A 72,089-nucleotide genomic window follows, 5' to 3' on the forward strand; every position below is an offset into this window, starting at 1 on the left:
TACTCAAAGACCTCTCAAAGAATTATAGAATAAGAAGTTGAAAGCAAGTTGGAGACCAAACCTAAAGAGGAAGATAAATTCAGCCATGACAAGGAAATTTATCCTTAATTTAATTTATTGCTTTCAATTAGTCTATTTAGATAAGATTCTATTATTTTATTATTTTTTTTAAAGATTTCTATTACTTTTTGTTTAAGAGTTCAAGCAAGAATTTGTAATCCTATTTCGAATCGAATTAGTAAATAAAAACTTATATAAAGGCTTTATTCCTTAGGTTATTATCACAATTCAGTTATTCAATAAAATTTTAAATTTTGTGCTTTGTTGAAATTAATTTGGCTAATTTTTGGGATTCTTCAAATTTCTTCAAGTTTAGGAGCTTCTGAAGACTTGTTGAGCCGAGAAATTAAGATCAACTTATCTAGTAAGCCGTTGCATCTTCCTTTATTTTTTTTTTTTATTTTTCTATTATCTTGATTTTGCATGCCATATAGGTGGGGTGTACTTTCAAGTAGGGAAGTTGAGTTAGGTGGTTTAAGTCTTTTAATTTGTACGTTGTGTGAGGTTCTGGAAGTTAAAACAATCATTCCCCAACCCCTCCTGCATCATCTAGTATCAAAGTTTATGCTCCTAATGAACCTACTATCTTTATTAATTTAACATTCTTGTTTTGCATAAATTAGCAATTCAAAATTTTGATCACTAGTTTGTATTGCATCTCACTTGAATTCATTCTATCTGTTCAATTAAGTGATTGTGTTTATTCCATTAGTAAAAAAAATTAACAAAAACCCAAAAATATCTCAATTGCACATCACAAGGCAATTGGCACAGTATTTGCATTCAAACTTAAAAATAATAAGAGTAACCGCCTATCAGTGTGACGAAAACCTTGGAAAGGCCAAAGGAAGATTACATCACCTACCAGGTATACATGAAAACTTTTATTTTCATCATGTTACATAAAGCAAATAAAGATTAACTCACTCTTATGAGCAAAAATCATTTTCTTCACAATTACTTTCCAGTACTACATTTGCATTGTTCTTGAGTTTTAGGGTCAATATTCCTTTAGGATTCCTTATTAGTGTCTTGAGACCAACATATAGGTCACAATAAAGAATATTTGATTCCGCAGCTGAAAGACAACAAGTTTAACATCACACCAAAGACAAAAACTTTGAATAACTGAATTGTGACCAACCAAATCACTTTCATTTGTTTCTAGCTTCTTTATATGCTCCAAGTTATCTCTAGGATGAAGATTCAGATTTGGGGATGAATCCTTATGAAGAATGAAGGGATGATGTGATATCTGAGAGCTCTGAACCCAAATTTAGTGGAAAACCCACAAGAGGCAGCATGCTTGCACACGAGAGAACCTACATGCGAGGCACGCCAACACGCACGTGCATAAGCTATCCCCATGTGCACAAGGGAAGCACACGCACTGCCAGCACGCACGTACATGCTGCGCACACAGTGGTGCATGCCTGCGAGGCCTTTTCATACACGGAGGAGGATTCTTACCCGCGGGAGGATTCCTGTAAGCTTGTGGGCTAATTTTCAAATGGACTAGATTTTCTTGAAGCCGAACAGGTGCTCCAGGCCTAAGAAGAGTCCAAGATGGAGTAAGATAGCTTGTTTAAGAGGCAAGGTCCAAAGACCTGAAGGCCCAAAGGCCTTGCTCCTAAGAACCAGCCCAAGAATTACTTATCAAGCCCAACCCGAGAGTTTCCAAAGCTCATGAGCCTGATTTTAGTCTTGGAAGGCCAATAAGAGGTGTGGCTGCTGCCTAAGAAGAAAGCCAAGGTTTGGCCAATCCCGATCTTGCCCCAAGCCCGCCATGGCTGAGATAACCCAAAAAGAAAAAGGCTCGGACGCATGAAGAGAAAGCTTGTCCTTAATTCCAACTCAGAGGAGGAAGAAGAGCAATCCAAGGTTGAAAAAAATGAGCAAGAAGGCTTGTTAGAAGAGCAATCGACCAAGAGAGTTCTTGGTCTTAAAAGGACTCAAAAAATAAAAATAAAAAACCATGGAGATGGAGGAAAAGAATAAGAGTTTTATACCGATAAGGAGACCACACTCCTACATCCATTACAAGTCTAAAAGCAAGAAGAATTCCTATTTTCCATTGAAGAATACAAGTTGGAAGAAAAAGAGTTCATTCAAGAAACCAACAATCAAAAAGAGAAGAAGATAACTCAACTTGATAAAGGAGTCCAAGGGCAACAACCAATCGGCCAAATAAGCTTTGTCCCCGCCGAAGTCTACTTGACGAGTCCTACCTCATGCCTTGTAAACTCCAGCAAGAATCCTACTCAAAGACCTCTCAAAGAATAGATAAAATATTAAAAAATAAGAAGTCGAATGCAAGTTAGAGACCAAACCCAAAGAGGAAGTTAAATTCGGCAATGAGAGGAAAATTTATCCTTAATTTAATCTATTGCTTTTAATTAGTCTATTTAGATAAGATTCCATTAATTTATTAATTTTGTTTAAGATTTCTACTTAAATTTTGTTTAAGAGTTTAAGTATGCAAAGAAGTTTACAAAGTTGGCTCATTTTGCACCCCCACCTGGTAACTAAAGAAAGCACAAAAGTAATGAAGTTCTAGAGGGGGCTACGCAGACAAATCCAAGGTAAGATCTCCATGATATAGATTTGGACATACCAAAAGACTCTAGCACGAGCTTAGATTGCCGAAGAGACAATAACCTCAACATCACAACAACATCCACAGTTCAGGAACATTGTACCAACAATAAGCGGAAGGCACCAGCACAACCCTATCCAAATAAGAGACAATGAACGAGTCCCATTGCTACCAGAACTATGACTTAAGAAGCGACATAGCCATGCTTAATATGCGACAATTATCATACGAGTAAGCCTGTTATAAGGCAAACAGAGTATGCTACGTGTGGAAGCATGCTACAACTTGTTAGAGACTGCCTTGCTCATAAAGACAAGGATAAGTTGAAGAGCAAGGTAAGGTATACGCCATTAAAGAGCAAGATGTTGAGGCTTCCCAAGATATCATCCAATATATGTTCATCGTCTTCGATATCTTGGCTAGGGTCCAAGTAGATCCAAGATCTAAACATTCTTTCATTTCGTATGAGTTTGTGCAATATTTGAATGTTGATAAGACACTACAAGACTTCACTAGCACAACCTTCACCAACGCAAGCAATATAAAAACTTAACCGTCTAATTAATCTCTCCTTAATTGAAAATACACCACCCACCTAAATGGTATGCATAAACAAAGAAAAGAGAATAAAAAACGAATAAAAGAAAGACACTATAGACTTACCATTAAGTGGATCCCAGTTCCTCGGCTTCACAAAACTTCATAAAGCTTCCTAAATTTGAAGAACTTGAAGATGCTAAAAGAAATTAGTAAAGCTAATTCTTGAAGAAAGCAAAAGCTTCAATTTTATTCTTCTCAAATGTGTGTTTACAATTTATGGATAAAAGTCTTTATATAAGATTTTTCTAAGATAGTTCTAAATAAATACAAACACTTCGACAAATAAAATTCTATCCTCGAAGAAATAATAAAATATTAATCTATCTTAATCTAAATTTTAAGTTAATATTAAATAATTATAGAGGATATATTTTATATTAAAATATAAATAAAAATAATATTTAAAAAAATAAAAAATTATCTCATGTGTTTTTCATGAAAAAACACATAGGGAATTTACGAGGAAAAATCCAAAAAGGACTCAAGGTGCAGGTAGGCCAAACCGGGCGTGCGAGTCAGCTTGTGGAAGGCGCGCGGGTTGCTCCCGATGAGGCACACAAGTCATGTGCGAGGGTTCTCTTCTGGGTCGTGCGGGTCATTGCACAGGTTTGCCTATTCATGCACACGTAGGTCGCATGTGAGGCCATGTTGGGTGCACTATTGGGCTACCAATTAGGGCTTAGCATGCGAACGCATTGATTGTTAGGCTTGCGCCTAGCTTGCTGGGCCTCGGCGTGCGCAGGCTAGCTTGTTGCATGCGTGTTGGGCATGGGTTGGCATCTGGCTTGTTAGGTGTCATGTGGGCAGCGTGCACTCGCTGCACGTTTACACATGTAGCGTAAGGCTGCTCGCTTGCGCGCACGCAAGCATCATGCAAGGCTATCCGCACACTTGGCAGGCTGTGTCACACGGCTAGTCTTCCTGTACATGCACATGACTTCTTCCACATCCCATTATTTGAGAATAGCTAAGTGATCCTACCAAACTGAGACATAATCGGTAAACTCAAGGGTAACTAACTTGAGCTTTTTCTCTTCGTTGTAGTTATAATAGCTAAAGACGCGATCATCCTTCCACTCCCACTCGATATAGGCCTCGGGGTCATTTTTCCCTTGAAAGACTGATATTTGGAACTTAAAGTCATAGAGGTCCTCGTCCGCCTCTTTGCGACGACCTCCCATCTGTCACTAGCATCATCACCACAAAACACTATCTCTTCTCGTATTATTTGGCATCAAACATGGCTGCGATTGTCACCTCGTCCATGCGATCCATGCATGCATCCATGTTCCCCAACTAGACACTTAATTAGGTGAACATGTCTAGGACTCTTTCTTCCATGGTTACGGGTCTACTATTGGCACTCTAAGAGATCGTAGAGTTTCTGCAAAGATCAAGGTTAGTGAAAACAATAATTCTCCTTTGTCTTCGTTCATGTTTACCTCACAATCCCTCACTTTATAGCTTTTTCTGCCGAGTTGAGCATTTAGAATCGGAATCACTTGGATCAGAATCTGCGTGTCACTCTTAACAACACAACAAAGAATGCTAAAAGAATCTGATTTCTACTAAAACTCATAAAACAAGCACACTGAAGAAGGGATTGTGTGCCTTTACTTACGTATTAAGTAACTAACAACAATTAAATATTTAACTTTATATTATAATAAAAGCACATTAAAATAACATAAACGTAGATCAAGAAAAATGACAAATTCAGATTGATCCATAGAGATCTGATCAATCCCAATGGATATAACCGGAAGGTATATCTAATTATATTACCCCCAATGTTAGCTATGCCTTTACGATTGGTCAAGTTTCTTCACGCAATATTAATGCAATTTGAAATTTAAATGTGAATGATGCAACAAAATGGAAAAAAAAAAGTTTTTACTCTCACCTGATGGGTGAGGTACTCTACCTTTGATTCTTCAAAGGTTTTCTAGTCATACTTATAGGCGGTTACTCTACTTTCGTCATACAAGGATGCAGAACTAGTCAATTGCTTTATGGAGTACAATTGAGATATTTTTTAATTTTAATATATATATATATTTACTAATTGAATAAACATGAAATTACTTAAATCAAACGGATAATATGGATTTAAGCAATATGCTGAACGAATCAACAATTAAATAAATTTGAATGCTCATTTATGAACAATAATACTAGATTAATAAAGATAGTAGGCTATCAGGAGCCTAAGCTCTGTACTTGATGACATGAGAGGATATGGAGATGATCGAATTAACTCTTATAACCTTCACCAACGCATGCAATATAGAAACTTAACCGCTTAATTAACTCCCTGTAATTGAGAATATAGCCACCTAAATGACACTCATAAACAAAGAAAAGGAAATTAAAAAAGAAAAAAAGAAAGACACCATGAACTTACTAATAAGTTGATCTCAACTCCTCGGCTTCACAAAACTTCAAAAAACTCCCTAACTTGAAGAACTTGAAGCTGCTAAAAGAAATTAGCAAAGCTAATTCTTGAATAAAATCAAATTTTCAATTTTATTCTTCTCAAATGTGTATTTACAATTTATGGACAAAAACATTTATATAAACTTTTTTCAACATAGTTCTAAACGAATACAAACACTTAGAAGATGAAATTCTATCCTATAAAAAATAATAAAATATTAATCTATCACAATTTAAATTTTAAGTTAATAATTAAATAATCATATGGAATAGATTTTACATTAAAATAACAATAAAAATAATATTAAAAAAGTAGAAAATTATCTCGTGTTTTCATGAAAAATACATGGGGAATTGAAGAGGGGAAGTCCAAAAAGCACTCAAGGTGCGAGCAGGACAAACCGGGTGTGCAGGTCAGCTCGTAGAAGGCACGCAGATTGCAGTAAGCAGGAACGAAGGTCCTGTGCATAGGCTGTTCTTCCTGGGTCTCGTGGGTCATTGTGCTGGTCGGCCTATTCACGCACACACAGGTCGTGTGTGAGGCCATGCTAGGTGCGCTGTTAGGCTGTTAACGTTGGCTAGGCCTACATGCGCGTTGGGCATGCGATTAACCTGTTGTGTGCTAGGCATGCACCTGGCCTTCTAAGCCTAGACGTGCACAGGCTGGCCTGCTGTGTGTGTGCTGGGCACAGGCTGGGACGCTCGACTTGTTGGGTGTCACGTCGGCAATGCGTGCCTATTACACGTCCATGCGTGCAACGTGAGGCTGCTCACTTGCTTGTAGGCACAGGCAGCGTGCGGAGCTTTCAGCACGCTCGACGAGCCCTGTCACGCGGCCGATGTTCTTGTACGTGCACGTGACCTCTTTTGCACGTACACGTGCCGAAGGCAATTCTGGCTGTGTACTACGTCGTAGATCATATGTTGTTGTTTGTGTACTCCGAGGTCGCGGCCTTGCAGGCAAAATCCCGACATGTGTGGAGCCCATGATTCGTATGTGTAAAGGACTACATATGCATACCCCACGGGTTTCCAAACCTAGACGACATCCTAGACCACTTATGGAGCCAGAACTCTTAGGCCAAGTCGTTCCTTAGTAGTGAGACCCCTTAACGTCCTTTCTGGTACCTTGTGGGGTCGTCTCTTCCTAGGCTGGGACCGTCGTCCATTGAATTCTACCTCGTTGTTTGAGACTTGTTCTGAGGTGGATTCATTTTGGAAACTCTCACTTTAGGAGTACTTCCTGACCTTCCCAAGTAACTCATTAGTATTGGCTCTTTTCCTCCCTTTCACTAATGCTAGGTTGGGTCCTTCCTCAATCATTATCACGTCACAGTTCATAAAGTGTGTCGAGCCTGTATAATAGAGATCACTGTAGGGAAATGCTAATGGACCTTATTCTTTTAGTTATGCACAATTTCGATATTATATTTGTGATGGACTGGTTGGCCACGTATCATGCTAATGTAGATTATCATGGAAAAACGTTGACATTTAATATTACTAATGATAAGGCATTTCAATTCAAATGTTTGATAAAGTCTAAACATCCATGTTTGATCTCTTGTATTCAAGCGCATCGATTACTGGAGAAAGGATGCAAATGGTATCTTACTCACGCAATAGAAAACAAGAAGGAATAAACTGACCTGCAACAGATACCTGTAGTGAAGGTTTTCTTTGACATATTCCCTAAAAATCTCCCAGACTTACCATTAGATTGAGAGATCAAATTCACCATTGATGTGGTCCCGGGTACAAATCCTATCTCGAAGACATTGTATAGAATGGCAAAGGCAGAACTCGAGGAATTGAAGAAACAATTGTACGAACTATTAGATAGAGACTTCATCAAACTAGTGTATCACCATAGGGAGCTTCGGTGTTGTTAAGATACAAAAATTGAATGAAAATTGAATATGTTTAAAACAAATACAACACTAGTGATCAGACAAGAAAAAATAAATTAAAAGAGAAATTGCATCGAGTTCCGATAACTTTTCTAACTAAAATGTAACCAAGACAAGAAGACAAGGAGAAAGAAAAAACATGTGTGTTTTTAAGTACTATATAATGTTAAAGATACAAATACTTTTATATATATTGATTTATTCTGACACAACAGTTCGCTAATGAATTTCATATGGCATTACACCTTAGAAAACCAACACCATTCTTAAGTGATACGGAAAAAATTCATAATTTCATTAAAGGAAAAGAAAAAAAAAAGAAAAGGATGAGAGAAGATTAAGTTAAAATACATAAAAATATAGTCTCATTCATTGAACTTCTATTAAAGAAAAACTAAAAAGACATTGTATTAAACCATGTACGTGAGCATTTTACACATATTGTACATAAGATTTTGAGCTACACTTTAATTGAATATATTGCGAGATTTTTCTCAAAATGTTGGATTCATGAAAGGCATCAACTTTAAACAGAGAGGAAGAAGTTCTTAAATAAACGGTGAGTTACATACACAAGTTGCTGCCAAAATCAAAAGTACTAGAAAAGCACTTATGAGGAAGTGGTAAACCACCAGAAATTCACTTTGTCTAAATTCCAGTTCCATTACACAATCATGAAAAAGAGATCCTTTTAAACAAAACCCAGAAGATAAATGAGAGGAACAACACAAAACCCTCCTAGCCCACAGTCATAATATTCTTGTCAATTACTTCACTAAACTATTACCTCGTTTTATGATATAACAAAGTTGATATCCCCTTCTACAGTTTTTACCGAGGCTAAAAATATCTATTATGATTGGGGAAAAACAACACTAACAAGAAAAAAGAAAAAAGAACAATGATTGGGGAAGGGCAAGGGAGGAGTCATATTGAAATGAAAGGAGAGCCACCGAATATATCTTTCATCACATTTACAAATCCATTACAGTAAGATAACATCAGAAGTCACAATCCAGTTCTACAAGTACAAGGTACCTGAGCGTCTAATGTAGAAGCACTTCTTTCTCCGATAATTTAAAACCAGTTTTTCACAAGAATAGACAAAGATATAACATTCTTGCCATTAATTTATATGATTGGGTGGGGGGGGAAGGGGGGAGAGGACAATTCTTACTTGTAGTAGTAATACAAACAGAAGGCCAGTGAGAAGGCTATTCCGGAGAGAGGTGTACTTTCACATCATAGCTGCTCAGCACAAAAGAAAAAAGAAGAGAAGGGAGAAAGTTTGTGAGCAATAGGGAAAGAATCTGTTCCACTAGATAGAGAGAGAAAGAGTCACCAATTGAATTAAGAACGAAAAGAGCACAAATGTTTAGATTATTGGATCCCTACGCATGTTTATGTCAAAAAAAGATTGGATCCCTACACATGAGAAAGCACCTAATGTCTACATTATTGGCTTGTTTTGGAAATAAAAGACTTTGAAAGGCATGAAAAGGATCAAACTCAGAGAGAAAGCAGATTTCTTGTGTTGTCACTTGTTAAAACAGAATCTTTCAAGATCATAAAAAAAGATGTTTGTTGTGACAAACCAATTATTACCTCTGTTTCCATTTTAATTATTTTCAGCATCAGATTTAGGAAAATTATAATTTTGACTCCCCGGGATAAGTGGCAGAATATGATCATCAACAAACAAAGGGCAGTTTACTTTCTTCCAATCTTTCCCATGTAGACAACATCATTATCTTAATAAATTGGAATCTCAAAAATTTGATTGGTAATTTCCAGTTTATACACCAACTTCTGAAGCTTTGCTCTTTTCTAATCAAGTCAACAAGAATATCACCTATGTGTATCTTTCTTTCATTTTCCCAATGAGAACTGCATTAAGCAATTCATTAAATGAGAAGTTTATAAATATATATTTTACAGTGGAAAAATTGGTACATATTGATGATTCAGAAATCAAGAAATTTCAAAAAGAAGACACCTTCTCAACCAAATTAAATTAACAAACCCAACCCAGTAAACGAAGGGAAAGTATAATTTCCCAACAAGATTTTTCATACTAAATTTAACAGGAAAGTAAACTAGACAAACATGGCATCTGCAAAGGAACTGGTATTAGCTTCCATAGTAACCTTGCATAATGTTTTTGCTTTCAGCATCACACAGTAGAGCTGTCTTCTTTTCGCCACTACCTTATATCCTAATAAATTTGCTTTTGCTAATTAGAATGTAAAACATCTACAATACAGTCGACCCTGAAATGATTCTCATCCTACACACATCTACATTGGCCAGAAAAATAATTATTGTAAATCAGAATCTGCAGAAAACATGGTCTGAAACTATTAATTTAAAACATCCAATTCAATAGAAATTATTGAATTCCCAGAATACTAGATCCCATTTAGTCTAGATGCCATTTAGAGCACTTAGAACATCAAAACACAGAGATAATGAAAGAAGATGAGTACTTCAATTTCAAACAAATGCAGAAACTTACAATAGCATGCATTCAAGAGTCGCTCCAACGACTCAACTTGCATATTCCACGGCGATTATTTGTGAAGGAATCACGAATTGACTTGACCATGGAACATACAGCAGGAATATGACCAAGCTCTTCATCATCCTCCTACAAAATCTCATTCAGCTCACTTCATGAATAGCAATGCATGAGTTTCTTTGTGTTTGTGTGTCTATGTGAGTGATTGACGGAGAAAGAGAGGAACTCATGAATGATGTAATACCACTTCAGCAAGCCGTTCTTCAAGACCTAAAGTATTTGTATCAGCATGCATAAATACCTTTCTGTAGGCTGTTCTTAGACTCCTAATCTAATCCTCGCACAAAGAGAAATACACAGGTCAAGAACCTAATGCAATAAAAACAAGCAGATAAATTACATGGATGTAGACAACTATATCCTTTTATCAAATTTACATAAACTAGCATGCTGTTGGAAGATGCAGAAACTCACTAATTTAATAACTTCGTGCTACACTTGAGACCCTGGTGGATGCTACCAGCAAAAGACAAGAGGGTAATCAAATCAGGTGTGATGTGAACCAAGGCGACATGAATCATTCAAGGGGCCTCATGAAGCATGGAAGTCACTACAAGATCCATATATTTAAAGATCTTCATGACTTGGTCCAATTAAGTAAAACTAAAGAGTCCTCAAGTTAGTGGACTCTCGAGTATTTCAATTCCTACAATTATGGGAACCTGATTACACTTATCCACAAATGTTTCATCCATGTACAACTCATTAAACTCGAGGCAGAAGGTATCTTAAATCTTAAGGGTACTTGGCCAAGCAATTATCCACATGATTGCTATCAAGAGTCATCAAAATCTTGGACTCTTGGCCAAGTAATCTCCTTGCCATTCACTCTTCTTATCATGGACAGATCAGATAGAATTATAAAGCGGATAAAACCCATGTTAATTTATCGAAAACAGAGTCCTATAAGCATAAGAAGTTGGCCAACAAATATCCTAAAAGGATTACACACAATTGGCTATCAAAAGAAGTCCTTAATCCCTTGGACTCTCAAGATTTCACATTCCTTTGACAAATGGAAGTTAATCACTCACCTTGGAAGAGTCCTATGTGTGTTTGGAGCATATTTTACACATGAAATTAAAAGATTTTATCCCTTAAAATCTGATCGGGATGCCACATTATCCAAGCCGCCTGCTTTGAGACAATCATTGCCACACATTCTCTTCATCAAGATGTGGAGTTCAATTTCAAGTCATTTTTGGAATTCATGAATCCTAATTCAAGTAGGATTTACGGGAATTCACTCAATCCGACTTCAACTTGTAAAAAGTCTTAAAGTCGAATGTCTCCATAAAAGCATATTAAAAAATATTATAATCATAGTTGACAAGTGAAATCTCAAAGGGACAATGATTTCCACTCTTGGCTGATTCCCACAAGGAAAATGAGTATTTTGTCTCATCAAACATGGCTGGAATTTTATCCGTCTTCAATTCAACTTTTACACTGAAATTATCAATTAAAGGAGGTCAAATCCAATAAAAACAAGGCAAGCTACAATCGACCACATTCCTTAATGATTAAAGAGACCATTCAAGAGAGACGAGTTTTAATGTATCTTAATTTATTAGTCTGTAATTTATTTTTTTTATTTAAGATTAATACTACTAGAATTTGGTTTTCTATGCCTATTATAGTTCTAAGCTCTATTACTATAAAAAGAGCACACACTTTACGTTGTAATAATCCAAATTTATGATCGATAAAATTTAAAGCTTTCAAGTTTATACTTTCAACTTTTTGAGTGCTCTTTGAGATGTTTCTTCAACCTACTTGTTAAGTGAAAATTTGATTTTACTTATCAGAGTAATTCTTGTAGCGTTTTATTAATTCTTATAAGTTTTTCCAGTTATTGTAATTCTAAATCACAAGTTGATTGCATGTTAAATAAGACGAGTTTGTTTAAGGATTAGTTTTACATATTAAATTGTATGTGTAGAATTTTTTATCACATTGGTTGATCCTGAGTTCCGCATCATTTGGTATTAGAGTTTAGCCTTTAAATAGATTTTATCTTACATTTTTTATTGGCTTAGTTGTTATCCTTCATTCAGTTATCATATCTTGCATACTTTACATCCATCCTTTTATTTATACTCATCTTACAAAAAGAAAGCAAAAACAAAAACAAAAAAATACTATATCCATAGCGTCTTTTTCTATACTTTAAGTTTCATTCTTTCATTGTGTTTTGGTTCCATTACATCACTAACTAATAGCATCCTAATTACTTAGCATCATACATAAACATACATCTTTTTCATCCGTGTGTTTAGATTCTATCGCATTTAGAATTGTGTTACAATTTTCTTTCTCTAAAATTTTTTTGAAGTGTTCTAAAACAAAACTTGATTACCTTGATTCAAAAAGATTCAGTTCTGGTATTCAACTTGAGGGAAGAAGATATTGAGGAGAAAAGGCTTGTAAGTGAAGAGTGAAACACATGAGAGAGTTTTATTTTCTTTACTAACCTTTCTTGTAGGTTTCCCTTAATGTCCTCATCTAGTAAACAAATTGATATGAAACTCTTGATGGAAGAGTTTCAAAGGAGGTTTACCGATAGAAGATCTCCCGTCGAGAAAAGTTCCTCTCTCTCTCTCTCTAGTAAACACCTCTCACTCGAACATTCCCTCCCTTCCTTTCCGTTGAATACTGTCTCTTAAACCCCTACCCTACTGAATAGCAGCAGATTAATTGAGGCAAGCGGGCCGACCTCATACTCTACACTTGGAGATGCTTCTCACATCAAGCAGAAAACATGTGCTCATTGGCAGAAACTCTTTCGATGTGGTAAACATAAGAAAAAAGTTTGATAGCTTAACATTAAGAGAGAATGGATGAGGCTGGCGTGCGTCCATTTCTTTATACGAACACGAAGTTAAATGGCTAATCGACGCCTTAAATGACTTCTACTAGCTCAAAGGGGGCGACACCTAGGTTCGGATGGAATCGAAGGGGACGATTCCTTGTGTTGACCGAAGAAAAGAATAAATTGTTTAACAGAATATTCATCCCTGAGGGCGAGGCTGCCGGAGGATGTTGGCATTTGATGAGAGCCACCTTCGAATTGGCTAAGGTGCCCCTGGTTAACCCTTTTAAAGAAGCTGCACCCCTCGTAAAGGATTCGTCCTTTCTAAACACAACGGATTCGCCACCCTTGGGGTACACTCAGAGGGAAAATGATGTAAAACAAGTCGAAACTCAACACTATCAAATGCTTCATGCTGCCCCAATGTAACCGTGGATTCTGAGTGACAATTGAAGCTGTTGGTGGCAAATCTTTGCTTAAGCTGTGATTTCAGGCTGCAACTCACCCAAATGGTTTAAGGCGATGCCACCCAATTCAAAGAAGAAAAATTTAAATTTTAAATCCCAAAAGCCTATTCAACCTGCCCCGTCCGCCATCAGAAGTCAGTCAATCTAATAGGAAACAGAGACAGCTGAACAAGAAACAAAATGAAGAGTTCCACCATCCCAGATTGGGCCCAGAAAAAGCAGGCTACCCTTACGCCAATAGGCCAGCAAATCAGGCCCAAATACAGCTGGAAAGAGAAAGGAAAATGGGTGGAACACATTGCGCCTAACAAGGAAGCCGAAAAGTTCAAGATGCTAAAGATTAAGAGCTCCAAAGTCCACCGGATGTGGAGATCCGAAAAGAAGTGTCTGACCCGCTCGAATTTACCCAACCCAACTGAGGCAAAAGATAAAAGAAATGCCGCACCCACTGACACTCCCATTCTCAACATCCAGGGAAGCCCTAGCAGAGAAGAGCAAACAGAGAAAACTATTGTGTGCAGCGAGACAAGGTAGGTTGAAACTACCCCACCTATTTCGACCTTTAGTTCAGATTTGTTAGAAGAAAGTTTCACTCCATTAATCAAAGTATGAGCAGAGAGATGGCCTTAATACAGAATGATCTTGAGAAGTACCTGTTGTTTCTCGTGTCAGCCAAGCATTCCCGCCATTGACAGGCAACTTTACACTGATTGGGTCTTGCAAAATATCAGTTGCATTACCAAATTGCTTGGTCTGACCTATAATGATTATGAGGCCCAAACCATGGCGAGGTTTGCGGAATTGAAGCACAGAAGAGCAGACAGAAAGACTAGCCCCGAGAAGTCTTCTCGGCCGAAACAGAAACAACCAGATGGAGGAAGCAGAGAATTGAAATGCCTGGAATGTCCTGTAAATTATGAGCGAACGCAGAAGAAGAGTAATGTCAGGGAGGGGTCTTCATCGGATTTATAATTCCAAAAATTATCTCCTGAAATATTAGGAGTCTAAATGACTAAAGGAAAAGAAATGTCTTGAAAGGTTGTTTTCACAGATGGAAGCCAACCATTGTTTGCTTCCAAGAAACAAAAATGGAGTCGATCACTGATAAAACTATCAGAAGCCTTTAAAATGTAGATGATGTGGAGTGGCTTTGTTTATCGTCCAAGGGCCCAACAGGGAGCATCCTAATCATGTGGAAAAAGGACATTGGTGAAGTCAGAGATCATCTCACTGGTGAGACAACACTCTCTTGTCTATTTTCTAATATTATTTCTGGGAAAGATTGGTTTTTTTCTGGTGTCTACTGCATGAGTAATGAGACAGAGTGCAAACTTTTGTGGAATGAGATATCTTCATGTCTAACCAAATGGGGTAACAAAGGATTATCGGTGGGGATTTCAATATGGTCCTAAGGTGTAGTGAGAGGTCAGGCGAGCACTTCTCTGCTTCATGTGCTAATGAATTCCAAGAGAAAATTGAGAGCCTGGATTTAGCCGATCTTTCCCTTAGTGGGGGTCTATGGATATGGAGCAACCAAAGGGAAAACTCTTCATTCTCCAGAATTGATCAATTCCTTATCTCGGCAGATATTCTATCCTGCATTCCGACTCTCTCAAAAGGTACTCCCTAGACCCTTATCTAACCACTTTCCTATCTGCCTAGGCCATGAAGGTATCCAATGGGGACCTACTCCCTTTAGACTTGATAATAGATGGCTCAAGACTGATGGTTTTTGTGCTCTTGTTGAAAAAGTTTGGTCCAGCACTGGGGGCAAGGGCACTGCCAATTTCAAGTTAGCCAAGAAACTTAAATGTCTAAAGGAGGAACTCAAAAAATGGGCCACAAGTGCTAGCAGGACTCAGAAGCTTGAAATTATAGGCATCATGACAGAACTTGAACGAATGGACAAGGCTGAAGGGAATGCGGGACTTTCTAATGAAGACAAGGAGAAAAGGAAACTGTTAAAGATCAATTTGGCAAAGAAATTTAACATGGAAGCCATTTCCTGAAAGCAAAAAGCTAGAGAGAAGTGGATCAAAGATGGGGACAAAAATACAAAATACTTCCACTGCTTGGCCAATAACCGTAGAAGAAGCAACAACTACGTGTAAGAGCTCATTATGTACAATAGCAGATTTGAGTGGAATGCAGCCATGAGAGACACTGCTAAAACTTCCAGAACTTATACACCAAAGATTTTTGCTCAGACCTAAGCTGGATATGCTGCAATTTTCCATAATTGATGACATTTCTAATGCATAGATGGAGGCAGAATTCAGTGAGGAAGAGATATTTGAAGGCCTCCATGCTTGTGATGGCGATAAGGCCCCTGGACCCGATGGCTTCAACCTTAAATTCTTCCGAGAATTCTGGGATGTGGTGAAACAGGACATTATCGACTTCTTCAATGATTTCCACAAAAACTCCTTCGTGAAATCACTCAACTCCACCTTTCTGGTTTTAGTCCCCAAGAATAAGAATGTCAAGTAAGTCAATGAATTTAGACCAATCAGCCTTATTGGGAGCATCTAAAAAATTCTTTCCAAAGGCTGGTTAATCTCTTATCAAAGTTCTTAGCTCAATAATTGGAGAGAATCAACAAGCTTTTGTTCACGGGAGGCATATCGCCAATGCCATACTAAATTGTGGACGAGGTTTTCAGGAAAAAATAAAAAGCCAAGGCATTCTTTGTAAACTTGATATGGAAAAAACATTTGACCGTTTATCTTGGAAATTAATTGATTACATGCTTGACAGACGGGGTTTTGGTAAAAAATGGAGGGGTTGGATTCGCACTTGCATCTCCAAGAACAGCTTTGTAGTTTTAATCAATGGTGGTCCATCCGCTTTCTTTAATGCTTCTAGGCGTTTGAGACAAGATGACCCCCTCCTCCCTCTTATCTTTATTATTGTCATGGAAGCTCTAAATAAATTGGTTGAAAGAGCTAGAGACTTGCCGTTGTTAAAGGGCATTACCATTGGCAATAATAACAAACAAATTGAAATTTTGAACCTCTTCTTTGCTGATGACACTATTCTTTTGTCAACCTGACATCAGCTCTGTTTAAATATGAGATTTATCCTTCTCTGCTTTCAAGCTGTCTCCGGCTTGAAGATTGACTATGATAAATCTGAACTTGCGGAATTTGGTCACAATTGTCTAGTGCCATTGTATGCCTCAGTGTTATGATGCAAAGCTACTAACCTGCCTATTAAAAACTTGGGTATACCCCTCGGAACCAAGAATAAAAACAGCAACTGTTGGGAGCCAATCATTGACATCTTCCATGACAAATTGACCAACTGGCAAAGCTGACTCTCTCATTCAAAGCACTCTCTCCAATCTTCCCATCTACTATCCCACAATGCTCAAAATTCCGGTCAATGAGGTAAAAGAACTAGAAGCTATTGAAAAGCGTTTTCTTTGGGGTGATACTGATAATAGTCATAAATATCATCTGGTAAATTGGGATGAAATTAAACAGCCTAAAAAGATGGGTGGACTAGGCCTCAGATCTCTCCTAGCTCTTAAGAAAGCTTTTCACGGCGAATGGGTTCGCCTGGAAATTCTGGAACGACAAAGACAGCCTTTGGAAAAACATTATTGAGTGTAAGTGGTGCAGTAACGGCTTACATGACATGACTAAATTAGAAAACAGCCCTTTTGAAATGAGTCTATGGAAAAACTTCATGCAATACAGCCACATCATTAACTTTTGCTTTCAAAAAAAAAAAACATACAGCCACATCATTGAGAACTGCTCTACTTGGGTCATTGGCAGAGGAAACAAAATCTGGTTCTGGCAAGATGTATGGTTTAGAAATACCAAATTCCAAACCCGTTTTCCCAGCATCTATGCTATTGCAAGAGATAAATATCTACTGGTTGAGAGCCAATTTGAAGGGAATCTATCCTTTACCGGGTATGTGGTGGTTAATCGTAATTTACAAAACTGGGAATTAGAGAAATACATGGAATTAAATCAGATTCTTAGGACCATTCATTTGAGCAACAGAGATGATAGACTCAACTGGAAACTCAACAAAAAAGGTATTTTTTCTGTCACTTCTTTGTATAAGCATCTGGAGGATTTCTCTGCGGGAAATCAAACTTTATTCCCCTATAAAATGATTTGGAAGACCCCAGCACCACACAGAATTTTTTTCTTCGCTTGGGAAACAAAGAATGCATTTTGACTTTAGACAATCTAATGAAGAGAGGTTTCCACTTGGCCAACAGATGTACAATATGCAAAGTTAGTTCAGAAACATGTAGACACCTATTAGTGTAGTGTCCTATTACCTATGGACTCTGAAACGATATCTACAACCTCATGGGGATTCAATGGGTGGTTATTGCTGGTTCTGTGAAGGCCAAGGTTCTTGCTCGGGAGAGTATTGCTGCATTAAACAAACATTACAGTCTAATACCGTTAACAATTTTCTGGGTTGTATGGAAAGAAAGAAACAATAGAGTTTTTGAGGGTATTGAAATGAATTTTGTCAACATCAAAGATAAATGGTTACACCTCTTTAGTTCTATTATTTTAGGGCACAACTTTGATAGTTTGGATGATTTTGGTGCCATTGTAGATATTATTACTAATCTGTATACTTCACATTTTGTACATGGGCGCATCCCCTTGACGGCTACATCAATACACTTCATACTTTTCTCTCAAAAAAAAGATAAAAGATCTCAGCAATAAGCGAAGCAATAAACTCCTAATTCATCAAGTACCAAAAGCTGAATCTAAGTGGAGGAGGCCCATTCATGTGATGATTTAAGGAAAGAAAATCCAATCAAAGGGAAAAAGGAAAGACATCTTCCATACTCGTTGTTTGTGAATGGGAAATTGTGTAAACTACCGATTGGCGAAGGTAATAGAACTAATGCGGTTAGTCCTATATTAGTTGACAAATTGGGTTTGACATGCACAACACATCCTCATCCCCACAAGTTATAATTGCCACATGAATGTAGAGAGGTGGAGGTATCCAAACAGTAATTGGTTTCTTTTACTATCAGGCGATACACTGACGAAATTCTTTGTGATCTTGTGCTCATGCATGCTAGTCATATACTACTTGGGCAACCATTGCAAAAAGATAAGTGTGTAATCTATGATGACCTTAGGATTCGCTATTCCTTTCGCTTCAATGGTCGAAAACATATTCTTAACCCGTTACAATAAAGAGGCAGCGAAATAAAAGATTGATGATAAAATAGAATGAGGCTTTGTGGGTGAAGCCACCACTATATGGTAACCCCAAAAAATTTATACCTTTACTTACTATGCAAATATCGCATATTTTATTTTTTATTTATTTTCTGATTTATTTAGTGAATTATAATTACACCTTATGTTATCTAAAATTTTACTCATTTCTTTATGTATAAAATTGTAATGTTAATAAATTCTTTTACGACTTTATAAAATATGAAGAATTAGAATCAGACTCAATTTTTTATTTTATTTAATATATTTTTTTTTATTTTAGACATAAAAATTCAGGAGTGCGGCTATATGTAAAGGAAGCTATTTTTTATTTTAAGAGAAGGGAAGGCAATTTTCTATTCTATTCTTTTTCAATGAGGACAGACTTACTTTGATTAAAAGCACATTGGCAAATTTACGTATATACTACCTCTCTATTTTAACCATTCCAGTTAACACTGCGAAGAAACTTGAAAACGTTCAATGTAGATTCCTATAGGGTGATGAAGAGGGGAATAGAAAATACCATTTGCTAAGGTGGGAGGAGGTGAAGAAATCGACTAGGAAGGGGGGTCTTGGATTAAGGTCTATTAGGGAGCTAAAACCATGTTCTTCATGCGATATGATTATGGAGATCTCTTGTGGAAGAGGGGAGGCTGTGGAGGAAGGTTGTGCAGGTGAGATGGGGCGATTGGGAAAAGGAGAGTGGTAGGAGGGGTAGATTCAAACCGCATGGGATGAGCCTTTAGAAGAAAATTAGAGATGGCAGCTGTTCCTTCAAGGGCTGTGTTGGGTAGCAGTTAGGAAATGGTAAGGATATTAGTTTTTGAGAAGATGAATGGCTGGAAAATTTTAAGCTTAAAGAGTGCTTTACCAGAATTTTTGATATTGCTAGTGACATGGAGGCGAGAGTGAAGGACATGTATGAGACAGTGGGAGAAGGGCCTGGAATGTGAAAGTAAAAGAAACTTACAGGATTGGAAAATCAGTGACTACTCCAATCTGCTTTTGTGCTTGGACAGCATGAAACTGAATGATGTTAGCGATAAAAGAGTATGGAAACCTGATGAAAAGAATGGTTTCTCTGTGAAATCGATATACAAATTTCTTTGCATAAGTGATAAAAGTGATACCATTACAGCACCCTTCAAGCAGATTTGGAAGACTAGTGTCCCTCCTAGAATGGCATTTTTTACTTGGGAAGATATTAAGGAATGCATTTTTACTATTGATATGCATAAAAGGAGAGGTAACACCCTGGTTAACATATGCTACCTTTGCAAATCTGATGTGGAGACGTGCAACCACTTACTTTTGATGTGTCTGACAACTTACAACATCGGAACTGTCGTTTTGGGTTTGCTGGAATTAAATTGGATGATGGCTGATAATGTGAATAGAGAGCTATGGTTTTGGGCGGGCTTTTGTAAAAAGAAAAGACATTTGTTCCTTATTCCACTAACTATTTTTTGGGTTGTGTAGAAGGAAAAAAACGCAAGAACTTTTGAGGATATTGAGACTAATTTTACAAACATTAAAGAAGAATAAATTCACATTTTTGACTTTATTTTGTTAGGTCATAACATTAAAGATTGGGATGATTTTGAAATTGTCATGAACCACTTGATTGATTTGTAACTATACTTTATATATAAGCAGTATCCCCTTGATATTTTTGTGCATAATAATATTTTTCTTATATTTTTAAAAAAATTCCTTTTCAATGAGGGTGGATTGTGCTCCCCCCACCTCCCCTTTGTCGGCCTTTGCACCCAATCATAAGTAGAGAAACACCAATCAATATGATACAGGGAAGCTTTTTCTCATACAGTATGTTATGCTAATCACCTTAGGACCATTTCCTGCTGCACAGCAATTCTCAAAGGCTAAATGCTTCTCAAAGGCCTATTCTCCGGAAACTATATATAATTAAGGACCTAATATTTTATTTTCTTCAAAAAAGTATCTAAGATTTCAATTAAGTTCAAGGAAATATTTCACTTACCTACTCAATTAACACCATAATTTTACCTAAATCGGATTTTCAAGAAATTTTTCATTCTAGCATTCATGTTTAGAAACTATAAGAACGTAAATGATTAAGCAATGACAGACTAGAAAATATTCACTTTATAAAGGTTTAGGTATATAGCTGCATACGGAGCAATCACAACAAAAAGTAATTACCACCAACCTCAGTGATTGAAAATCCATTTCGCCGAAGACCCTCAAGATTCAGACCACGGAGCTCAGCTCTTTCCCCAGCCACCATCATGTACCTTGGGACATCTTGTGAAACCTACAGGTAGATAATAAAAGCATATTAAGGGTACAAATGATCCATTATAATTTCAGGGTACTTCAGTCATTGATAATAACGATGTTTCACATAACATTGTTATAATTAACATTTCTTGCATTTGACATTATTTTTCTTGTCAGATTGCAGTGGCCACCACATATATCTAAGTTACATGCTAATGGAAAGGTAAACTTCTACATTAAATGAAGCATATAATAGAAGTTAGAGCCCCACAGATGAAAGGTCCATACCACAGAACCTCCTCCAATGAAAGAAAATGAGCCAACATGGCAAAATTGATGCACAGCGATGCCTCCTGCGGTGTGTGTATAGTCCTACATCTTACGAATAATGAGATAGACATGAACAGAACAATGTTATCTTTATAAAATCACATGAAAAATAAGGACTTACTTCTACAATGACATGACCTGCTAGAAGAGTATTGTTGGCAAATATGTTATTGTTTCCAATCTTACAGTCATGAGCAATATGACAAGAGCCCATTATTAGATTGTTGTTACCAATGACCTAATTATGTAGATCGTCTTAGAGTATGTAAAGAAAATATAACTTCACATTTTCTGACTTTGTAAATGGAAGGCAGAAAGAATGTGGAGAGAGAAAGAACAACACCAACCCTCACCGTGTTGTCATTGGACTTTGAAGATCGGTGGATTGAAGTATGCTCTCTGATTTCATTATTGTTGCCAATATGAAGGAAACACCCATCCCCTGACTAAAAGGAAATATTTGATTGGCATCTAGACATATATTGAACATGCTGAATATTGTAAACCACTACAATGCATGAACGGATCACGAAACCATGATTTCCATATAATTTACCAATAAGATGCTAAAGCAAGTGAACTAAAGATCAAAAGAGGTAGAAATTCAACCTTGTATTTCATATCTTGGCATTTAACACCAACCACAGCATGATGCCCAATAATGTTATTACATCCTATGATAGTAAAGCCAGGAAGATCATCACCAACCACAGCACCACTGCCTGACAAAATTTAAGCAGAAATACTTTGAATGTACATTAATAATAAAAATTTAAACAATTTACGTGACAAAACCTAAAAGGAAAGAAAACAAATGGAGATAAATTTAAAATGTAAGGCTTACGTCATCAAAATGCACCTGTCGCCAACCTCAGTGTTCCCAAAAACATGGCTTGCAGGATATAAATGGCAGCCATTTCCCAGCCTGACGGAAGACCCAATGGTACAAAAGGCACCTATTGAAACATCCTATCCAAGGAGATAAAGGCCATCAAGAGTCATTTGCAAATGATTGAAAACACATAAAAGTAGTGTCCCAAGTTGATCGTCACCAATCAGATGAATGTAAATGTATAAGCTCCTAGGCCATCAACAGATTTGGAATCATAAATTTTTTTGAAGGAAAATAAAGAATACATATAGCAAGGGGCCAAGGTGGTAACCCCATGAATGAAGAAGAATAAACATATCCAGCCACCATGGTGTAGTACCCCACCTAACACATTGGCTTTCAAGTAAGCTGGGAAATGATACAGTACAGATTGTGGAAAACCTCCTGCAACAAGCCAGAAAACCATCCTCCCAGCATATAGAGATCATGAATTGGTCAATCGTGATGAACAAGTTCCACTAGTATCTAGAGACCATGTATATGCATTTGCGAGGGGCAGATCTCTCAATTTATAGTCCTGAATATCATTAAAGCCCCCAACTGATGTTGTGTCTCCGGTCCCTCCCAACTTCTCTCAGGAATACATATGTGTTGGAATCTCACTCTACGCACCAGAAAGGATGTAAAACTCGAAGAGCAATGATACTTCTTTCCATAAGAAAGACCTATCCCTAGGTCTTCTAACCAGCCCATGCACGCATGTAAAACACAAGCTGCCTTTTCCTTTCATGTTAAGAAATATTGATAGGGAAAAGACTCCTACCAAATTAATCCAACTTGCAAACCTAGTATCCTGTATTATTAATATCCCCTACACTCGAAGCCCTAGACGATGGAAATACTACCCACTCTTAAAACCTCGACTTCCAAACGACAAATGCTACGAACCTTAACTGTCTCTATCAGACACAAATTAGAACAATATATTGGTTTGCCCTAGAGACTACCTCTTTGATCTTGTTCTTGTCAATCCCGAACTCAACCAATTCAGTCCAACTAACTACTTTTATTGACAACTACTTATTCTCTTTCTTTTCCATGAACCATCTTGACTCATCCTATTAACTGAGTACTTAATCTTTTGGTCTACCTTCTTCTTACTAAACACATATGACATAATGCCGGATAGGCCACGACAAGCTCCAAAGACACAAGCTACCAGCAAGAAGCAACAGGCCTGCAAGCAAGCAAACTCCCACAAATTCACCTGCGTCATATGCACGGAGAGAGGTGACATGTATAAACATGCCTGCGAGTGGAGAATCCCGTGCACACATGCTCTGAGAAGAATCTGCGCCTGCAGGAGGGGGATTTTCCCCGAGTGGAAGAAACAATTTACTTCTGCAAGGACTCCCGCGACTCTGTTCGAAAGAAGGCCCAAGATTTCGGCCCAATGAGGTCTCCAACGTCAGCCCAAGCACAAGAACTGTCTAAGAAGGGTCAAGAGCACCGATCTAAAGGCCTTAGGAGAGAAAAGCTATGGCTGTTAGACCCTATTCCAAGAGCAAGCCCCAAAAGGACCCAACAAGGGCCCAACCGCTCGGCACAACCAAATGGGCGTGAAGGATTCCATTGTGCGGTCCAAGAAGGAGCCAGGAAAGGCCCAAGGACCAAAGCCAAGACTCAGCCTTGTACGGAATTAATTCTAGGCCCGCAAGGCCGAGAGGAGGGAGGAAGAGAAAGTCCTGCTTTGGCAGAAATTCTCTCCCCTTAAGGAATCTAATTTCTCGTGTACTTCTTTTCTTGAAACTTGAAGAATTCTAATCAAACTCCAAGATCACATGCGGATAAGAAAGAAGAGACCAAAAAACATCCATATTTGAGTCCTAGCAAGAGTAGGAGGCGCAGCCAAGAACGGAAGATCCATCCCCCCCACACAGGAACTCTAACCCAAGAGGAATCCTCACATCCGCTCGCTAACTCCTCCACTCAAGAATCGACCAGAAGTCCTTTTGGACTTGGATTTGTGACAAGAAGAAAAACTACACACGGCTTAAGATACACAACTTCAAGGTCTCATCTTCAATTAAAATTAATTAATTAATCTAAGTCCAAATCCAAAAGATTCAAAGAAGACAAGTTCCGCAAGGTGACTTCAAGTTATTCAAGAGAGGAGTCATTATTTTATTGGCTTTCTAGTTATTTTAATTATTATTTTAATACTTTTATATACTAAAGTTAAATTAAGTGCTTCATTGAGATTTTAATTTTTGAGTTTTATTTGGATTTGTAAGGTGGATGTTTATAGAAAGGTCACCACCGTTTAATTGTAAATACAATTTTCATATTAATAAAATTTTAGATTATTTGCTTTTAGCTATTGCTAATTGTGAGAGAATGTTGAATCAAGTGAGGTTGCTTCGACCGTCTTATTGAGCTAATGACTCAAATCAACTTATCAAGTAAGTTGTGGCATTCTTTCTATTCAAATTTTATTCTCAGTTATTTTGGTTTGCATTCACAACTTGAGTAAGGGTCAAGTAGGTAGAGATTATTTAGAGATTTAAGATTTCCGAATGCGAATGTTATATGTGGGGTTTTTGATTGCACTGATAATCCTAGATTCCACATCAACATATGTGATGTAATCCCAGCTAGGCCAATAACAATTCAAGAAGTTCAAGCCAAACCCACCTTTGACAAGGCCAAGAATCCTGGCCCCAGAAAAAGTCCAATAGTGGCCCAGGTCTAAAATTCCTCTAACGAGAGATTTGAAACTCAATCCAAGTGTCCAAAAGAGAAGAACTCAAGGCTCTTGCACATGGGCCCAAGTACCCAACCCAATGAGCACCCGAAGAGGTCCAAACCTTGTGACCAATCTTGGGGCAAGAAGAGGACAGCCTTGGAGGACCAAAAGTTGCCAAAAGAATGGGCTTGAGGGCGACGAGAGAACCTGTGGGCTTGAAGAATTACCTAGAGAGACAGAAGCCCAACCTTTGGCCTGAGAAGAGATGGATTCAAGGCCTTTTAAGCCAAGACAGCCACATTCCAAGAGGAGCCGCGCATGTGAGTCCCTTTACTCACATGTGCTGAAATACACATGTGCGAAAAGAGAGCACTTGCACCTGCGGGACCCTTTTCCTGCTTGAGAAACCAGGTTGCGTGTACAGGAGGCCCTTACCACACGCAGGACAGCATGTTTGTGTGGGCTAAACAGCCGCAAACGCACAAACGCACGCGAGATCCTTGCCCGCGCAAGTGACGTGTGCCGGATCAGGAAGTTTGATACCGATAAGTATTTCACCTTGCCTATTTTTCCATGAGTTTTTGATGGCTGATTTTCTAAAGAGAATTCTACTACAAATTGAAGTCTATATGAAGAATTAAAGCATATGGAAAATATGATAAAAGGAATGAGAATTATTTAATTAATATTTATTGTTAATTCTTATCCCTAAAATTATTTTACTATTATTTTGGGATTTATATTAAGATAGATTATTTTAATTATTTTCTCTAAGTTTTTTAGTCTAATTATGTTTAAGTGTTCAAGTATGAATATCCTACTTCTATTCGTATTAAAAAGTGTAACTCTATATAAAGGTTTCAATTTTTAAGTTGTAAACACAACTTCAATTTTCAGAATAAATAAAATTTCAAATTTTTATTTGCTTCTTGAAATTAGTTTTTTGCTAATTTTTGAGCGTTTTCCACGCGTCCTCAAGATATGGAACTTCAGAAGCCTTGTTGAGTCAAGGAATCAGAACTGATTTATCGAGTAAGCTATCGCATCCTTCTTTATTCTTTTATTTTTTCCAATTACCTTGAATTTGTATTCCATATTGTTGGGTGCAGTTTTAAGTATGGATGGTAAATTAGGTGGTTAAGCTTTCTGGTGTTACATTGAGTGAGATTCCGGGAGTCAAAACAATCCATCCCCGTTTCCTACCGCGTCATTTGGTATAAAATCTTAGGCTTCTTGTGAACCCACTATATTCACTGCTTTAGTATCTTGTGTTTTGCATAAATGAGCAATCAAATTCAATTGTTGCTAATTCGTATGGTATCTCACTTAAATTCATTCTATTCATTCAATGCAAGTGATTGTTTGTTTATTCTAATAGTAAAAAAAATTTCGAAAATACAAAAATATCCTAATTACACATCATAAGACATTTGGCATTCTATTGTTGCATTCAAACCAAAACAAAGGAAGATTAATCGTCTACCAGTATGATGAAAACCTTTTCAGTGTTAAAGGAAGAATACCTCACCTACCAGGTGTGCACGAAAACCTTTGTTTCATTATGTTGGATGAAGTAAAGGGAGATTAACTCACTCCTATGAGCGAAAACTATTTGCTTCATATCTAAATTTTCCAGTATTACATATGCGTTTTAAGCATCACAATTCTTCATTCGTGACCTTAAATTTTGAGCTTCAAAGTCAACATTTCTTTAAGATTCCTTACCAGTGTCTTGAGACTAACATTCAAGTCCCGATTAAGGAGATTCGATTCCAAGGCTCAACTTGTCAAAGAAAGCTTGAATGTTGAGATGTTGTGAGGTCAAACACGAGAGATTGCAAGGAAGTGTTTACCACTAACCTTTCTTGCAGATTCTTTTCACAATATTTTTTCGCGAAGAACTCGCCGAATTATGGTATGATATGCAAAAATACCAATCAATTTTACGAATGGAAGTAATGCGAGAGGCATTGAGGGAAGAAATGGCTCAGACATGTAATGATGTGACAGAGGACCTTCCTAGTCAAGAAGAGATTCATGTTCCTACAAGGGTTAAGTACTCTATCATGGAAGATGAAAAAGAGAGGAACCCGGCAGCCAGGAGTCGTGTTTTTTTGTTAATTTTTTTGTTTCCACTAATGATATCTTACAGGATTCCAAAGAAAAGACTCTACTTCAAGAAAGACAAGATTCGAGAACAAGTCATTTTGAAGAATAAGGAGATGATGTGATCTCAGCTAGGCCAAAAACAATCCTGGAAGTCCAAGCTGAGCCTACATTTGATACGACCAAGAATCCTTGCCAAAGAAGAAGTCCAATAGCAGCCCAGATCTAAAATTCATCTAGAGGGACTTAAAACTCAATCCAACGGTCCAAAAGAGAAGAACTCAAGGCTCTTGCACTTGGGGCCAAGTAGCCAACCCAAGGAGCACCCAACGAGGTCCAAACCTTATGACCAGGTTTGGGTCAAGAAGGGGACAGCCTTGGAGCCCAAAAAGCTGCCAAAAGGAAGGTCCAAGCTAGACCCAACCAAGCTAGGATATCCAAAAAAAGATAAAAGAATGGGCTTGAGGCCCATGAGAAAACCCGTGGGCTTGAAGAAGTGCCAAGAGAGACAGAATATCAACTCTTCGCTCGAGAATAGACGAATTTAAGGTCTTCTCGGCCAAGGCAGCCGTGGTCCAAAAAGAGCCACGCATGTGAGTCCCTTTACTCACATGTGGGAAAACACGCATGTGCAGGAAGAGAGCATCCATGCCCGCAGGACCCTTTTCCTGAGTGAGAAAGCAAGCTGCCCACGCAGGAGGCCCTCACCCACACGCGGGACAGTATGTTTGTGTGGGCTGAACAACTGCACATGCACACATGCATGCAAGCTCCTTGCCCGCGCGGGTGAGGTGTGCGGGATCAAGAAGTTTGATGTCGAGAAGGATTCCACCTTGCCTATTTTCCCATGTGTTTTTATGGCTAATTTTCCAATGAGAATTCTACTACAAATTGAAGTCTATATGAAGAATTGAAGCACATGGAAAATATGGTAAAAGGAAAGACAATTATCTATTATATATTATATTAATATTTAATTAACATTTTATTGTTAATTCTTACCCTTAGGATTATTTTATTATTATTTTGGGATTTAGATTAGGATAGATTATTTTAATTATTTTGTTTAGGTTTCCTAATTTAATTTTGTTTAAGTGTTCAAGTAGTAATATGTAATCCTACTTCTATTCATATTAGAAAAGTGAAGTCTACATAAAGGATTCAATTCTTAGGTTGTAAACACAACTTCAATTTTCAGAATAAATAAAATTTCAAACTTTTGCTTGCTTCTTGAAATTAGCTTTTGCTAATTTTTTAGTGTTCTTCAAGCGCTTTCAAGTTAAGGAGCTTCAAAAACATTGTTGAATCAAGAAATCATGATTGACTTGTTGGGTAAGCTGTGACGTCCTTCCTTTTTCGTTTATTTTTCCCAATTACCTTGAATTTACATTACATATTTTTGAGTGTAGTTTCAAGTAACGAGAGTAAATTAAATGGTTAAACTTTCTAGTGTTACGTTGAGTGAGGTTCTGGGAGTCAAAACGATCCATCCCCATTCTTTACCGCTTCAATATATCTTATGTGACACTACTACCCTTATCTCCATTCCCAACTCGGGCACACTCTGCCCGATACTACATAGCATGCCACCCACAGCATGGTACAGAGTGTGAGCATCCTTTTCTGCCGTGCTTTACAAAATTGGATTTTTCCAGATTTGATAGGTTCCACCATGAGTCTGGCCAAAAAATAAGAACTCATAACAGAACCATCAGAGGCTTCCTTGAGAGTTTCACTCTCATGCGTCTATTCTTGGATGCATACTGTAGCCACCACTTCACTTTAGGTTTGGACATGCTCCAATGCAGCACGCCACTGCAGTGAAGAGGTTATCCCTTCAGAGATTGAATGGTCAGCAGCTGCAAGGATTGTGTTTTAATTCTGATGAAAAATTTGAACCAGATCATCTTTGTAAAAAGTTGTCTGCTCAAAACTGGAAGGTTGCACGTCCTGTAATTACAAAAATTATGAAATTCCAATATTACTAGAACCAGAAACTATAGCAGTGGCAGAAATTTGCGTTTCAAGAGGGGAAGTGAAGTTAAACACAAGGGAAAAAATCAAAAGAAATTAGGTATGTGTTGTACTACATGTTGTTTATGAGGTTATCAGATAGAAGCATGTGTTGCATTATGTGTGTTATTTTTGTGTGTTTATATGTTGTATTTTTATGAAGTATTATTAATAGGAGAAAATTAGGGAGAAACAGGTAAATAGTTATCCTGTTATGGAAAATAGTTTCCAGAATAACTGCTTCTCTTTGTTTTACGTGAGCACTAAGCTATTATGTGTAATAGAAGGGAACAAGCGGTTAGGCTACGGTAAGGAATATGGGTACTTATAAATAGTTACAATAATTTCGAAAAATAAAAGACCAAACTGTCTTTATGGACAGGTCATGACTGAGTACTTTTCTCAGTCAAGAAATTGTTGAGCTCTCTCTTAACGAGCTCGCACTATTAACAACATCCCATAACTACATCCATCAGTAGCGAACATAACATTCCTGATGTGATCCTGGATAGACCAAGACAAGCTCTGAAGACACAAGTTAACCGCGAGAAGCAGCATGCCCACAAGCAAGCAAACTCCCACAAAATTGCCCGCAGCATATGCATGGAGAGAGTCGTCGCGTACACGCATGATGTTGCATGCAAGAGGGGGATTTTCCCCGCAGGGAAGAAGCATTTTACTTCCGCAAGGACTACTGCGAGTTCATCCGGAAGAAGGCCCAAGATTTCGGCCCAAGACAGTGTGCAACACCGTCCCAAACCAAGAACTGCCCAAGAGGGGTCAAGAGCACCGACCTAAAGGCCTTGGGGGAAAGAGAAGGAATGGCCCTTAGGCCTTATTCCAAGAGCAGGCCTCAAAAGGACCCAACAAGGGCCCAACCGCTCGGCCCAAGCAAGTGGGCGTGGAAGATTCCATTGTGTGGTCCAAGGACGAAAGCCAAGGCTCATCCTTGTGCGGAATTGATCCTAGATCTGCAAGGCTGAGAGGAGGGAGGAAGATAGAGTCCCGCTTGCGCAGGAATTCTCTCCCCTTGAGGAATCCGATTCCTCATGCACTTTTTTTCTTGAAATTTGAAGAATTCTAATCAAACTCCAAGATCACATGCGGATAGGAAAGAAGAGACCAAGAAACATCCATATTTGAGTCCTACCAATAGTAAGAGATGCAGCCAAGACGGGAAGATCCATCCCACCCATGTGGGAACTCTAACCGAGAGGAGTCCTCACACCCACCAACTCTTCCACTCAAGAATCGATCAAAAGTCCTTGTAGGACTTGGATTTGCGCCAAGAAGAACTACATGCGGCTTAAGATACAAAACTTCAAGAAGGTCTCATCTTCAATCAAAATTAATTAATTAATCAAAGTCCAAATCCAAAAAATTTAAAGAAGACAAGCTTGGCAAGGAGACTTCAAGTTAGACAAGAGAGAAGAGTCATTATTTCATTTTCTTTCTATTTATTTTAATTATTATTTTAATATTTTCCTACATTAAAGTTAAATTGAGTGTTTCATTAAGATTTTAATTTTTGAGTTTTATTTGGATTTGTAAGGTGAATGCCTATATAGAGACCACCACCTTTTGATTGTAAATACAATTTTCAAATCAATAAAATTTTATATTATTTACTTTTAGCTATTGCTAATTGTGAGTGAATGTTCAATCAAGTGAGATTGCTTCAACCATCTTGTTAAGTCAAGAATCGAATCGACTTATCGGATAAATTATGACGTCTTTTCTATTCCAATTTTATTTTTAGTTATCTTATTTTGCATTCACAAGTTGAGTGTAGATCAAGTAAGAAGGGTTTATTTAGAGATTTAAGATTTCTGAATACTAATGTTATATGCAGGTTTTTTATTGCACTGTTAATCCTGCGTTCCACATCAATTCCTCCCTCTCCCCTGCCCCACACCCCCAATCATATTTCATTCTATGCAATCTTCTAATTATCTTGTTTCTATCAACTCCATTCCCTTTTTTACTCTAAAACCTTGGAGTTTTTCCCCCAATATAGTTTGATCTAAATCCTCAAAATTAACTTTTAGTACCAATGAACCTGCAAAATATTCAAAACCCGTTTTGAGGCTTTTGCTCGGATGAAATCCACCATCACCAACACATTAGACATCCCATCACTGCCTTTCGTCTGATTTACAGAGCACAGGAAACTCCTCCTAGCCCATCACAAGCCACTCTCTACTCCCTATCCACCATTATGAACAACAAACGAACACTCCCTTTCCCTCTTCCAAACAAGAAGCAATCAGAAGAAGAAGGCCTTTACTGAATCTAAGGCACCACTACCAACAAACATAGACACTCCGAAAATCGAACATCACCTAGAAAAAACCATGAAGATTGATGGTTAAGTTCTGTCCATTTACCAAGAATATTGAAGCATCTTCCATTTCCTACAAGACAAAGTAGGAGATTTAGCTTTCTCTTACCGGTTAGATCATTGAAGAGACCCAATCAAAAGCCCTCATGTTAGGTTTCTTCTTGGCACATTTTAGCTATTCAATTTGGCCCCTTAATTTCAACTAACACAGCTTTCTCCTAGGAAGATAATCTAGGTTCAACAAGGTTGATCTTGAAGCTCAATACTGTCACCTAAACCAAAAGAGAGAGCCTGTTCAAATTACCAAACTCACTTCACACTCATTTCCTTCTTCGAAACTGGCCACTAGTGAAGTGATATCCGAGAGATCCGAATCCATGTCAGATGAGGAGTCCCAAATTGAGTGGGAAACCCACGAGAAGTCCCTTACCCGCGAATTAATTACCCGCGAACCCACCGACCCGCCCATAAGAGAACCCGCATGCAGGACACGACCAACACGCACGCGCACAGTCGGCCATTTGCGCGTGCTACCAGAGAATGCGCACATGTTGCGCACGCCCATGCACATGCCCACGAGTCTTTCTCCTGTGCAGACAAGGAAGCCTACCCGCGGAAAGATTCCCGCAAGCTTGTGGGCTTGATTCCAAGTGAATTGGACCTTTTTAAAGCCCATCCCGTGTGCACAGTCCCAGGTGAGGCCCATATGGACCAAAGCAGCCGATCCAAGTGGCAAAAGCCCAAGACTCGAAGGCCCAAAGGCCTTACTTCCAAGATCCAACCCAAGATTGGTTTGTCAAGTCCAACCCATGAAGACCCAAGGGGCTTGATTCCAGTTTCAGTCTTCAAAGACCAAGAAGAAAGCCAAGGCTCAGCCAAGCCTGGCCTTATCCCTAAGCCACCATGGCCGAGAAAGCCCAAAGAAGAAAAAAACCAGCTGCATGAGGAGGCTTATCCTCCTTGATTCCGACTTGGAGGAGGAAGGAGAGCACCTAAAATTGAAAAGGAAAAGGACTAAGAAGACCCTTTGAAGAAGTCATCAGCCAAAGAACTCCTTGGCCTTACCGAAGTCAAAAACTATGGAGAGGAAGGAGGAAAAGAAGAGGAATCCTATGCACATGAGAAGACCAGTCTCCCACATCCATCACAAGTCCAAAAGCAAGAAGAATTCTTATTGTCCACGGAAGAATCTTTGCTGGAAATTATAGACTTCAAAATGAATGAGGATAATCAAGAAAGAGAGAAAAGAACTCAAGTTAGAAGGAGAGAAAAGAACTTAACTTGGAAAGGAATTCCAAGAGCAACATGAAATCGGCCAATAAGGGAGTGTCCATGCCGAAATCTTCTTGAAGAATCCTACTCCAAATCTTGACAACTTCCAACAAGAATCCTAATTCAAAGACTCCTCAAGAATCAAGAAAGAATGAAGAAAGAAAAAGTTGAATACAAGTAAAAGTTCAAACCGGAGAGGGAGTTCAAATTCAGCTACAAGGAGGAGTTCTATGATTTTAATTATTTTATTTGCTTGATTATCCTATCTAGATAAGGTTTAATTATTTTATTGTTTTTAAGTTTAAGTTTTCTAACTAATTATTGTCTAAGAGTCCAAGTAAGAAGTTATTATCCTACTTCTATTCGAACTAGTCAATAAAAACCCATAAAAAGGCTTTATGTCCATAGGTTGTAAACACAATTTTCCAGAGATTAATAAAATTAAGCTTTTCTTTCTTTAGAATTAGCTTTAACTAATTTCTTTGAATATTTTTCAAGTTCTTTAAAGATAGCAAACTTTTAGAAGTCTTATTAAGTCAAGAAGTTGGGATTGCTTAGGTAAGCTGTGGCGTCTTTCCTTCTTTTTTTTTTTCCCCTATTATCTTATTTTTGCATACCATATAGGTGGATGTAGATTCAAGTAAAGTGGATAAACTAGGTGGTTAAGTCTTTTTATTGCATATGTTGGCTAAGATTCCGAGAGTCAAAATAATCCTCCCTATGCACTCCCGCATCAACTAGCCACATCAACAAAACTTGCTTTACCATCCTAGAGGTTGACTTTCATTTTGATGTCCATTTGCAAACTACAAAAATGGGCATTTCACTTGATAGGCGAGCAGATGCAACTACAGGATTGAACTAGCCAATGAATGTTTCTTCTTTTTTAAATATAAAGTGTGAAAAGTGTATTAATATAGGCGCCAAGGGAATGCCGCCTATGTATAAAATTTACAAGTCAATTAATGTATTCACAAAGTCTGTCAAATCCTCCATAGAACAAAGAGAATGACCCCATAACAAAAAACTAAGGGTTTAAAACCATCTATTCTTAAGGATATTAAAACTATTTACATCTTCAACCCCATCAAAAACTCTTTTATTCCCCTCCTTCCACACCACCCATAAGATAGAAATTGAAAATAGATCCACTTGTTTTCTTCGAATGCTAGTACCCTTCCACATCCAACTTACGTCTCACAAAATTTGTCATCACCCAACTAATGCCAAATAGCCCATAAACCATGGTCTATAACTTGTAAACTTCAAGGAACCAAAGCAAAATATAATTACAAGTTTCCTCAGCTCTCTTACAAAGATAATAAGCATTTATCAGTATCTTTCTCCTTTTCCTCAAGTTGTCAATAGTCAAAAAACATTCCCTACAAGCTCCCAAGCAAACGAAGAAACACAAGGAGGGGCACTAGTCTTCCACATCTATCTGACATGGAAAAATATGTCATCATTTTCATGCTTAAATAACTTCTTGTCGAATGATTTAACTAAAAAGAACCATTAGATGTGAGGCACCACCATGGAGTATCAATGCTTCCATTCAACGTAATATAAGATAACATGCCCTAATAACTCCTCATATTTTCCAATTTCCTAATCATTCAGATTTCTGGACACGAGCACTTGTGATTCTATCTCACCACTATAGTTCTACACTAAAGAGTCACAAATCTTGATGTCTTTCTGCTAGGCTTTACATAAATCTGAGGAAAACACACTCTCAGAGTACCTTCTTCCATCCACTAATCCTCCCATAGTCTAACTCTATTGCACTACCAACCTTCCACCTTATATACTCCTGGTAATTTTCCCACCCTAGACCGCACTTTTTCCACCAGTTTTTTCTCTGTGATCCTAAACTCTCTCGAGTAAGTTATCGTCTATCATCTATGTCATATTTCGCAACTATTGTTTTTCTCCACAATGCATCTTCCTCTGTTATAAATCTCCATGAACATTTACCTTGCAAAGTCCCATTCATCTCCATCAAAGATCACAATCCCAAGCCACCTAGGTACAGTGGTTTCTTAATCTCGCTTCATGCCACCAAATGATACCTCCATCTTTCACCCATGTGAACTAGCCGATGGATATTGGAACTCATTCGACATTCTTGTCCAGCTGGGCCAAGGACATGAAGCTTGACAACATTAAGATCTTTCTTGGTCACTCCCCAAAAGGCAAACAAGAGGGTCTAACACCCATCAGGCTATGGAACATAAATCCTCTTGTGCGAATCAGCAACCGGCTCAATAATAGTCAAATACTTACCCTCGTTTGGAATGAGGGCAACCCACAAAATTTTTCCTCCCTTCCTGGTGCTTCTAATCCAAAATGACCCTTTAACATAGAAGCCACTGTACTTCAAGTACTGCAAGGATGACTGGCCAAAAGCCACCATCAAGAGAAAGCTCAAAAGACTTCCTCTCAATGATCAGGAATCTCCTCAGAGGAGAAACTGGCATAAGGAAGACAATAATCAGACCGAGAGACACAATACTTTGATACTTTCTCTCTCCAGACAGACTTCCAGATGTTCTCTGGGCTATGAAAACACTCTTTGCAATCATAAATTAAGCACGACCAAAGCAAGGCTAAACTCTGCCAGTAATTTGGTACAAGTTCTGTTAATCATTAAGATATTGGCACCTTCAATATTCAAAGACCAGAAAAAGTTGGTAACTATCACCTGTATAATACTTGAAATTCACAGCAACATTTGCCTTCAAAGTTTTAATGAAATGAAGACATTACACAAAAGCAACATGTAAACAGATAAACCTTAACCACATTTCCAATCTCATATAATGACACGCAGTCAAGTCTAAGTAAAATAAACACCCAGCGTCTAATCTATTGACAAGAGAGCACCTGGCCAATAACTGCATCTGGGTGGATAACTGCCGTAGGATGAACGAAACTAGCAGCCTCTTTCTTCCCCACAGAGACATCTGTCGAAAAGCACAAAGCCATTTCTTAACCACGAAAATAGACACATTTGTGGGTACATCAGGATATGATGTATGCGTGTACAAATAAAGTGTGAACAGAACAAGAACGAAAGAGAGGCCTACAAGTAAGAGCAGAGCAAAAACGTTGAAAGGGAAGATTGAAGAGAGAGCAGCGAAAGGGATTGCGAGCTTTCAAGAGAGAAATCATGGGAAGGAGAGAAATGAGAAGGAAGGTGGCAGTGGACTTCTCTGTTGTGCTTCCCCCCTCGTTGATGATGGTTCGTGGAAATGGACAAATACAGTGGTTTTGCTAAAATTCGCCGCCCGGGCTGTTTGGGTTTTGGCACTAATCCGTAGGTTTTTAATTTAATAATTCTTTTGGTGGTTCTCTATATTAATGAATCAATTTTTATTTTTACTCTGTAAAATTTTTATATATTTTATGTTAAGAATAAATTTTTATCTATAAATATATATTTAATTCAATTATAAAAAGTACCTAAATTTTACTAAACAATAATAGAAATATTTTATACATAATTCTCCGTGAAATTAAATTAATTAATTCTAAATTGTGGCAAGATTGATAAATTTTGAAATGTTGTAATTTTAATTATTTTAAAAAAGATTTAAATCAAACAATTTGAAAAAACTGTTTAATGAGGTTATCAGAATTCAACCAAACTGACTATTTGCGTATTTCAGGAAAATAAAAATAAAAAAGAAATTGCACAATTGGATCTTCAAACTACATCAAATGCTATTAAGTAATCAGAGAGAAAATTTACAAAATTTGGATCACTCGGACAGCTCTGCTACCAAAATTCTATATCATATAGTACTAAAATCAGTCTCAAGAATTGGTCAATATAATTACTTTATGGTATCCACCATTTTACATGTTCATTTACCAAAGGGCTAACCTACATTGTCACCCAACGGCGTCAGACTTCCAACCTAAATATGTCTTCTGGTTCATTCCAAGATAAAGGTTACTTGCATGCAGCTGACGTCTTACTCAAGTCTTCACATGCCACTGGCGGAATCCATGATGCTATCCACTTCCAACATTCGAAGAACCTTCAACAAACACCGTAACAATAAATGAGTTAACCCTCCTTTCAAGTTGCCAATCTTCCATGCTTTGAAACAAAGATAAAAGAGACATTCTGGCCTTTTTATCTATTTATCTTGTACTAATTTGATTTTAAGTGTGATATTAAGATAAATGCTAGCTGATAGGGAGACCGTTTAAACAGATTTTCACTGATAAGGTCCATGTCTCTGACCTGTGACATGCGAGGCCTTGAATTAGGGTCCCGCCTGATGCACATCATTGCACATTGCATCATACCATACACCTCATTTTCTGCGTAGCAGTTCCTTAAGCATGGATCAAGTAGTTCGTGAATGGCATGTCGTTGTAAAAGTGGGCGTGCCTATCCCAAATTTGAAAAATAAACAATGAAGTGACATTGAAGGACAAAGTTCAGACGTGCTCTTTCAGCAATGCAAGTGAATTAGGAAAACCAAGACAAAGGATAAAGGGGAAAATCCTGCTACAACTAAACTACCTAATCAAAGATCTGTTCTAATTTCTCATCAACACCTTAATCACCTAAACAGATGTGTTAAGAGAAAAATGTAGCCAAATTGACAAAATTTTCATTTATACCCATTCAGTGAGGCATTGCTGCCCTTTGGGCCGCTTTATATCCATAGCTTTCCGTCCTGTAATAAGCTCCACTAATACAACCCCAAACGAGTAGACATCAGCTTTCTCTGTGATTTGTCCACTTTGAGCATATTCCGGAGCCAAGTAACTTGATAGAGGCAGCTTTCTTATTTAGTTGGCAATTGACTGCAGTTAAAATAAATAAGAAGAAGAAAAAGAGGAGTTATTTTACCCAAACGTCCCAATTACTCGTGTCTCAACTCCCTTGTCTCCATCAGGCTGCCATCTTGCCAGTCCGAAATCCCCAACCTAAAATTTAGAACTAGAAGTCAATTATGAATTTATGATATATATCCTTTAGGCAAAGAAGCAGAAAAGAGGCACTTTTCATTCTCATCCTCTAGTTATAGAAAAAAGCAAAAGCTCATGCCAGTAAATATCAATAGTTTCACAGTAATGGGAGAATCTAAACTTTCACCAATAGCTACAGAGATAACAAAAAGCAGCACATACTAATGGTTCAAAATCATGGGTGAGAAGGATATTGTTGGGCCGCATATCACGATGAACAATACAACCGACTCTACATTCCTCGTGGAGGTATCTCAATCCTCGAGCTGCTCCAACTGCAACTTTTTGTCGCGCAGACCATGTTAATGGATCTCTAGCACGTCCTAAAAATTTGCAAAGAAGCAATCCACTTAGCTGAAGCATTAATCACACCTCAATTTGTAGGGAAACTATTACACACATGGTCATTAACAATCTACTCCAGGTTCCAGGACAAAAACTAGAAAAAAAATGAGGACAATTTTTTGACACAGATGATCTTATCAGTAGACAAACTTAGCCAGCAATTATCGGAAAATGGACATAAGACTATTTATTATCTTGAAAATGCCAGTTAGATGGGAAAGTAAAGCTGAAAATAACAAAAAGGAAAAGGTGGTCTTTGAGAGCCTTGGACCTGAACTTGTTAGATATTCTGTTTATCGCAGGATACTTGGCATCTAAGCTGGTTGACCCAGCTATTATAGCATTCAAATGCTTGTGAAACAGAGAGGAAAAATCTTTCATGATAAGAATAATAACTAGAGATGCTCTTATCATAATGTTAAAAGTTAGGAATATAAGGAAGAGTACCATAAAGATGACAATCCAAAGAACCATTGCATATGTATTCATAAACAAGCAATCTTCGTCCACCCTCCACACAGAAACCAATAAGCAAGACAACATTTCGATGCTGCGCACAACTCAAAACCTCCACTTCTGAACAAAATTCTCGATCACCCTGAGAACTTGCTATCTTATATTGCTTGACAGCAACAACCTGGCCACCTGGTAAGAGACCTCGGTGAACAGATCCAAACCCACCTTCAGCCAAGAAATTTTTTTGAGAAAATCCATCTGTAGCAAGTTCCAGTTCAGCATAGCTGAACCACTTCGGAGGATTCCCAAATATAGGAGCCTTGTGCTGACAAATTGAACACAAGGGAGGAGGTCTAGGAGGTGCATTTCTGGACAAGGAAATTACTTCTCTCACACTTTTGCTTAATTTCAGATCAAGCTTATAATTACACGCCCCTACATCAGGTTCTCGACCTAATGTAGATAACTTCTCCAGCAAGACTTCATAAGTTGAAGTCAGAGCTGAATCAATGTGTTTTGTTGAACCTTGTGTGAATAGTTCAGAAAATTCACCACTAGAACTGAGAAGATTAGTCATCCATTGTCTGGAGCAGGAACCTCTAGAAGGAGGACCCTCGTTTTCATTATCAGTATCAGAGTCAGATTCAAACAAACTCTGCTTTTCTTCATTGATAAAAGAGGCTGCTTTCTTCTGACTTGCAAAAATTCCTGATAATAAAAATGGTGAAGTCCCTGGATCTGAGCTTGATATTGATGAAGTCCCGACATCTGTTGCAGTCAATGACGACTCTTGCTCTGGACTACTTGCAGGAGTCACAGATGGTCCCCTGATCATATCTAACTTATTACTCTCACTTTTTAAATTCCTCAGAAGTGGTTGTAACTGAAATGAAGATGAAGAAGCCTTTTGTGGTTCCATTTTTGGTGATCCGATTAAATTCAAACGAAGAACCTTAGGCCTAGACCGTTTCATAGCCACAACATTGCAATGCAGCTCTTCCATGCAGCACCTCATTTCGTGTTTCAATTGTCTGTGCAGAATTGCAATTACAAGTATGTAAGGAACTTGAGGACAGAAATACACTAAATTTGAGCTAAAATACGTTTAATATGATACATATTGCTGAAAACTTTGCAACAGCCTATATAATTTAATATGATACATATTGCTGAAGCATGACTTAAGTGAAAAAGAACAAGTTTTGGGTTTTATTACTTGTCCAATATAACCCAATTTGATTGAGTCTTCATGGCTTCAGCAGCAACTATTCCACAACGTGAGGCAGGGACGATTTTTATCCGGATCTTTATCTGCAAAGAAGAAGCAAAATTCTCAATACCAGAAAAATTGGCCATAATAACTAAAGAAATCTGGGACAAACCTTATCCACTGACCTTCCCTGGATCATACACATCGTGTAATTGACGCATCATATGGGAGCAAGAATCCACAATATCATCTTTCTGATCTGAATTAGTTCCTGACAGAGACCACCCATGTCTGGTGGCACAATCACTGGTGAATCTTGAAAATGCCCATGTCCTTTTACCTGGACATGCATCATATCGTTTATCAGTATCAACTCTGAAATTCTGCTATATAATAGAGTCAAGTAGATCATTAATTACTTGTTCGGAGCTATTTTGATATGATCCCCACTTTATGCAGCATCGTAAATGAAAAGAAGTTGCAGCAGTGCTTCAAGAGAGCAACTTATGATTGTTCGCTAAAGCACTCTATTCTAGTTTCTCGGGATGTTATAAACCATTTATTCCAAACAATTTACTAAAATGTTTCAGTTTTCAGTTAAATAATGAGTGTTTCAGTTTGACCTGGGGGACTAATCAACTTACCCTGCTATGAATTTCTCATCTATGTTTATAATACTACATTTTTTTCTTCCACTATTATTGGAGATAAATTTTTAATGGATGATATTGTTTTCCGGTTATAAATTTTGGTATGCATAAAAGGTTTGACTAACGGGAAAATTTTATTTACATATATATAACTTGCAAAAAATGCATTAACCTCTCTGAACAAAAGACTAATACACTGCAGAGTTGGTTTTCCAAGAAATATTAACCAGAGAAGTTAAAACAGACTGATCTCGGAAAACACCAAAAAACTGAGACGAACACTTAAAAGAACAAAGGAAGACGTTTGAGCATCGCCAAATTAGCCACTAAAATTGGCAGGAGAAAGAATACGAAAAGCAATAATAATTAAGAGAGAGAAAAGAAAGCAAAGAATGAGATAATGCATAGATATATATATATATAGAGAGAGAGAGAGAAGGTTACTTGAGGAATGAGCAGGAATAACTAGCAGCTTAATGCAATCCCCAGGCTGAACGACATGAGTCAAAGTCCAGACCAAAGCAGTCCTTGGGATCTCCTTAGACGCTCTAACAGCAACCACCACCACTTTTCCTCCCAAATCTGCAAGAACTTTATCCGTCACACCCTTTTCTTTCATTTCCAAACTCAAATCAAAACCACCCACCTTCTTCAACGCATCTCATAATCAAAACCCATATGAAGATTCTTCATGGAGAGAGAGAGAGAGAGGAGATTGCATTATTGGCACACATGAACAGTGTCCTAACAAGTAAGAAATATCACGAAAACCCAGATGCTTTTTTGAGGTGCCCAGATGACTAGTTAGCAAAAGAATGAAACTTTAAGGAACTTTTTATCAAATTGAGTACTTCTTTTCGTTAAAATTTCAACAACACACAAACACAAAACTTTTTCTCTCTTTCTTCTTTTTTTTTTATTTTTTATTTTTCTCAGCTGGTAGCTAGCAGTTAAAGATGACCCCCAAGGTTCCATCCATGGAACCGAGGCTTTTGCCTTTTTGTTCGTCTAAAGTGCGTGAGCTTGTCAAAAGAAATTACACAGAAATTCAGACTCTTTCTCTCAAGTGAGGTGGCACTTGAAGTTTGTCTTTAATTTCACACAATTATATTGACCGACTTACTTATATTATTATCAATTATTACAAAACAGAAGCGCCAGTTTAGGAAGAGAAGAAGACAAAAGGAAAAGAAAAAAAGAAAGTGGTAGGTTTGTTTTAAGTAAACGACAAATATTTAATCTATTTATACCAAACATACGTAGACCAACATGACGTATATGATTGGACTCGAAAGGAACCTCCTTTTCTTTGCTTTAATCAATTAACAAACGTAAAAATCCTTCCATGTTGGACTTTGAAAATGAAATTGGATTTTGCTTTATTTATATATTATTTTAATTCTAATCCCAATAATATGGAGAAAGAGAGAGAATGTTAAGCGGCTTCATTTGCTAACCAGAAGTAATGAAAAGATCCGAAACTTCTCCCTTACATAAATGATCTTTTCATCTTTACAAGATTATGCTCATGTGTTGCCTTTAATTGCAGCTATTTAATAGTATTAACTAATTATCAAACTCATGTATAAATTGATTATCTTGATTTGTCTTGCAAATATCAAGACAACTGCTAGGGCATTTCTTTGGCAAATTGAATAAGGCAATTTTAGCCCCAATTAAAGTTAAGGTGCCACAAAAGTTAAAAGGCCTGGAAAAAGAAAATTTTGTCCAAATTCAAAAGAAATATATTTGATAAAGCTGTAGCATAACCGATAATAAGATATACCTTAAATTACTTTCAAATTCTACAAGCAATCACTTAGAATATATAATAGGGGTGGAGACAAAGAGCTGAGGAAAGAAAATTTTATTAAATTGCATAGTTAAAGTTGTTGTATATGTAAAAGATAAGATGAGATGGGCTTTCGAGATCTCTTATGTTTTTATATTACTCTACTTGCACAACAAAGTTGAAACATAATTGAGAACAAGGAAAACATTGTTGCTAAAACTCCTCAAAGCTAAATAGTTCCCTAACTCTAGTTTCTTTATAGAAAATTTGGAGATCCAACCTAATTATACATGAAAGAATCTTCTAATTAATAAGATTATATCGCCCAAAAAAAAAAGGCAATCAAGTTGGAAACGGTGAAAAGATTTAGATGTGGGGAAATAGATGTCTATTGAAACAAGTTGTGCTTCTTTTTCATATTAAATTCTAATGCCTAGGTGAATGACCTTATTTTAGATCATTCTATACTAACATTGGCTCATGAACTAATTCATTATGTTCTCTTACCTCTTGAGGCTAAACAAATCAAGAGTACTACGATTTTGTAATATAGAGATGATAAGAGTATATGGCATTATTCAAGTAATGGAGTGTTGAACATAAATGTATAAATTATAATTTATCTTATTTATTATATTGAATTCAAATAGAATTTATATTTAATTAGATTTAAAATATATTTATTTTTAAAAAACTTATGTTATTAATTGAAGTTTATCTTTTAGGAAATTTGATTTATATTTATGTTTTAGATTATGATAAATTATTTTTAAAAAATTTGAATTCGATGTAAACCTACTTAAACACACATTAAGTTGTTAAATGGAGAAGTGGAGAAGTTAATGAAAATTTAGATTTTCTTCTCAAAAAAAAGTGTTTAAGATAAATATAGAGATTATAATTTTTTTATTTATTAGTTTGAATTCAAATAAAATTTATTTTTAATTAGATTTAGAATATATTTATTTTTTTTTTAAAATCATGTTATTAATTGAAGTTTATCTTTTAAGAGATTTGATTTATATTTATTTTTTATATTATGATAGATTATTTTTAAAAAAATTGAATTTGATGTAAGCTTATTTAAAAGCACTTTAGGTTGTTAAATGTGGAGAAAGTGATGTCAATAAAGATTTAAGTTTTCTCTATCCTTAAAAAAAATCCAACAAGTGGTATCAGCGCTTTCTTGGTCAAGAGTATGTGAGAAAAAAAAAATTGTAGTGAGAAGAGCAATGAAGAAAAGAAAAAAAAACTATGGAGGGAGTTTTCATTATCAAGATATCAAATAAGTCTTCATCAACATTGAAGAAAAGAAAATTTTCACCATGCAGAGTATGCAAGAAAAACAATCATGATGAAAAAGATTGTTGAAATAAAGGTGAATCATAATATTTTTATTATAAAAGATTTGGGCACATAAAAATAAAAAAAATTGCAGGTTAAAAAATGAGCAAGCAAATGTTGTTGAAGAAGAAGAAGAAACTCTTCTTTAAAATTTGAAGAGAAGTGCTCCAATAAATTTTGATAAGAATACATCAAATAATTGAAAATTGATAAGAAATGCATCAATAATCGAAGGTTGGTAAGAAGTGCTTCAAAATATGAAGATGAAACAAAAAATATTAGAAAGAAGTGCTCCAACAAAATAAATTTGGTGATTATAATTTTTATATTAAGAGAGAGTATTGAATATAAATATAAAAACTATAATTTATTTTATTTATTAGTTTGAATTCAAATATAATTTATTTTTAGTTAGATTTAAAATATATTTATTTTTAAAAAAATTATGTTATTAGTTGAAGTTTATCTTTTAGGAAATTTGATTTATATTTATCTTTTAAATTATGATAAATTATTTTTAGAAAATTTGTGTAACACCCAAAATTTTTTATTTTATTGTTATTTGAATTTTATTTAATTTTATTTTATTTTAATAATTAATTTATAAAGTTTTAATTTAATTTAATTTAATTTAATAGAAATAAAAATAATAATAATGATAAAATATGGTAAAATTATTTTTGAGATTTAATTAAAAATTATTTTGGAAAAATGGGTGAAAATCTGGATTCTGGGGGTGTTTTTGAAAAGAAAATAAAAAACCGAGGGTTAAAACGCAATTTAAAAAAATTGCGTCACGTTAGCAGCCTCGGCCAACCAAGACACACCGCGTGGCAGGGACGCTAACGCGGAAAGCCACGCGGGACGGAGGCACGTGGGCGATCTGTGTGCGCGCGATCGGACGGCTGAGATCTATTCCTGCGCGCACGGACGGCCCAGATCAAACGTGCGCACGGACGACTCAGATCAAGCGCATGCACGGACGACCCAGATTGCACGCGTGTGGACGGCCCAAATTTGATTGCGTGCGCACGGACGACCCAAATCGCATTGCGATGGACGGCCCAGATTTATCTCTAATTTAATCGCGATCGGACGGTCCACATTAAATCGTGATGGACGGCTCAGATTAAAAGGAAAAAGTTATAAATAATCTCATCCACACCCAACCCCAAACCCTAGCTGCCAGAACCCTCACCGGAGAAGACAACCCAGCCACCGGAGGAACCGACCGCCGTCACCCACCGCTGCACCGGAGCACCTTCCGGTCACCAAATGAGGTAAAATTTTTCCCCTTAGCTCGTTTTTCGATGCTGAACCTCCCTATGGCTAAATAGGAGCCAAACCACCGGCCAATTGGCCAGAAAATACCGCCAAAGTCCAACGGCGCTGCCACGGGTTTCTTCGGTTTTTGCCTCCGATGAGGCCCTTTCCGGTTCCCGTTCGATGTAATTTTTATACCACTGTGACCACCGTCCATTTCTCTACAGATTGACAGGAGCAAAACACCAAATTGTAACTCACGTCGGAGGAGCCGCCCCACCCAAGAGCTCCACCACCGGTAAGTCTCGGTTTTTTGTAATTTTTTGGCCCACCGAGGGCCCTAGGGATGTTTTATCACAGGAACCAATGCAAGTTTGGCCGAATTCGGCTGAAAACGACCAACCCGAGGCGGATCACCGCCGCAGGCAGCGGCGTCGTCGCCGGAGCACGGCGGAGCCACCGTGCTGGAATTCCAAAATTGGCCGAATAGGCCCTGGGTCTGATTTGGGGTTTTTTGGGGACATGTGCAGGTACTAGAAGTGTGTTTCAGTTTCTGGAGAAAAATTCAGGGAATCTAGGGACTGCCCAGAGGAGCAGTGAGAACCCAATTTCAGACTCCGAAACAAGTAAGGATCCCTTACCCTATTTCCTATCATGACATTAAAGCTTAATAAATGATTAAACGATATTTTATGAATTAATAGATATGTATAATTAATTAAGATTGCTAATGAGGCCTGAACCTGATGTATTTGTCGGTCTATTCCTGTTTGATGTATTTTACAGTCTAAATGCAGTATAGTATTTGATTGTTTATTCTGTGGTTACGTATGCATGAATTACTGTTTAATCTATTATGGTTTGAATTATTGTGAACCCGATATTGTGTTGCCTTGTTTGGTGTGCGTTACTAGTTTACGTATTCATGTTGATTGGGTAATTGAGATTAAGAAAAATAAGGATGGTATGTGAATTTATGAACGGATAAGTCGACAGCCTCACTAGATATCCTGGGAGATGGTGGACGGACCGGGTCCATAGGGGACCCTACCGGGAACGTGGTCTCTCATATCGGACAGGGTATGGAGACTTTAAAGATTTTCATCCTCATACCGGACGGGGTATTGAGGTTTATGGTTTTGGTGCTCATACCGGACGGGGTATGGGGACAGCCCTGGAATCAAGGTGAATGGTTCACGTGTAGTGGGGACCCCTATGGATCCCCATGGATACTAGTAGGCTGATAAAAGAGGAAATTTGTTACGTGATGATTGAAATATAAAAATTATGATATGTGTTATGTTACAGAGTGTGCATGATCTTATGATGTTTATAATGTTATTATTTTCATAAGTTGTTTTCATGAATCTCACCGAGGTAAATGGACAGTAAAGGATTTTATTATTGATAAATGAATTTGTTATGAATTATACTCTATTAGTCGTTTTTGTTTTGTACCAACCTTTACTACTATGACAGTGAGATAGTGTGACATCTTTACTGGACTAGTGTAGCTCATTCCTTACTTAACCATTTCAGATCAGGAGGACTTGGTTCCCGAGCCCGTTCTGCAGATGGCGAATAGAAGCCTAAAGATTTATTAGTTTTCCTTATAGTATTCATTCATAGTATTTCATTCAGTTAGTTTATTCTTTCATATCTTTAATACGTTTTGATTATTGTGTAAGGGATGTTAATCATAATCTATTTTATTTCGCTTCCGCACTTAGAATAAATATATACATTGTAGCAGCCCCGGTAATTTAAAATGGAATTTATATTAAAAATATCAAATGCGGAAGCGAAGTCAAAATTTGAATAACATCCCTTACACTAAAACCAAAAACGTGCTCACAAAATATAAAAGATCAAACTACCTAAAGGAAAAACTTGAAAGTAAAAGCTACGAATATGACTATGGAGACTTTAGGCGTCTCCTTCGTCGTCCTCCTGCGGAACCGGCTCGGGAACGATGTCCTCTTGATCTGAAATGATTAAATAAGGAATGAGCTACACTAGCCCAGTAAAGACATCACGATATCTCACCGTCACGGAGGTAAAGGTGGGTAGAAAACACAAAAAGACCAATGGAGCATAATTTACAACAAATCCTTTTATTAATAATAAAACCTTTACCATTCACTTACCTCGGTGAAATTCATAAAGCAATATACGAAAGCAATAACATCATCATCATCATGAAACCATATATATGAACTGTATAACATAATACCTATCAAACTTTTCGTAATTCAATCGTTACACAACATATTTTCCTAATTTATCAGCCCACTAGTATCCATGGGGATCCATAGGGGTCCCGCTACCCGTTAATCCTTAACACTTGAAATCCATTCCAGGGCCGTCCCCATACCCCGTCCGGTATGGGCGCCAAACCATAGACCTCATTACCCCGTCCGGTATGAGGGTGAAACGGGCTGTCCCCATACCCCGTCCGGTATGGGCGCTAAAACACATAAGATCCCCATACCCTGTCTGGTATGGGAGACCACAATCCCGGTAGGGTTCCCTACGGACCCGATCCGTCCACCATCTCCCAGGATATCTAGTCAGGCTGACCACATTATACCATTACCCATTTACATAATTTTTCATTCTCTTTTTCCTCAGTCAGCATCATTAATCCACATACAAGCAAGCAAAACAGTAATTTATGCCAAACAGACAACATACAGCATCAATATCCCGGTCATTCAATCCATAATCAATAAAATAGTAGAATATGCATACGAAACTATAAAATGAAAACATCAAATCTCATACTGCTTTTAAAACTGTAAACAGGCCAAATAACAGTTAACCGACAAACACACTAGACTCGGGCTCCATTAGCGACCTTAAGCAATTTCACACATTCGTTGATTCATGAAATACCATTTTATCATTTATTGAACTTTAAAATCGTGATAAGAAATAGGGTGAGGGGTCCTTACACATTTCGGGGTCCGAACACGGCTTCACAGTGCGCTTGCAGGCTGTCCCTAATTTTCCCTGAATTTTTCTCGGGGAACTGAAACGCACTACTGGTACCTGCATGTGTTTTAAAAAAATCCCAAATTAGGCCCAGGGCCCCTTTCGGCCAATATCGTAACTCCGGCACGGCGGCTCCGCCGTGCTCCGGCGATGGCGGTTCGCCTCGGGTTTGCCATTTTCGGCTGTTTCCAGCCGAATTCGGCCACACTTGCATTGGTTCCTGCGATAAAACAACCCTACGGCCCTCGGGGGGCCAAAAATTTACGGAAAACCGAAACTTACCGGCGGCGGTGCTCTCGGGTGCGGCGGCTCTCCGGTGAAGTTCGTGTTTTGGTGATTCGGCTCTGACCAACCTGTAGAGAAAAGAATGGTGATCACGGTGATATAAAAATTGCATTAAACGGAGGCCGGGAAGGGCCTCATCGGAGGCAAAAACCGATAAGGGGTGCGGCGGCGCCGCTGGCTTTCGGCAGTGTTTTCCGGCCGTTTGGCTGGGATTTTGGCTCCGATTTGGCCACTGGGGAAATCAGCGTGGAAAAACGAGTCGGAGGTATGAATTTACCTCGATCGGCGGTCGAAAATCCCTCCGGTGCGGCGGCGGGTGGCGGCGGTCGGCTTCTGGTTCGTCTTCTCCGGCGAGGGCAGGCGACTAGGGTTTGGGGTCTGGTGTGGGGGTCTTATTTATACCCTTTTGCCTTTTGATCTCAGCCGTTCATTTTGATTTAATCTGGGCCGTCCGTTTTTGATTAAATCTGGGTCGTCCGTGCAATTAAATCTGGGCCGTCCGTGCGCGCGATTGATCTGGGCCGTCTGATCGCGCACACGCGGATCACCAACGTGGCCCGTCCCCGGTCGATGTGGTTTTTCCACTTGGCAGGTCCTGGTTGGCCAGGCCTGCTGACTAGGCCTGCTGACGTGGCTGCTGACGTGGCACGCACGTTTTTTTTTTTTTTTTCTTCTTCAATTTCCCCTGGCGCTACATACATTTCCTTTTAATTTCTGGGGTTGTTACAATTTGAATTTGATGTAAGCATATTTAAAGGCACTTTAAGTTATTAAATAGAGATGGAGAGAGAAAGTAAAGTCAATGAAAGTTTAGATTTTCTTCCTTGAGAAAAATCCCAACATGGAGAACATTCTTTCGTATAAAATATACTTTAAGGCTCTTAAGTAGAAGAGTTTCAGAGGTCAAGAATCATCTAAATCATCTTAATGATGTATCATAGTGAGAAAGACATATGGTGTTAAAGAATTCCTTGAAAACTAAAAATTTGGAAGACAACTAATAATCCTCTCTTGATTAAGGCCATGATTGCCAAGTGATTGAGCATAAGGGATCTAATGTGTCCAAGATCCAAAGAAGAAAATGAGATAATGGAGCATGATTTACTTAGTAATCCTAAAAGCCCCACCTTCACACATCTAAGATGTGATATTATTAAAATATCCTAAAAGGATCCATAAATTATTCATGTCATTAGCAATTTCATTAAGAGTGTACCAAAGTATTCGTCCTCTAGATCCATTATGATTACCATACATCAAAGTAAAAGAAAAAAAAGACAAAGTGTAGTACCAATTAATTTTACAATGCACAACTTGCCTTAGGGGTTAGAATGCCTCTAGAATACAAATTCTTTCTGTAATATACATATACCATTGAAAAATGGTATTGCTTTGAATTTGATAAATTGTTAGCCATTTAGGTGGTTTATCGCCTCATCAACTTTGGGTCCCAAGATTTTTGATATCGAGAAATGTTGTTGACTTTGATGTATCACAATCCTTGATTTGATTAACATTTGTTTGTGCAAGCTTGTGAAGTTTGAAATCTAGCTAAGGCTAATGAGAGAAAAAAAAGGTATAAAGAGCTTCAAGTAAGAAATATACAAAAAGAAGAAATCAAGAAGGTTTGTGCATGAAGGAGTTTCATGTAATAAGGTAATTCAAAAATTAAGGTTCGAGAAAATTAATCCTTTCAAAATATATTCTGGTTTTAATTCCTTTTTATATGAAAAATATAATTTGAAATACAAATGGTGTTGGAAGAAAAATGTGGGGTAAACATGTTTTGTGACACCCTTGAACTTATTTGAACATCAAATTATTGTAATTGAAGTTATTTTGAATTTTAAATAATGATTAAACCTTGTGCATGTTAATTTCTATTATTTTAAAATCTATTTTATCGAAAATCTAAAACAAAATTAAAATAACAAAAATAAAATGGAGAGAAGAGACACCACGGGCAAGCCTCGTGAGAAAAGCTTGCAGGAACGTGCACGAGCATGCACATGCCTCGCGAGTAAATCCCTTGTCCATGCGACAGGATCTACATGGATGCAAACCTACACGTCCCTTCACTCTGACTGGCCACTATTCAACATGGTTGCATCTCCTGACACGGGAGGGTATGGAGAGGATTGTATCAACTCCTATAATCCCCTCAGCATTATGCAATGGCGAAACTTTAATTGCTTAGATAAACCTCTCCCTCTAATTGAATCTACAATATTAAAAGAAATGCAAAAATAAAGATTAGAGAAAATAAACAAGTAAAGGAAAAACGTCATAGACTTATCAATAAGTTTATCCCCGCTCTTTGGCTCAACAAGACTTTTGAAGGCTCCTGTTCCTCAAAGAGCTTGAAAAAGCTAAATTAGCAAAAATTCTAGAAGAAGAAAAGCCTAAGCTTTCAAGAATTCTCTCAAATTGATTGTAATTGGTGTATTTACAATCTAAGGGTAAAGGCTTATTTATAAAATAATAGAATAATATCCTAAATAAAATTATATCTAATTTTAGGATAATTACATAATAAAATATTTATTATATCCCATCTAAATACAAAGAAATTAATCAAATAATTCTAAGGAATAGACTTATAATAAAATAATAATTAAAATAAGATGACACTTATCCCATATAATTTCTATGTAAAACATATGGAAAAATTAATTTAGGCATATGGGATTTTAATTTAAAACATGGATGACAAAAAAGTAGGTCTCAAAGCCTTTTAAAAATAAAATTACAAAATTAAAAATAACTTAATTAATTAAAATGGGTGGAGAACGGGCCGGCCAAGTTTGGGCAACCCAGTAGGGCCGGTCTATGTGGGTCATGGACAACGGGCCAGCAGGTTGGGCTGCGGGTCACACACTGGGCTAGTTGGGCCAGTTCTGGGCCTGTTCATGCGAGGCACGCGCGTTCGGGCCCTTGGGCTTGCATGCGTGCAGTAGGCTCTGCGTGCAGTGCTTGTAGGCCTTATGGGTCATGCGACAGAGCTGTTGATTCCGCACGAGACTTGCTATGCACATTCACATGTTGTGCGCTTGTGGGTTGCACACGCTTGGTTCACGTGGGTCATCTTCCTCGAACGTGGTCTTTTTTACAATTCTTCAAGTCCATTAATCTTACTTAAGTCTTAAGTCTTTTGGCTTCAACAAACTTGATCTATCTCTTAGAATAATTCCAATTAGGAAAGTAGTTAGAGATGAAATTATTTTCTTGTTTTGGGCATTCCTGTTTAGAAAATCAGAACTTATTTTCTTGTTTGAGTCGGGACCTACTGGATTCCTCCTTGATGTAGGTTGGCATCCTTGACGCAAAATTTGGCTATCCATATCACATCATCTCCTTTCACATCCACTGTAGCTGAGGGACATTTGACATATTGCAGCCATGAATGGTTAACCATTAAACCAGTCAATAGCCATGCATGCTTCTGATATGATAGATAATGATAAACTGCCCTTTCATATTTAAACCTCTTTCCTTCTCCATTTCTTCATTTTCCCTTCTGCATTTCAAAAAGAAGAGAGAACTTCATGCTAGAGAGAGAAAGAGAGGCCAAGAGTGTGAGAAAGGAAGCTGTAAACTGCCACTTTCTTCTTTGCCGTAGCAAACTCATCGTTGTGTCCCTTTTTCCTTCCACGAAAGCTAAGCTTCTACTTTACCTAATTTTTTTTAATCCCAATTTACCTTACAACAAGCCTTTTTCCTTTCGAAATCGATGCAGACAGATTCTATAACCATTTTGGCTAATGCTATAACCATCTTCTTCCTCGAACCTGAAAGCTTTTTAGTCATTATTTAGAACCTAGACTCGATTAGTTTTTGGTAAGGGATTTGGTAGTGTTTTCATATGCACAATGGTATTTTCTATTTTGTTTAACAACCCTTAAACATACATGCATGAATTAGGTAAAAATGTAGTTAGTTCTTATCGAATGTTTATGAAATTTTGTCGTTTATTTTGTTTAATATTTGAAGATTGTGTAAGCCTGTTTAATGGTGGTTTTGTGATGTTTAAATTGCATAAATTTGATTTAGAGAATGGCAGGTAAATGGAGCACCAAGGTGCCGAGAGAAAGGGTTGCACGGGCACCATTACGTTTATTGACTGTTAGTGAACCACACCCTGTGAATGAATATCGTACTGGCTTTATCTATGATGAGAGTGGATCGTGATCAACTATAGGGGTACTATCATTATCATAGAACTTTTGTATTACTATTTTCTGAACTAAATAGATATTTTCCATTCGCAGTGGTAATCAAGGATCCATTCTGCCTTCTGTTGATATAGGATTAAATAGCTTCACAGAAAGATATGAATTATTAGAACCTGAGTCATTTTGTTAGATAATTTAACTTATCTGCCAGTTAGGTGGTTAGCTTATTATGAGCTTTTGTAAATAATTAGTTATCATGCATCTGGTAGTGTAGTTAGGAATTGACCGATAAATGTTTTTTCATAAAGATATATAAGTATGTTACTATGAAATTTTCAGCAGTCTCAAAAACCCAGGCAAGGCATTTAAATGGTAAACATGTTTTCACTAATGCGTCTTAAGTAATCTCTAAAATGTTATGAGTATGATTATAATGTTATTTTCCTTACTGAGTTTCATGAAACTCATCCCAATTCGTTCCTCCCAAATGATGTTGAAGAAGAAGAATCCTTGATCTACCCTTTGATGCTTGTTTGAATTTGTTTGTGGATCTATAGTTGGTTAAGTGCGAATGTGCACTTCACTCTAGAAGATTCATAATTATTTTGTAATTAAAGAAGTAACTAGAACAATGTCTGTAATTATTTTTCTAGCTAACTTCTTTACCTTAGAAGTGTAAATTACACTGCAAATTTTTGTAAGGAATGATAATATTTTGTGATGTATATACATATTTTGCACTCATAATTGTTTTGTATCAGACATCGCTTCCCATTGGGTGGTGGGATGTCACATGTTTTTACTTGAAAATTCCAACTTCAAGTTTGTGACAGTCTTTGTCAAATGATTTATCACATTGAGAGGTACTTGAATGAATCAATGTGAAAATTTTTCATCACATGCATCATCACACCAAGAGATGCTCATATGATATAGTGTGATAAAGTTGGTCAAATGTATTATTAGATTGAAAATGTACTTGTGCATAAGTGAATAATATTTTTAGATAAATGTGAAGACATATTTGATTTTTGATGTTAAACATCATATTCAAGCTCAAAAGTTTTGTTAAAATTAGATAAAGCAATAATAGATACAGAACATAGTTTTTCTTTTAATAAAGTAAAATTATCTTCCTATTTTTCAGTCCATGCAAACTTTACATCCTTCTTAACCAACTCATTTAGTGATGCTGTAATGGAACTAAAATCCTTAACAAACCTGCAGTGGAAGTCGGCTAATGCATGGAAACTTCTTATCTCATTAGTTGTTGTCGAAGTAGGCTATTCTCTAATTATTTTTACTTTCTCCTCGTCAACCTCAATACTTTGTGCCCTTACCACAATAATATTAGTTTATCCTTGTAAAAAGTACATTTTTTGGCATTGACATATAGCTACTCCTTTCTAAGTACTTCAAGGACCAATAAGGTATGTTGGAGGTGCTCGTTTAAGAACTTACTATAAACTAGGATATCATCAAAGTATACTACATCAAATTTACCAAGGAATGGTCGTAGGACATGGTTCATGAATCTCATAAAGGTACTAAGGGCATTGGACATAACAAAAGATGTTACTAACTACTCATACATGCATTCATCTCAGGGTTTCATCCTTATTTGGTGGTATTCGCTCTTAAGATCTATTTTGGTAAAGATGGTAGAACCACTAAGTTCATCCAACATAACATTTAGCCTAGGTGCACTAGTTATATTAGTAATATAGATATGTGAATCTGAGTATTGTCCTATGAAGACCAAATTCTATAAACCAATTATTATACTAAAAACTTTTATTGAGAAATAATAATCGAATGAAAGTAAATTGAAACAAATTATAAAACTAAATAAAATTGCAAAAAATTAAATAACCACAGTAAATCAAAGATAAATCAATTAATAAAATAATGTTAGAGTCCACAATTCCCTAAACTTGCCTAGATAATAATGATAATGAAATCTGAGTTAAGATTAATATGTTAATTTTAAAGCCTGCAAGATCCTGTACCACCCAGGTAAGGATAATGTAGTTGTAGATGCCCTTAGTCGGAAGGAATCGACCATGTTGGGTCTATTGTTGGCTTCTAACTGGAGGATGCTTAAGACAATTCAAGGTCTCTAATTGAACCATTATGACAATGATGCATACCTTGCCCATATCTGGATCCAATCCACACTCTTCATGAGAATTTGGGAAGCCTATTCTACGGATCAGGAGATTTTGAAGTACATAGATAAGTTTATCTTTGAGGAAGTCCATGACTTCAAAATAACCAATGATGGATTATACAGATTTTGAGATTGAATATGGGTACCTAGTGACCTTAACCTTAGATTGAATATTCTGAAGGAGGCTCATGCATCAAAGTTATTTATCTACACTGAAAATACCAAAATGTATCAAGATTTGAGGCGTCATTATTGGTAGCTTAGTATGAAGAAGGATATTTTTGAGTATGTCTCTCAATGTTTCACTTGCCAAAGGATCAAGGTAAAACATTAGAGACCTGGTGGTCTTTTATAAGATCTCCCTATCCTCGAATTGAAATGGAATCATGTGACCATGGACTTCATCATTGGTTTATCGAGGACGAGTTCATATCGTGATGCTATTTGGGTTATTATGGATAGACTGACCAAGTCTGCCTATTTTCTTACAATCAAGACTACAGACTCAACTAGTAAATTAGGGTGGTTGTATGTTGAGGAGATTGTCTGACTCCATGATGTTCCTGCTTCCGTGGTGTTCTTGCTTCCGTGGTTTCAGACAGGGATCCTCGTTTCATCTCTTATTTTTGGAAAAGTTTCCGAGAAGCTCTTGGCTCTAGCTTGTACTTCAGCACTCTTATCACTCCCAGACTGATGGGCAATTAGAACAGACTATTCAGACGCTGGAGGATATGTTACGCACTTGAGTACAAGCCACAAGTCAATTTTAGATTATCTATTTGAAGAAATCTGTTATTAAACCTGTTATACAAAATACTGATAATCATGCATTCAAATCTCATTGATTAAAAACCTTAACTTCTCTATTCGACACATCATTAAGGAATTCAATCAATAAAATATCAATATAAACATTAAACTCAACGAATTTTGTATAAAACCAACTCAAATATTATTAATCAAAATCAATACCCATCATAGTTTAGTGACGTGGGAGGGTATGGGGATGATTCTTTTTACTCTCGAAACCTCAACCCATTCACATGCAATATCAAAACTCAAACAACCTAATTTAAACCCCTCCCTCTAATTGAATTAACAGTCCTAAAATTAGGAAGGCAAAGATAAAAACTGGGGAAACAAAAGTGAGGAAAAGAAAAATGCTACAGACTTACCGGATAAGTCCATCCCAACTTCTTGGCTCAATCAAGATTTTGACAAACTTACCTAGCTTGGAAGAACTTGAAGAGAAAAATTAGCACAAGGCTAATAAAAGCTCAAAGCTTAAATTTTATTAATTCTCAAGAAGATGTTGTGTTTACAATGCTTAAGTTAAAGCCTTTATATAGGATTTTAACTACTTCTAGATGGAATAGGATTTAGGATTCTTATCCATATTCTAATTTCTAATCTAATTGAAAAAAAAATACCTAATTAATTAAATAATAAAATTCTATCCTTATTTGAATTTAAAGAAATACTTATCCTTATCCAAATCCCAAAATAATAAACTTGTATTAAACTATTAATAAAGTAATATTGAATAATAGTCTCCTCTTACTAATTCTTCAAGCATATTTTCTCTTTAACCTTGAGTAGAATTCCACATTCATAATTAACATATTTTGCATATGAAAAAATTGGGAAACTTAGATACCTTGTAGAAATAGGAAAAGTTGGGATTTTTAGGGTCTAAAAAGGACTAGGAGCAAGGAGCCGTGAGGATGGGCTGTTGGGCACACGGGTCGGGTTGCGGGTCTCGCAGATGGATCAGTTGGGCCACATGGGCCTTCTTCCTGGGCTCGGGTCATGCGTGCAGGTTGCTGCACAGGCAACGTATTGCTTGCACATATGCACGTTGCCGTGCACATATGCACGTTGCCGTGCACATGCTACGTGTGTCTCACACACTCTCCAGTACGCACAAGTGTACGGGTTGGCTTGGTCGCACACTTCGAACGCTTCCTCATGTGGATGAGGCTCTGTACTCTATATATTAATGAAAGTTAATTTTTGTTATTTAATTAAGTGAAAAGTCTAAGTGTGCTTTAGACACGCCCCAAAAGAAGATGTAACATCTCGCCCATCACTATGCTAAAATGATTTGTAAACCCCATTATTCGGGCCTTTGGCAATGTTAAACTAAATTAATTTACACTACTTGATATTTATCATAATTTACAATTTTGGTTGATTTTTTATTTATTAAATTTATAATTTATTTTATTTTAAATTATTTTATTCTAACTCATTTAAATTAAATAGAAAAATTGAGAAAAATATTGGAAAACGGCAAATCGGGAAGAAAATCTCGTGAGGAGACAAGTTGCCTACATGGGTGCTAGGAGCCTAAGCTTTGATACCACCTTGGGAAGGCTAAGACCCTAGAGCAGTAGCATGCATTGGCCCACGTACACAACCTTTGCCCAAGGCTTACACTTCAGCATAAATAGGAAAACACAACTAACTCTTGGGCACAACTTGCAACTAAGATGGCAGGTTAGGCCCATGTTATGATCCACTAAGCCTTAACTAAGGCCAAAATGGCACTTAAATTTAAAAGACTCGTGCACAATAGAAATAAATCTTGCCCAAGACTTGCATCTCAACCTACAGTGTGCTTAAAGAAAATGTGGGCTTTTTGAAATATGAGAAGATATCCTTCCTGCTGAGAATCAAGGGTCGAAGATCATGAAGTGACTATTCTAAAAAGCTAAGGATAAGCTAAAATCGAGGAGAGAAATTAAAAAAGAAAAAAAGGAAGAAAAGGAGAAAAACCCTAGCTCCCTTTCGACTATAAAGGGGGCAGTTATCAAGGCAGAATGATTATTTTCTTTCAGATGTTGTTCATAGCCACAACTGCAAATTCTGCACCCTCTTTTCATGTCTTTTCATCTTTTTTCTTCTTTTTAATCTTTAATAACTTGTTTTGTGTTAAAATCCACATAAGTGGCTAGTTTATTTCTCTTTTTCCTAATTGAGATTTGGTGAACTCCGGTGATATATTTGTGAGATCGAATTGATTTAATTGATATTTTATTTAAACCTTGGTGTTTATTTACTTCCTGCACCTATATATATTTATTGTTCTAAATTCGTTTAAACAAGACCTGCCAAACACGTGTAGAAGCGACAAGTAGTTGGCCGAACTACTCAAATCCATAATTGTTTGAGTGGTTTCGGCACCTAATAACGATAAGTGCCGCACTAAGAAGGTAAGTAATCTAGTTGATCGATTTATGCGGATGAATCCAGCAAGTTGAATAAGGTTCTTTTAGTTCTCAAGGCCGTTGGCAAGTTAAATCCTATGGACGTTCCCAAGACTGTTTGGTAGCGAAGAATTAATTAATGAATGTTTCTTAGTTGGTTTAAAAATAAGGAAGAATTGATTATCAAAACATTTTTGACAATTATAACTAGTTTGCTATTGTTTAGATAAAGTTAATCCTTGTATCTATGATCAATTACGTTACTAGAGTTAGCTATTTCATCAACTAGGAATCCTTCTTATAATTGCTTTAGATTTTAACTTGCAACTAAGAGTTTTTTAAACATTATCCTGCTATTTGCTTATTTCTTATTTTGCGTATTGAGTTCTACAAACCCCTCCCCCCCTTTTTTGTTTACTTTTCATTCGTCAGTAAAGGATGAAAATTTGTTTCTAATTCCCTGTGGATTCAACTCTTCTTACCACTACTATAATTTAGTTTTATTGGTTAATTAGGATTTTATTTTTAGTGGATATGACACTAATCAAATTTTGACACCGTTGCCGAGGAATTAATTTAATTAATTATTTTTCCTTTTTATGACCAGGTATGATCGTGGGGGCCACTCCTTTACAATTCAAAATTTGAGAAGACCGCCAAAAGTCTAAGAAAGCAAACCAGAGAAAAAAAGCAGACACATCAAAACAAACACTCCATCTACTGCACCTGAGATAGAAAATATGGAACAAGAGCGCACATTAAGGGAGCTGGCAGCACCACCTACCAATCAGGAGTTCCTCTGCATCACTTATCCAGATCTAGACATAGCTTTCAAGCTGAAATCTACCTTAATTCACCTACTACCCAAGTTTCGAGGTTTAGAGAATGAGAATCCGTATAAGCCCCTCAAGGAATTTCATGTTGTGTGCTCAAGCATGAAATCGAATGGAGTGTTTGAAGAGTAGATAAAATTGAGGGCATTCCTTTTTTTTGTATGATGCAGCCAAGGATTGGTTATTTTACCTATATCCAAGATCAATCATGACCTGGATAGAGATGGTAAAGGCCTTCCTAGATGATTTTTTTCTAGCATCATGGGTAGCCAACATTAGAAGAGAAATATGTGGAATACATCAAAGGAATTCCAAGAGCTTGCGTGAGTACTGGGAGAGGTTCAAAAGATTGTGCACAAGTTGTCCACAAAATGACATCAGAATAATCCCTCATTCTGTAACCCCAAAAACCTTCATGTTTAATTGTTGTAAAACCTCTATTTATTCAGGCCTTAAGGCCATTAACTCTTTAAATTATGTTTTTGATTTTCAAATGAAATCAGGTTTGAAATTCAAAATTTATATTTTTCGTACTTATTATTTATTTATTTTTGTATCTATCCATTTTATTTATTTTTACTAATTTTTAAAATTAAAAAATAGAGAAGGAAAACGACGAAGAAATTCTAAAGAAAGGTCGTTGGAAATTTTTCCCACGCACGCAGGCCTTGCAGGTTGTGCACTCATGAGCTCGTGTGCACGTGTGGTCAGCATGGGTTGTGTGCCTGCGCACACGCCTCATCCGTGCGGGGCATGAGGCACGTAATCTGCGTGCGTGAGAAGCTTGGGCTGCGCAGTCTGCCCTTGGAGTTCGGCTAGCACTTCGCCGCCATTTAGGACTCGTGCACCGTCCCTCGATTATCGTGCCTCTAATTTTTGTATTGTTATCACATTATCGTCGTCTCACTAGTCGTCCATCAGTCACATCCGTCAGTCATCGCATCCATCATTCTATTTTTTCCTCCCTCTCTCCTCACAGATTTGCACCACTTAGCAAAAATCTAATAGTTCTCTTTTTCTATATATAGGGACCTTTTCCACCACTCCATCAATTCATCTTCATTTTCTCATTCACCAAAGTAATGAGAGAGAGAGAGAGAGAGAGAGAGGGGTAGAGACAGAAGAGGAAAGAATAGAAGGAAGAAGAATGTAGGAAAAACTTCAAGCTTTCAGTAAGGAAATTTGGTATTTGTTTGCATGTTCTGAGGAGTATTTCTAGATAAATAAAGGAAATATTACATTAACATGAGATAGCTTGTTATATGTTTAATTATTGTTATGATTTAAATGTATCTGTGTAAATATTCTATGATATTGCATTATTTGTATCATTCTAATAAGTAAAATGATATGATGGCATATTCAGAGATGATGCAAGAAACATAATGTTATTTAACGAACATATGAAATGAATATTGATGTTTGCATACATGGTATTTAAAATTAACATGATCTGTCAGACTTTTTATCTATGACGGGTTCTATTTCTCACCCATATGGTATGAAAAGACATGAGAGGATGCTCCTTGTGGAAAATGGTGTACCCTTTGATGAGAGTGATGTTGCGATATGATTGTAAGGGTCACCTCAGCCACGTACGATCATGAGTATAGTTTACATTGAGGACCACTATGGTTGGTACGATCATGGTCATAGAACGTGTCATAGTTTAGCAAGTTGTAAATATGTTGAAAATGATGTGAAACAAAATTATTGTTCCATAGTGGTAGTTGGGAATACATATTGCCCTCAGTAGATAGAAGTTAGAACGGCTTCGCATGAAAAATAAGTAAAAGATGAAAAGGAAGCATGATATAATATAATTTGTCTTATTTTCTCTATTTTATACATGACATGATTATATATTTGATGTGATCAATTTCATGTTGACATCTTTTCTAAATAAAATAAAATATTTCTTTATTATAAAAATGGACCCACATGCATGTTCTTCGATGGTAAGCGAATAAGGTATTATTTTTAGGTTTATTTACTTTTAAAATCTTAATGATGTCATTTAAATACTATTTTTCTTACTATGTATATAGAACTCACATGTTTCCATGCCCCCCAGATGAGGACGATAGTGAGGAACTGCTCGTTGACTTGCCAATTGAAGCCTTCGAGGATCCCGTGGATCCGTGAACCATTACGAGTGCATATTTTGTTCTGCACTTTGATGAGTCCACTTTTAGAGAGACTTGTATTTATTTTTTTGTTGCCTCAGTATTGTAAGATTTAGAACTTAAATTTTATTTTGTAAGAGATTATAATATATTTTATTCTGCTGCATATAATTATTTTAAATGGACTCGTATCTGTTTCTATATCTGGCACCCTTATGCTTTAATTAGTATTTGGGATGTCACACTTTCACTATCCTTATGAAGGACTATTATCCATGGATAGAAGAATGTTAGGTGCAGCGAGTGGCGGAGCCATAGTGAACAAGACACCATGGCAATTGAGTGAGTTGATATCGATCATAGCAGCTACCTCCCAAAAATTCGGATCCAACCGGGACCCCCCTTAAAGAGTGAACGAGGTAAGTATCTCTACCATAGAGTCTCAAATATATGAACTAACTCATTTGATAAAAAAGATGACTACAAAAAACAACTAGCGAGCCCAAGTGTGTGGGATTTGTACACATTCAAGACACCTCAGAGACATGTGCCCCATGCTCTAGGATGACTACCAACAACAAGTTAATATGGTGGGTGGTTTTCCAACTCAAACGTAGAGAAGGTATAATCCTTTCTCCAACATGTACAATATTGGATGGAAAGACCACCCCAACTTTAGCTATGAAGCAAGGCAGCAAAATGATGGGTGTCGAATCCACCAAAAATAAGTTCGTAATTAATCAATAAAACTAAATTATAATAGTAGTAAGAAGGGTTGAATATAAAAATACTATTTTTCTTACTAAGTATATATAACTCACATGTTTCCATGGCCCCCAGATGAGGACGATAGTGAGGAACTGCTCTTTGACTTACCCATTGAAGCCTTCAAGGATCCCCTGGATCCATGAACCGTTACGAGTGCATATTTTGTTCTGCACTTTGATGAGTCCACTTTTAGAGAGGCTTGTATTTATTTGTTTTGTTGCCTCAGTATTGTAAGATTTAGAACTTAAATTTTATTTTGTAAGAGATTATAATATATTTTATTCTGCTGCATATAATTATTTTAAATAGACTCGTATCTGTTTCTATATCTGGCACCCTTATGCTTTAATTAGTATTTGGGATGTCACACTTTCACTATCTTTATGAAGGACTATTACCCATGGATAGAAGAATGTTAGGTGCAGCAAGTGGCGGAGCCATAGTGAATAAGACACCATGGCAAGTAAGGGAGTTGATATCGATCATAGCAGCCACCTCCCAAAAATTTGGATCCAATCGAGACCCCCCTTAAAGAGTGAACGAGGTAAGTATCTCTACCATAGAGTCTCAAATATCTGAACTAACTCATTTGATAAAAAAGATGACTACAAAAAACAACTAGCGAGCCCAAGCGTGTGGGATTTGTACGCATTTAGGACACCTCAGAGACATGTGCCCCATGCTCTAGGATGACTACCAACAACAAGTTAATGTGGTGGGTGGCTTTCCAACTCAAACACAGAGAAGGTATAATCCTTTCTCCAACACGTACAATCTTGGATGGAAAGACCACCCCAACTTTAGCTATGGAGCAAGGCAGCAAAATGTTGGGTGTCGAATCCACCAAAAATAAGTTCCTAATTAATCAATAAAACTAAATTATAATAGTAGTAAGAAGGGTCGAATCTACAGGGAGTCGGGAACTGATTCTCTTCCTTGATCAACAATTGAAAAATAAATAAAAAGGGGGTTTTATAGAGTTTATCATATGAATAATAAAATGAACAATAGGTAAAACAAAGTTTAACAAAACCCTAACTGCAAGTTAAAATCCAACCAATTATAGAGAGGATTCCTAGTTTATGAAATAGCTAGCTCCAGTGATGTAGTTAATCATAGATGAAGGGACAAGTTTTATTAAAGTTATGGCAAACTAGTTATAGTTGTCAAAAGCGTTCCGTCAACCAATTCTTCCTCACTTTTAAACTAGTCAAGAAATGTCCATTGATTAGCTTTTTCACTGTTAACTAATTTTGGGAATGTCCATCAGATTTAACACGCTAACGACCTTAAAACTAGAAGAACCTTATTCAAGTTGTCGAATTCATCCGTGTGAACCAGTCATCCAGATCCCTTACCTCGTCTGTAATACCCCGCCCATCGTTGTGCTTAATTAATTTAGAATACCCTATTTATTTGGGTCTTTAGGCTGCATTAAACTCTTTTAATTTACTATGCATATTATTTATCATAATTCGTGAATTTTACTAATTTTTAATTATTTTGATTTTATTTAAATTTATTTTTAATTATTTTTATTTAATTCTAATTTAATTACGTTAATTTTATTAATTTTATTTCAGTACAAAAAAATAAAAAATTAAAATTCAGAAAAAAGGGCGAAATGGGAAAAATCTCACGAAAAAATCCCGCGAGGAAGGGAAGCTACCTGCTCAGGATGCTTGTGCATTGTGTGCACATGCACGTGCGCATAGCCAGTGTGGATATACACATAGCGTGCACGTCCCACTCGCACGCACGGCGTGAGGTTAGACCCTGTGTTCGTCCTATCACGCGTAGGCGGGTTGTCCATGTGTCACCTCGCGCATAGATAGGAGCTGCACATTGTGAGCACACTATCCGTGCAACAGGTCTATGTGAATAGGCCCTTGTATGCTTGGGCCCTACGTGCAGTAAGCCTACGTTTGCGACACCTAGCGTGCCTAGGCCCTGCACACCCACAAGCTAGGCTTGCGCGTGCGATAAGAGGCCTGTGCTTCTGCAGGCTAGCTTGCAATGCACCAGGCGGGCCACTGTTGCCTCGGGCAATGTGTCGTCATCGCCTCAGGCAGCGCGTCCCCTTACCAGAAAAGGAGACATTCCACCCTTGTTTTTTGTGTCGAGCATCTTTTTTTTCTCTCTTCACCGAAGTTTGCCACTACGCGCGAATTTAATGGTTCCTAATTTCTATAATAGGTCTTTCCTTCCCATTCTTCCCCACACTTCCATTTTTCTATTTTCCAAGAATTAGAGAAAGAGAAAGAGGGAGAGAGTGATCTTGAGAGGAAAAGAGGGAAATAAAAGAAAAAAGGTGAAGGAGAAAATATTACGGTTTTAATAAGAAATTTAGTATTTTTTTTGACGTCTTAGGGAGTATTTTTAGATAAAAGAAAAAAATAATTGAATAAGATAATTGTGATTTTGCCTATTTTGCATGCTTTTGTGTTTGTAGGCCTAATAAGCTGATTTGTTCTTGTTTTCAAGCATGTTATATGATTTATAGACGCTTGATGATTTTTATGTAATAAAAATAATATGAAGTCGGTATTGTTACCTGAAAAAAATAAAAGAAACAAAAAAAAAAAGAAAAAGAGAAAAGTGGAATGAAGCACGAATGGTCCAAAGTATGTATCTATATTGACATGCATAATGCATCAAGTGTCTCGTTAGATTTTTTATCTCTGAGAGGTATATGTTCCCCTAATCCCATTTGGAGTATCTGTTTTCCCCTCTCCCATATGGTCTGGAAAGACGTAAGAGAACCGCTCCCTGTGGATGACGTATACCCTCTGAAGAGAATGGTGACGCGAATATATGTTAGAGGTCACCTTTCACTAAATACTGTCGTGACTGTTGATATCTGATAGGACCACTATGGTTGGTACGACCCTGGTCATAGATCATACCATAGTTTGGCCAGCCAAAATTGTGCCTGAGTAAGTCATTATCTGTATCTGATCTGGTCATTCCACATAGGTAGTTGGAAATCTGTATCTTCCTTCAGAGATGGAAGTCGTAATGGCTTTGCGAAGCATGACATGAAAATCTAATTATTTCATGATTTATTTCATTTTTTCTCTTATCTGGCATGATGTATGTTTGTTTGATTGTATTAACGTACTATTTTTCTAATAAATAAATTATTTTTATAATGTAAGATAGACCTACAAAGTAGCCAACTGGTAAGTATTTATGCTAGAATAATTCACCTTTAAAACCTTAAGATGTTATTTAAATACTATTTTCCTTACTGAGCATATAGAACTCACTCTTTCATGCCTCCCCCTAGATGAAGAAGAAAATGAGGAACCGCAAGCTGACCTACCCATTGAAGTCTATAAGAATCCTGTGGATCCACAAAACTTGAGTGACCATGATTGTTCCCGCACTCTAATGAGTCCAATAACATAGTAAAAGAAGTGACTTTCTTTTGTATTTTGACTTTGTATTTTGTAGCCACTTCTAGCCTCAATTATATGTATGTAATTGGAACTCATATATATTTGTAAGAGATTTATATTAATTTATTTTGCTGCATAAATTTTATCATGCACTCGTTATTCTATTTTTGTATCTGACACTCATTTGCCTTAATTACCATTTGGGACGTCACATCCTTAGTGTGGCACTGATCACTGCTAAGTACTAGAATCGTTTAAACAATTACAAATTTGAGGGATTCAGCCAATTGGTTGTGACTTATGGATGTGTTTGATGGGCCATGTTCAAATGGATTTAAAGCGATAAGTATGTGTAGATACGGGAAGTAAATAAATGTCAAAGATTAAACAAACATGAATTAAATCAATTGGATCTCACAAATACAGCACCGAAATTCACCAAATCTCAAATAAAAAAAAGGAAATAAATCAGCCACTCATGGTGGACTTTAACACAAAAGAGTTCTAGAGAAGTAAAGAGAAGAAGAAAGATGAATTGCAGAAGTGACTGGAGTTGTTGTGTGGGGCATCTAAAAAAAAGATGCCCTTTCTGCTTTGGTAGCCGCCTGTTTTATAGTTGTCAGGATTTTAGGGTTTCTTTTCTCATCATTTCCTTTTTTTCCAATTTCATTCCTTGATTTCAACACGTCCTCATCTTTATAGAATGATCTTGTCATGATTTCAAAAATCTCGCATTTTCTTTAAGTGCACTACAGATCGATGTGCAAGCCTCAGGCAAGGTTGTCTTTATTGCATGTGATCCCTTTTCTGAATTTAAATGGTGCCTTGACTTTGACCAAGGCTTAGCGAGTCATGATTTAGGTTCGATTCTGGTGACTTGGTTGCAAGCCTTGCTCAAGGGATGGAAGCTGATGCATGTTGCAGCTATGGGTCTTAGCCTTGCTCAAGGCGAAGATCTTATAGATGGTAATTCTACAGTTCCTGATCTTATTTCCTGTGGTTCTTCCCAACTTGAGGTTTCAACTTCTACTTACATCAAGATGGACAAAAATAACTTAATTAGGTAACAAATAATTAATTTTAGACCCACAAAATAGGTGACAAAGGTGTTGTTTTTACACCCTATCAAACTCTCCCACACTTATCTCGTGTTTGCCTTCAAGCACTGCATAGTAAACTCCATCAAAACTTGTCTCTTCACCCTCAACTCACTAATTCTCAATCATCATCTCACATCCCACATGTTATACTTCAACCCCCAAATTGCAAGAATCATTATCAACTAGTAATTTGTAAGCTTGGGTTTATTGGAACCATACTAATGAGTAACTACTTTGACTACACTTAAACACAACATGAGAGAGATTTACAAATTTAGCACAAAAAAAAAAATTTGAGGGGTGCAATCAACACCTAATAGAACAGACACCAAATATGTCCGTATATAAAGATTCATACAATTGATTCATGCCAAAAACAAAAAAGCTTAAGCACTTTTACTTGCTTGAAATGTCACCAATCTTTTGATGCAAGTACAAATATTGCTGATGAATATACCTGATTATTTAGTTGATCAAAGTTTCAAGTGGCTACTAGTGCTACTCATAGTCATTTGGCCAGAGTAGATTATTATCCATGCTCTGCTATCCTTTTTTTTTACATAGTGAATGCGTTTTATACTCCATCTCATATTTTTATTATAATTTTTCTTGAGGACGAGTGCATTTTATTCTCCATCTTGCTCCACATATGAAAGCTAATATCATTTAAACACACAAGTTCTGACAAATTGTAGAAGAGTTCTTCTAAATGTTGAAATTCACCTAAAGATAAGAGAAAACTATCATTTGAATAAGTAGCTCTCAAACAAGTCATGCTCAATTTATAGCCAAAGAAAACTATTCATGGTGTGACAAGATAAAAAGCAGGCTATATTTCCTAAAATATGGTTATGATAGAGATAGATAAGATAGTGTGAGTAAAAAATTATTGGAGGTGCATGTGTAGTGTAACTAACCTTGGACAAGGTTAGTGTACCTAGAATGATGTGGCAAACTAGCTATTTAGGTGCCTAATGCAGAATGTAGGGTGCTACTCTCCCCACACTTAAACTACACATTATCCCCAATATGTTACAAGTGTAGAAGAAGAAAATGAACAAACAGAAAGTAAAACAAGAAATAAAATGGCAAAATAAATTTTTTGAGTAAAGTAGAGAGAAAAAGACTCCCTTGTGTTCATCTGTTAGAAGTTCGCATGTTTGATTATCTGGTTTGGGTGATCAATTATGTCAAGGCGTCAAGTTTCTCATGCATTTCCCTCAAGGAGCAGTCCATGTTGTGCAAGTTATCATCGATCATGTAGATGTGCAGTAGTGTGTGATCCATGAATTCTTTGAAGTTGGGAGGTGGAGGAGTTGGGGCAGCCTGTGCTTGGTGCTCCTGCTGCTTGCTACAGATTCTTCTATCATGTGGTACAAGAGGTCTATGTGGGGCAAAGTAGGGGAGGCTGTCTTTCATTTTCAGGAGGCCCAAGTCATCCAAAGACTGAATAGGTGCCTGAGGGCAGGCAATATGTGGGTTCGTCTCATCATCATAGAACTGGGTGGTGAAAGTAGCAATTCTATTGATGATTGAGTGAAGGATTGATGGCCACTAAAAGGAGATAACATTGGCGAACTAGGATACGAACCAATACCCGAAGTTCACCCGATGTTGTTGTGATATACACCAAAGAAAATACAGCTCTATTTTTGAGATGGTGTTTGGTGCATCCCTGCAACCTTAAAAAAGTAACCCAAAAATTAGTGAATGTATTTCATGCTTGGGTCACATAAGTAGAGATATTTAGACTTGTTGGGGATATATGCATCAGAGTGGTTGGAGTAGAGTTCATCATAGACGATGGTCAGGTCAAAGTCTTCGCAAAAATCACAATATGGGTGTTTTGCTTCCCATTCAGGTGAACCCCAATGCATCATTAAATTGAGCAATAGAGAGCCAAAAGTGCCTACTTTGGAGACGGTAGGAGTTAAGGTTCGAGGTGTGGAGATTAAACTTGGTTGACTTATAAAAATGAAAGGTGGTGTAAAATACCCTGACTAGTTCGATGTAGGTAGGGGCATCCACTGTAAAGAAATTTCCCAGTCTATGGCGTAGATGAGATTTAGAACACTTGTTTTGATGCTGAGGAGATCGAGAGTGGAATCGTGTACAAATATGCCTAGAATAATTGGCAGTTTTTGGATTTCCTCATACCATTCTTTCTTTATATCATCTTCAAATGTGAGATGTCATCAGAGGTATATTTTTGCAGGTTGGTGGATGGGCTGGCCTCGACGGACTTGGGATCTCTTTGACAATCACTCTGGTGTGTCTTCTTCTGCAATGGGTTTGTTGGGAGTGGTTGGATTCATCAGAAGTGGCTACAAAATACAAAACATAAGGGCCACTTCTTTCACTATGCTACTGGATTCATCAGAGTGCGAGAACAGTCATGCACTCAGACTTGTGGATCCACGGGATCCTCATAGACATCCAAGGGTAGGTCTGCCTATGATTCCTCATTTTTTTTCTCATCTGGGGGGCATGGAAAGAGTGTGTTCTATATGCTCAGTAAGGAAAACAGTATTAAATTAATATCATAAGATTTCAAAAGTTTATTATTTTATCTTACCGTTTAACTTCCTCGTTTACCTATCTCACCATTATGAAAACCATTTGTTTGAATACAAAAATGGTACGTTGGCATAGAAGATCAAATATGCATCATGTCAGATAATAGAGAAAATCAAATAAATCATGAAATGCACTGATTTTTCATGTCATGCTTCATGAAGTCATTACAAACTTTTATCTTTAAGGACAGATATAGATTTTTAATTACCCAAATAGAATGACCAGATCATATACAAATACAACAATTTTCTCAAGCCCACTTCTGGCTGGCCAAACCATGATACGATCTATGACCATGGCCGTACCAACCATAGTAGCCCTAGCAGATATCTATACTCACGGCATTACTTAGCCACGGGTGACCCTTACATATAGTGCGATACCACTTTCGTCAGAAGGTACACCGTCATCTACTGGGAGCGGTCCTCTTACATTTTTACAGACCAAATAGGGGAGGGAGAAACAGATACCTAGAAGGGCAAGGGGAACAGATACCCCTCAGGGATAAAAAGCCTAACGAGACACTTGATGCAGTATGCATGTCAATACAGATACGATTCGGACCATACAGGCTTCATTCCACTTTTCTCTTTTTTTTTCTTTACTTGTACTATTACGAATTAGATATTACATTTATTATATACAAATTCATCAAGTGTATATAATTCACATAGCATGCTTGAAAATCAGAACAATTTGACTCATTTAAACATAGAGGCATACAAAACAGGCAAAATAATAACCATAATAAATTTACTTATTTAAAAATAATCCTTAAGACATTCAAATTAACACTAGATTCCTTTTCGAAATCTTGATGTTTTTTCTTCACCGTTCTCCTTTCTTTCTCTTCTTCTCTCACTAATCTACTATCCCTTTCTCTCTCTAAATCTTTTGAAAATGGAAGAAATGAAAATGCAGAGAGGAAGGGAAGGGGGCAATTTATAGAATTTTGAAATAGTTGGGTTTGCAAAAAGTGGCAAAATCTAGTGAAGAGAGAGAAAAAAATGCTCGACACAAAAAACAAGGAAGGAGGACCTCCTCCATCGGCGGTGCACTACCCGACCAGCGTGCGTGCCCTATGCTCATAGAGCCTATTTGCGTAGGCCTACTACAAGGACGACGCACGCAAAGTGTGCAGTGCCATTCCGTGTGCGAGGTGACTCGAAGACGACCTGTTTGCGTGTGACATAACGCGTGCGCTGGTCTTGATCCCGCGCCGTGCACACGGACAGGACTTGCGCGCTGTGCTCACATCTCGTGTGTGCTTGTGTGCGAAGGGGACGTGCATGCTAACATGCGTATGGGATGTGTGCACTGTGCGCACGCCTTGAAGCCACTGTGCGCGCATGTGCACGCGCACAGTGCCCTGCACCCGTGTGGGCAAACGATCTTCTCGCGTGATTTTTCCTGCAGGCAATTTTTTCCCCATTTCGCCGTTTTCTGATTTTTTTTCTAAATTTTCCTTTTAATTTAAAATAAAATGAAATAATTTAAAATAAATAAAATAATAAAATAAAATTTAAATAGAAATTAATAAAAATAAAAATAAATCAAAATCATGAATCGCGAGAAATATTAAACAGTGTAAATTAATTAAGTTTAAAGCGACCAAAGACCCGAATAAAAAAAGTTTTCAAATTATTTTAGCACAGTGATGGGTGGGGTGTTACAAGTGGCAAACTTTCTCAAAGATTAGGCGATACGAAGACATCCTTAGTGACGTTTTGAATGTTGTCTGATATGCCCATAAAGCATCATCTAGTCATAAACTCTAGTCCTTTATGTTTGAGTTTACCATTTTCTCTAAGATGGAGTTGACTTCTTGGTTGGAGACTTCTAATTGTCCATTGGTTTGTGGATGGTATGCGGTGGATGTGCGATGAGTAACATGTTATTTTCTGAAGAGAGATTCCACCATTCGATTATAGAAATGAGTTGCCGGATCACTTATTATTGCCCTTGGAAAATCCCAAATCTAAAAAAGACCTGTGTTTTTAAGAAGTTGAAATTTGTCTTAGCGTCATTAGTTCGGGTGACTCTCGCTTCTATACACTTGGAAATATAATCCACTGCTAGCAAGATGTAGGTATTGCTGAAGGAAGAGGAGAATGGTCCCACGAAGTCGATGCCCAATACATCAAAAATTTCTTATGCCAAAATGGGTATAAGTGGCTTTTGATCTCTATGGCTAATGTTTCTAGTGCATAGGCAGTTCTCACAGGTTTGCAGTAAGTGTATGCGTGGTGGAATAACGTTGTCCAGAATAATCCACACTCTAGTATCTTTTGGGTTGCTCGGTTTGGTCGAAAGTGCCCCCCACATGCATGCTAATGGCAACATCTTAGGACGAAGGCTACTTCAGTTTTTGGAATATACCTCTTGAGTAATTGATCTGTGTAATGTTTCCTCAAGTATGGGTCATCCCATAGATACTCCCTTGCTTCTATTTTTATCTTTTCCTTCTTAATCATTGGTAGATCGGTTGGTAATACACGAGTAATAAAATAATTGATAATGTCTCCATACCATGGGACTGTATGCTGAACTACGAACAAGTGTTCATCTAGAAATTTGCCGTTTAAGGGGGCAGGATCCCCATTACTTGGCAGTCTACTAAGATGATTTACTACCAAATTCTCTATCCCCTTTTTGTCCCGTATTTTAAGGTCAAATTCTTGCAGGAGGAGTATCCACCGTATTAGCTTCAAGTTTACTTTTTTTTTCAATAAGTATTTCAGTGCTACATGATCTGAGAACACAATCACCTTTGTCCCCAATAAGAATGACCAAAATTTCTCTAAAGTGAACACGACATAGTAGATTACGTGGGCATTGTCAAGGGTGCAAGAGGCACAGTTGATTACATTTGGGTCTTTTCCCGTTCTTTGTCCAAGTACTGCACCTACTGCCTGGTTGCTGGCATCATACATTATTTTAAATGGCCAGTTCCAATATGGTGGTTGCATGATGAACACTGTCCCTAGCTTCTCCTTAAGTGTTTTGAATGCTTCTTTGTAAGGATCATTAAAGACAGAATCGACATCCTTCTGAAGCAAACGACATAGGGGTTGTGTGATCTTTGTGAAATCTTCAATGAACCTTCTATAGAACCCGACATGCTCGAGGAAGGTGCATATTTCTCTTATGCTTTTAGTGTGAGGCAGTAATTTAATAACGTCCACCTTCACTTTATCAATTTCTATTCCCTTAGAATACACCATATGTCCTAGAATAAGTCCATGATCTGCCATGCAGTCGCACTTTTCATAATTTAGAACGAGGTTGGAATTAAGGCAGCACTTAAGCAGCTTTGTGAGGTTTTTAAGGCACTCATCAAAGGAATCTTCGTAGATTGGGAAGTCATCCATAAAAACTTCTATGCTTTTTTTAATAAAATTAGAAAAGATATTGATAATACATCTTTAGAATGTTGCAAGTACGTTACAAAAGTCGAACAGTATCCGTTGGTTGGTGAAAGGCCAGAAAGGGCAAGTGAAGGTGGTTTTTACTTGATTTTCAGGGGGAACTAAAATTTAGTAAAATCCAAAGTAGCCATCCAAACAGCAATAATGGGTTCTGTCAGCCAGTCTTTCTAACATTTGATCTATAAAGGGCTACGGGAAGTGGTATTTTCTTGTTGAGGTATTCAGCTTGCGATAGTTAATGCAAACCCCTTATCCATTTTGCACTCTCGCCGAAATTTTTTCTCCCTCTTGGTTTTCTATCACGATGACTCCCATTTTTTTTAGCACAACCTACAATGGACTTACCCACCTGCTATCTGAGATTGGGTAGATGAACCTAGCATCCAACAGC

At 37.2% G+C, this 72,089-nt stretch overlaps 2 protein-coding genes across 11 annotated transcripts; both read right to left on the minus strand.

Moving 5' to 3' along the window:
- Nucleotides 1-8,534: 8,534 nt before the first annotated feature.
- LPXA (bacterial transferase hexapeptide repeat-containing protein) lies at nt 8,535-35,898 on the minus strand. 5 transcript variants are annotated; one of them, XM_088208334.1, is made up of 11 exons: nt 35,673-35,896; nt 35,470-35,549; nt 22,118-22,242; nt 21,883-21,991; nt 21,621-21,719; nt 21,395-21,511; nt 21,232-21,315; nt 20,873-20,977; nt 10,365-10,451; nt 10,118-10,249; nt 8,535-8,850 (listed from the first exon to the last, which is right to left on the minus strand). In XM_088208334.1, exons 1-10 carry the CDS (start codon nt 35,755-35,757, stop codon nt 10,130-10,132), a joined length of 1,011 nt encoding a protein of 336 aa, XP_088064460.1. In that variant the 5' UTR covers nt 35,758-35,896; the 3' UTR covers nt 8,535-8,850; nt 10,118-10,129. The 5 variants fall into 5 exon arrangements, with proteins under 5 accessions (XP_088064460.1, XP_088064463.1, XP_088064464.1 ...); XM_088208337.1 differs by having other exon boundaries at nt 21,627-21,719; nt 35,673-35,895; XM_088208336.1 differs by lacking the exon at nt 8,535-8,850 and adding an exon at nt 9,531-9,899 and having other exon boundaries at nt 35,673-35,898.
- A 391-nt stretch (nt 35,899-36,289) lies between these two features.
- On the minus strand, nt 36,290-41,316 carry LOC110816287 (Protein kinase superfamily protein). 6 transcript variants are annotated; one of them, XM_022044418.2, is made up of 10 exons: nt 40,883-41,314; nt 40,681-40,818; nt 39,772-39,926; nt 39,593-39,687; nt 38,368-39,407; nt 37,738-37,898; nt 37,457-37,533; nt 37,225-37,372; nt 36,839-36,988; nt 36,290-36,629 (listed from the first exon to the last, which is right to left on the minus strand). In XM_022044418.2, exons 1-10 carry the CDS (start codon nt 40,899-40,901, stop codon nt 36,576-36,578), a joined length of 2,037 nt encoding a protein of 678 aa, XP_021900110.1. In that variant the 5' UTR covers nt 40,902-41,314; the 3' UTR covers nt 36,290-36,575. The 6 variants fall into 6 exon arrangements, 4 of the variants coding, with proteins under 4 accessions (XP_021900110.1, XP_088063903.1, XP_088063904.1 ...); XM_088207777.1 differs by having other exon boundaries at nt 40,681-41,314; XR_015813399.1 differs by lacking the exon at nt 36,839-36,988 and having other exon boundaries at nt 37,225-37,386; nt 40,681-41,316.
- Nucleotides 41,317-72,089: the final 30,773 nt, after the last annotated feature.

Source organism: Carica papaya, chromosome 7, assembly GCF_054855325.1.
Source record: "Carica papaya isolate Zhongbai chromosome 7, ASM5485532v1, whole genome shotgun sequence".
NCBI lineage: Eukaryota > Viridiplantae > Streptophyta > Magnoliopsida > Brassicales > Caricaceae > Carica > Carica papaya.

Coding starts and splice junctions, on each gene's coding strand:
- LPXA (XM_088208334.1), bottom strand. CDS start 35,757: ATGATTTCTCTCTTGAAAGCTCGCAATCCCTTTCGCTGCTCTCTCTTC. Junction 22,243..35,469: donor CAGATGCAGTTATTGGCCAG/GTGCTCTCTTGT, acceptor CTCCTTGGATAG/GATGTTTCAATAGGTGCCTT. Junction 21,316..21,394: donor CAGGTCATGTCATTGTAGAA/GTAAGTCCTTAT, acceptor CGTAAGATGTAG/GACTATACACACACCGCAGG.
- LOC110816287 (XM_088207777.1), bottom strand. CDS start 40,855: ATGAAAGAAAAGGGTGTGACGGATAAAGTTCTTGCAGATTTGGGAGGA. Junction 39,408..39,592: donor AATTGGGTTATATTGGACAA/GTAATAAAACCC, acceptor AATTCTGCACAG/ACAATTGAAACACGAAATGA. Junction 36,989..37,224: donor AGCAATGCCTCACTGAATGG/GTATAAATGAAA, acceptor AATTTGGGATAG/GCACGCCCACTTTTACAACG.